We start from the raw sequence: 72089 nt of genomic DNA on the forward strand, positions 1-72089 counted from the left end.
CCAAATGACATCCCTGCTGCTGTTCCCTCCTCTTGACTGCTATCCCCCCTGGCTGATGTGCCCTCTCTCTGACTCTAGTGCCCCACCCAATTACTGTGCCCCGCCGTCTTCCTTGCACCATCATCTGCCCCCTGCTGCCTGCAACCTCCCGAGTTTGCCTCAAGTGTCCTCCTCCCACTCCTCTGTCCTGTCTGGAGAACTCCAGTAGGCCATTTCGGTTTTCCTATGGCCAATTCCTTGCATGACCTGCTTGCCTCCTTCAGTACCACATACCATCAGGTAGCCACTAGGACCATGTCAAAGGGTGGGAAGACCAAATTTCTCTGACTGATACCATAAGATCCTTGTGAAGTACATTGCGGTGGAGGCGCCAGGATTCATTGGGGTGGACTACTCCAAGATCCCTAATCACACAGTACTTGGGAGGGCCGTCCTGTGCATGTCACCCATTCCGCTCTGCAACGGTTCAAGCCATGTCCTGCTCCAACCTCTACCCCAGCTGTCAGATGATGGAGGCCAGCCTGCGGCATGTTGAGCTCCATGCCTGCTTAATTGGGCTGATGTCCTTCTAGGAGCAGTCCCTCTATAATATGCACATTTTTGTGCAGAGGAAGCCCATCCCCTCCTCTCCTACCATTGTCCCCTCTGCCACCCATCCTGACCACCACAACTGTGCCTTCTCCCAGCCACTTGAACCCCCGCCCCCCTTACTCCCACCAAGTTCCCCACAGTCAAGCAACAAGAGGGAGAAGTGAAGCTGGGGTGATATCCCTTCATTGCTTATCATTTCTGTCTGGGACCGTAGCTGCTTTTGCTATTGGCCTAGTCAATTCAGTATCAACGAATGCGGATTGAGGTACTAGTTCTATGTCCGCATCCTCCTTCGACACTTAGCTCTGCATTGATGTTGTCATCCCATTTCTATGGTGCAGGTAGCAGTGTATCTGTTGCTGATGAATTTTCAAATGGTCAGTCTAATGGTAGGTGCATGTTCCTGCATGTGCACGTATTTTTCTACAGAGTTCAAGCAAGTCTCCATTCTGACATTGTATCTGCCATCTACTAGAAAAGCAAGTGTTCATAAACAGAAGCGTGATATGGCCATTATATGAAGAATGCTTTAAAATATGTAATGGCATTCTCATAATCCAATCCCAACTGGTTCCCGCTGAATGCCACTGAATTTATTTATTTATTTATTTACGTACTTATAAAGCGATGAAAGCATTACTTCCCTCCATTGTTCTTTCCTCCAGTCATCCAATCACCCTCACCCACCTGCAATGTTCATGCCATATTATGTTGAAACATGTAAATGTTTATGCCATATTTCCGGTGTGAGGCAGAGGCTCACTTAGCGGGGTGTAGTCAAGCACAATGTCCTCTGCTTGTATTTCCATCACAGTGGTGTTGAGTGTTCAGTAACCACAGCCTCTTCTGTTCTCATTAATGTTGATGCAGTGCTTGTCCATCTGTCCATACCACTAGCATGTGCCTTCACCTGGACAACGTTCTCCTTTGTGTGGCCCTTTGCATCTACCAACTATATCTTGGCATCATAAGTTGAGACCTGGAGGATGCAGAGACCATTGGCATTCTACGTACCTCTTGCCAAATTGAATTCCATTGAGAAACTGTGGGTGTGGCTCAACCTCATGCTCCTCCAATAATGAAATCAGTTCTCCCACCCCTGACACAGTGAAGACCTCCTTGTGCCAGGTCTTTTCTTCATCCTTATATAGGTTTTTCAACCATGGCGGATTCAATCTGTGCCCAGAGAGATCTTGAAAAGTTTATTGATCAGCATTTCTTGCTTTCAACCACATGTGAATCCATGATTTTAATGCATGTGCTGATGTTGGGGCACATTATCGACATGAACATCCAATGCACACTTCTATGGAACATATTTGGCAGATCTGCTTCTGACCCATTTCAAATGTGTGCAATATCACCAGATGTTGAAGTAAACGAAGGAGCCACAGGAGACAAGGTAAGATCCAGTACACATGTTAATTATCACAAAGGAGGACCTCCTGTCCAGATGGTTGACTGACAAACTGCACAATCCCAAAGCCTTATAAAACCTCCTATATGGAACCCTGGGTCGTTCCATGTTTCCCAGGAAACTCATAACATGTTATGCTATTACTGGAAATAGACATAGGAACCAGAAAAACAAGTGAACAGATGAAATATGCACATGGTAAACATGTTTAGAATTACAGTTATATACCTTATGATTTATACATAAACCACATTGACAGTTTTACAACAGCTTTAATATAACATATCACACTTTGATGTAATATAACATACCTCCCTCCCTATATATAGACAGTATTGGAGTAACACTTGCACAACAACCAGCTTCTTGAACTATCATGCTCTCAACACTATTCTACCTTTGTTCCACGTTCAACCATCTTCCAACACCACAGCATCATCCAAAACTGTGTTTACTCTCACAGGATCAACAAACTTACTTTCCCCTTGTGTTACTCCACAAGGTGCCTCATTACGGGTCTGGCGGTATCCCTGCCGGTGCTACCGGTGGTCTGCCGCCAGACCCGTAATATTTTCACGGCACCTGACTTCCCTGTGCCACCGGGAGATCACAACTCTCTCGGCCCGGGAAGTCAGACGCCGGAAAATGATAAGTCCCCATTCCCATAGAGTCCCATAGGACTCTGTGGGATTGGGGACACAGAAGCACCGGCACTGTTGCTAACTGTGCCGGTGCTTCCGTGACCTGTCTGTCTACTGTGGTCGGTGCACCCGGCAGGGTCAGACCTGTCAAGCACAAAGGCCACGGCAGGTAGACGCAGAGTTTGCTGATCTGGAAACAAGGGTGTCAGTGAGCATACTGGCACCCTTGTTTCCGGACTGGCAAACTCCTAATGAGGCCCAAGGTCTACGTACCCAAATGCGATCACTAGTCTAGCTCCATGCTTGCCCTCCTCATCTCCGCATTCTATTTCAACATTCTCTCTCTCAGGGCTGACTCGTCCCATTCTACAAAACGCATCCTGCCCAACCATGGAGACCACACCGATGTGGCAGTTTTTCTCTTCTTAACACATCAAATGGAATTAAACCCGTTGCTGTATATGGGGCTAATCCGTAAACCCACACACATTTTTAAATGCATTCCTCCCAGCACTGACCCGAACTGATCATCACGCGTACACTCTGCATCAGTGTCCTGTTAAACCTTTTTTACAATTCCATTAGTGGAGGCATGGAAGAGTGCTTTTCTATCATGTTCAACACCCATATATTGAAGAAATGTACTCATAATCCCAGGAGTGAATTGAACACCATTATCCATCAGAAGTTTTTGGGAAAGCCTTACCTCTGAAATATTTCATCTAAAAACCATACCACTGCATTCGAGTCACAACAGCCCGAGGCCCGAGGGCTGAGGCGCTTTACAAATGCAAAAAATAAATAAAAAAAGAGTCCACCTCTCGCAGGCATTTAACTTCCACTCATTTAGAATAAAGATCCATTAACACCAAAACATACTTTTTAGTACCTTCTATTGACAATAAGTGCCCTAAAATGTCTGTTGTGAAAAAACACTCACATTGCAACTTGGGAAAATCCAAATGTTTGAGCAGTTGAGCGTTTGTTTTCAAAACCTTGTCTGAAGCAGCACTCCAACAGCATTCTTCAACCATATCTTCTACCTCAGAATCCAAACCCGACCACCAATGATCAGCTCTCAGTCGCCCTTTGGTCTTTGAAATTCCTAAGTGCCCACTGTGGGCTAAATCCAGCAATCTTTTTCGCGCGCCCATGGGAGGCACTATGCGGCCAGCCCGTAAAATGCGATCATCTTCTACACTTAAATCCTTCCGTACTCTGTGCAAAGCTCCTAAATCTACATCACTTGACCGAGCCGACCAATCATTACAAATAAACCTCTTCACTTTGCACAGTTCATGATCCTCCCTGACAGCCTTTTCCCACACCTCCTGTGCAATGTTGTCTTCACACACCCAAAATAGTTCTTATACCGGTTCGTCAAAATCTTTTTCAAGACTGGGTAAAAAATCAGCAACCACATTGTCAAATTCAACTGTGAAATCATTTCCTATTAGAGCCCTAACCCAATTGACCATGGGCCTCATTAAAAGTTTGGCGGTAGCCCTTAAATCTGGCGGTAGTGCTATTACCGCCAGATTTAATGGTCCGCCAAATCACAGCTTCGGCTGGTTTCCCCCCCGGCTCTGAGCTGGGGGGAAATCCGCAGAGATTTTGCCGATTTTCAGCGCGTTTACTGCCGGCGGAAAATCCGCCAGCGGACAAAGCGTGAAATTTCCCCATTGAGCCCAATGGGGTATGGGGCATTCCCGAATGGGCTCAATGGGGAATGGGGATTTCCCGTTCCGCCAAACCCGTGATCCGCTGCTAATAGCACCGGTGGGTTTGGCGGTAGGACTAATAACGCCAGCGCTATTAGCGCCGGCGTTACCGCCCAACTCGTGATGAGTCCCTATGTGTCTTGAGACTCCATCGAGACCCTTTGATGTAAAAACTGAAAATAGGGGTTTGTGATAATTCAAAACAGTGAATGTTTTACCCCACAAAAATCTTTAAGATTTTCTTTTGGCCCACATGACTCGAAACACCTCTTTTTCTATGACTGAGTACCTAGGTTCAGCACCCTTAAACACTCTTGATGCAAATGCTACCACTCTCTCAAATTGTTTTGTTTCTGATTGAGGTCAGCCCCCAGACCTGTCCACTGGCACTCGTCATTATTAACGTCTCTTTGGTGGTGTCAAAAGAAAACAAAACTGGAGCATGAGCGGTAGCCTTTTTAATTTTCCTAAATTCTTGGTCACATCCAGGTGACCACTCAAACTGTACATTTTTTTACACAAAGCCCTAATGTTCTTGCACCTGTCATCAAAATTATTTACAAATCTGGCGTAATATTACACAACACCTAAGAATGACAACACTTCTTGTTAATCCTTTGGCGGAGTAATTTGCAGAATAGAGTTAACCAGACTTTCTCTGGGTGCCACCCCTTCACCAGATATCCTATGACCCAAATAGTCAATCACAGAAACTCTGAAACAACACTTGGGTTTTTGTAACATCACACTGGCATTGTACAATCTGCAAAAAACGATATTAAATTTGATATCATGATCCTCGAGAGACTTACCTAAAACAGAATATAATCCTGATAGAAGAACACTCCACTAATGCCTGATTTTATGGCAGATACCTTTGAGACATCCACATTTCTCCCTGAACACCTCATCCCTATTTCTCCCAGACATGGAATTTTCCATTGAAATAATCACAGCTATGCTTCCTGGAATCTTTGGGTTAATTATAGTTCCCATATCACTTTGCTGGTACCATCCGAGCAGATATCCACCACTGTCTGATACATACATGCTGGCTTTTGTGAACTTGTTCTGACACGCCATGGTTGCCACAAAGCAACCCACCATGACTATATTGGCACAGCCATATGCACTTGCCTTGATATGAGACGGCTTCAAACTAACATTCGAGAACTTGTTTTTCCAAGTTTCTCTATTGATGATGGTATAATCAGAACAGCGAATCTACCAGCATTTTAACTCCCATCCCATTCACACGTACTATAGAGTGTGGTTTCTTATCTAAACCCTTAGTCGGTCCTACGTCACACACTGACCAACTGACGCCACATGCTTCACCATCAGATGCAGTGTCTTCCACATTTTCATGCTCAGTGATGTCAGACATTTCTTTAAACACTTTATGGTATGACAACAACAACAACATCTCATGAAGTGTCCCTTTCTACCACAATTGCTGCAGCGGGCTTGATGCCCAGGGCATTCAGAAGTGTTGGCAAAATGGGAGAAACTGCCACACCTGAAACATTTTTTAGGGCCTGAAATGAGACCGGTTTTTGTTGTAAACCTTTCTGTGATCAGTAACATCTTCTCCTTCATCTTTGCTAGAACCTTGTTTGCCTGTGGCCATGTATTTCTTTTAAAAAGGTTTCTTGTTTTTTTGCAAACCCAGAATGTTGACCAATACTTTGTTTTCTTTGTAATCTAGTTTTTTTACACAAGACAGCACGTGTTCAAGCCTTTTAGAAATGCCCAGAACCTATTCCAGGCTTGGATCCGCTCTTGTTTATAGTTCGTCTCTAATCTTTGTCTCCTTCAATTTTAACATGAACTAGTCACTGAGTTGTTCATAATAAGACTGACCAAAATTGCATTTATTGGCAAGTTCAGTAAGGGCAGTAATGAAGTTCTCGATAGCTTCATCCTTGGCATGTTCTCTAGAACTAAAGTGATAATGCTGTAAAATTATACTTATTTTCTTCTCATGATGTTTGCCCATCTTTTTTAAGATGACCTTATAAGCATTTGGCACTTCCACACCTTCCCAGACCCTTGAATTGATTTAGTAAGGTCAGGGAGGCTTTTCAAAATCTGCCTACCCTCATAACCTAGAGACAGTGCATCCGGAGCACCCTGCGACATTCCATATTGAAGTTGGGTGCATGGGTGGTGGTGAAATAGTCCATCTGTGTGCAGAGAGATCTTGAAAAGTTTATTCCATCAGCATTTCTGGCTTTCAACCACCTGTGAATGCATGATTTTTAATGCACGTGCTGATGTTGGGCACATTATCGACACATGAACATCTGATGCACACTTATATGGCAAATATTTGGCAGATCTGCTTCTGACACAATTCAAATTTGTGCAATGGCCGATGTGCACATTTACCACTGAAAATCAACAAACATGAAATAAGTGCACATCTAAAATACATGCATAATGTATTCACCCAAAGTATGTAGTATCACATCAAGTGCACACATTTTATGCACACACATTAATGAGCCATCGACCAACATTGTGAGACAAGCGTTCTAAGGCATCCTTTTGTGAATTCTCACATCGCAATGAATGCATATTCGTCCAAAGAGGATCCTCGCTTCATTTAACATCTCATAACAATGTGCACGTTTCCTGTGAATAGCTACAGCCTTGAAAAGCCAGGACCTTTTCATACTTTTTTTACAGAGAATTTCTTCAGCCTACAACTGGACTAAACTTGATTCTCAACTAAACACTTGCACTCTTTACCAGTTGGTAAAGTTTGTTGTCAGAGTTAAGATTAATACATTCCCCCATTTTGCATGTTAATCGATATACTTGAGTGTTTGTACTTGAGTAAAATACTGCAGAAAACGTATGTGTTTGCCTGTGTGCAAAATATAGTCCACTCTGAAGGCACTTTTGCAATCTAAGGGGAAGGAAATTTGCCTTTGAACCCCTTCTTTTAGTGTTAAGGCCTCCAGTGGACAGATGTTTACCAATCATGACCCATATTGCATGTTATGTTGGACTCTTAAAAGCTCATATCTCTTTAGTAGACATTATTGAAAATTGATATTGGGTGGATAGTGCATGAGCTAAGCATTTGCTTACGACATGAAGTCAGGCAAAATTTCATAAATTTGAATCGCGAGGCAGAGCTGACTAACTCATCATCCTTACAAGGTCTATACATTAAGTACTATTGAATTGGGTAATTATAACGCATGTTATTAGAGCGCTTAGAAACACGAAGAACCTGGTGTGAAATGCCATACCAGAACGAAAATTATTATAATTTCTCCTCTGCTTTCGATCACGGAAGACCAATGGTCGTCCTCGCACTGTTCGTCTTCTGTACTACGAGATCCACAATCCTCCACCAACTGCTGGGAGCTCCACACACCTTTCCTCCCCTTTACTCATGGTCTGAGCAAAGCTGCACCCTCTCCCCTTCACGCGCTTTGCTACATGTGGCATCGCTAATGAAATTACTAATAGCCTCAGAAATGTCATAGTTGATGCAGTTTCCTCTTGAAGCAGGGAAGAGAAGATGCAGTTGTCCTCAAAATGTACATGCTGCAAATTGATATCACAAGTGTGACAGCCAAATGTTGCCATGTGAATGCTGGAGCTCTTTAAACAGCAGCCTGAGTCTGTGCAGCAATTGTAGCCCAAGTATTTTCCTTGCATTGCCTTTCGTCATCATTATTGCAAAAGGTTGCACTTAGAGAGCAGAAACTTGTGACAAAGGCTGTGAAGGTCAGAAATGGAACCGAATGTAACCTTTTTCATCTTCTCTGTGGGGGGGGGACACCAGTTTACTTATATATATATAAAGCTCTGGCTCGGTCATAGAGATCTGCCCTTCTATGCATGTATAGGTCGTGCAACCTCTCTGACTTTGACTGCAAAAAAATAAGAGAAAAGGAAGGATTAAACCTAAAAAATACAATACTTTTCAAACCGAGTTTCAAGAAAGGTTTCGTTAGCCAGCTTTTAACTCAGACTTCCAAACTCAAACATTATTCATTAGAACATTTAGGAACACAAAAAACAATCACAACTATGAAACTGGCTTCGAAAAATATTAAGAAAAACATTTCTTGTAACATGGTGTTTAAAAGGATTATGAGTTCTATTGAATACTTTTCTCGGGAGCAGCAGGTAATTGAATGAAGTGACGTCTTTCGGGTGAGACAGGGTTCACAAACATGCACTGAGAGCAAAAAAGATCAGCCTCAAATTCTCCAGCAGAGCTGAAGAGAATTAATAAGAAGAAATGTAAAACATATTGGCCAAACATGTGGTATTACACCCACTTTGGACTGTGACAAATCGAGGGTATTGGTCCCCTCTCCCCAAGGGGGAGCCACCCACTTTGAGGCTAGGGGGGTGAGCCTGCTGCGTAAGTCCCTCCCTAAGGGTATGGGCAAGTTGGACCTCAATGGGAGTGATTCTGCTATAGGGGACAATGACTCCCATTCTGAGGATGAATTCCATAAACTCAATACCATATCTGTATACATGGGACTGCCTGCAATGAAGATTAATCTGTCATCCTTATGTTTGGCTTCAGCCAATGTGGGAACCATACAGCCTTATCAAGAAAGACAAGATGTCTATTTAAAAGAAGACGTGCATATAACGGGGATGAGTAACTGATTATTTCTCTATCTGTTTCCACTCCCAAGATGGCGGCTAATGTTCCACGTGCAGTTCTAGTCTCACAGATACTTCCTGGTCAATTGGCTCCGCCCCTAAATCTTCACTCGCTTCATCTACCGCCTTCCCAAGACTTTCTCTGCGTTTCTTCTGCCAAAATTCAACGCTCGTAAATTCGCGAAACCTTTTCTAGGCTATTATTTCTCCTTTTTTGATCTCCCTCTGTTGTCTGTGCTCTCCTTACATTTAGAACGCGGGAAAAGTTCAGTCCCGATTTCACAACACCCACATCAGTCTGTGTATCCAGGAGAGTGAGTTGCTTTACACTGAACTACCCACGCCGAGTATTTTCACCCTGCAGGGTAGGTCTCGCCCAGGCACACATCCACAAACACTTATCCTATGCTAACCCTGCGATTAATAATCTTCTGCTCTATTCTAATACTCAGACCTCTCCCGCTACTTGCCTTCAGCTCTCTCATCTGGCCGCCGATCACTTCAACACTGAATCCCAGTAAATCAGGTAACCTTTGAGACTTACAGTAAATTGGTTGTAGTGAATATGGGATAAATGACTTATCACTATCCTCTTTAATTCTGTATCAGAGAGAGAGAGAAAGAGGGCAACCAGCACAAATATTCTCCAGTGAAGACATTCCTATACCTTCATAAAATGCGAAAACCTCCTCAGCAAGAACGTCCTGGGTTTTTTCCCCCAGAGGGTTTCCCGGGGTTCTCTGCCTCGTCCGCCCTGTATTCTGGGTCAGAGGAAGTAGAGATACTCGGGGGATTTTCACTTTCTCCCAAGCCCATTCAGGATCCAGGTTAGTGAAAGATCTATTGTTCAACTCGTTTCGTTACTCTAAATTGTCTGACACTATTATTGAAGGTTAACAATAAGCTTTGTGAGGAGAGAGAGTATGATATGCAGGGGCAGCCTGCTTATCAAGAAAGATGAGATGCCTTTTTAAAAGGAGACATGCATATAAATGGGATGAGTAAGCATTATGAGGAGAAAGAGTATGGTACACCGGGGAAGCCCCCTTACGTGATTACGCCTTGGAGAGGCAGAGCAGAGCAAAGTCTTGGAGCCTACGACTTTTGCAAAGGCTAGGAATGCCAGAGAGAGATGCCGGAGAGCCGACGAATCCTGCAACAGGAGAACTTTTGTCCAAACGGGGACCTAACCCCTGTGCAAGGTGGTGGCATGACCATGACTGCTTTGTGGTGGGTGAGATGCACAACCAACAACCCTGAGACCACCGTAGAAAGGAATCCTGTTAGTTACCTTCCGCCTGCATCTGTAGACGGCACCCGAAGTCAAAGGAGTCGAGAATGCTATGCCAGCGAAGCCAGGCACTGAGAAGAGCAGAAAGGAAATCGAGTATCTGAGTGCACGTTGAGCCCTGCAAGGTTTCCCTGCATTGGAAAAGGTACCGAGGAGGATGGGAGAGTCAGAGGCCGCCTGGGTGAAGTAGTGAGAGAAGAGAAAACTCTCAAAGACCCAATTATGAAAATCAAACATTGAGTAAACAGAATTGGGAGTATCAGAAACCAATACAGGGCGTGACGAACAACGCTGTATGGGAAACAGACAAGAAGTGGAAATGAACACCCTTGGTGGAAGGGAGAAGCCCCCAGGTTGTGAGGCTTAAAGAGAGGAGAGAGCCCACTGCAAATAAGCCTTGTGAAATCAAACTGTCAAGGGAACTAAATTATAAAAGGGAGAACCCAATAACACAAACCTGGGAGGGGGGGCACACAGTTTGGACAAGGTCATACAAAACCTAGGGTTTGTGAGCCCAGATGCATAAAAGAGACATGCAAGTAAAGACCTGAGTGTGAGAAACTACTTTAAGGAAAGTTGGCAATAGAGAGAATGCAAGACCAAGGACTATTTAGGAAGACCTCTTTTTGAGGTCTGGGGCCTGTATAGTCTGCTCCTTTACTTCATATCCTGTAGAATTTTGAAATGGCCAGCAGTTGGCACCAAGCTGGGTAACACTACAGTAATGTTACACCAGAGCAAGAGCAATGAGAACAAGGTCAAAAATTAGGCTAGTGCAAAAAACATATTCTATTATTGCACTTTTGCACCAAGGGGATATTTGCCATAGCCCTAGAACTAGTTTGTAATTTACCCTAGTGCAAGAATGTGTTAAAAGAATATGTTTTTTGCACTATGAACTTATCCCAGTCCCCAGTTTCTGTAGGGTTCTATGTGGATTCCCCGCAGGCCACTTTCACAGAAGCCCAGTTCACCGGGCTCAGTTTTGGCACTGTACGGAAATTACATCCCCTTGGCAAGGCACTTTACCTCCTGCTCTCAATGCAGGGAACACCCCTGCAAGCCCCGCTCAAGCCCCCCCGCCCACTGTCCCATTGGCCTGTTTCTTATTCGACGGGGGACATCCCCGCCAGCACGTACCCTGACCCACCCCTGCCGTTCCTGGTCTAAAATACATGAATACACACATATACATACATGCACGCATACACATTCACCTACCTGTCCCAAAACACCCTCCTTACCTCTTTTTGTGTGCCATCACCGCCACCGCCTCGCCCGCTTCTGCGTTGCGCAGTAAGCCCCTGCTTTTTTCCCCGACAGGCCACTGTTCGATAAAAGTGGCCTATCGCAGAAATGTTTACGATGAAGTGGGGCAGTTCCTCTCTGTTGTAAGGCCCGTAATGTCTCCAGCGCAGCCCAGCCAGAGATAAGGCTTCATTCACCGCTAAGCATGTTGGTACCGTAGTTCCCGGACCGGCAAACTACGAGTTCTGCTTGCGGTGCCTTTGCAGCCGCCAGGTCTGACCTGACGGCTGCAAAGGCACCCGAGAGCAGAGCATGTCGGATGCACCGGCACCATTCACGAATGGTGCCGGTGCATTTGCCTTCCCCATTCCCATTGAGCCGTATGTGGCTCAATGGGAATGGGGAAGAATATTTTCCGGCGCCCTGAAATGGGCAATTACCGGATCCGCTGGGGTTGTAATACCCCGGTTATTGCCCATTCCAGTGTGCCGGAAAAATTATGACTCAATCGGCAGCCGTGCCTGTATTACAGGCATGGCTACGCCAGAGTCGTGATGAGGCCCATTAACTCCTAAAAGTGCAGATTTGCTGCATGCAATTTCAAGCTCTGACCTACTCATTACACTACAATATAACTCAAAAATTACAACTTACCTTTGACCTGTGTTTGCTGATCACAATTGTCAGAGGCCAATGAGCAAGACAGAGGGGAAGTAAAATATTTTCACTGGGGCAAGTTAGGAGCTATGCAGAGCATCTCACCTTCACACCAGCCGTCCTTTACCGAGTTTACAATAAATTGGCACAGTAGAAATAATGGAGACTCACTGATCTGCTCAATACATTATCAAGATATACTGAGGTAATCTTTGCAAATTCCACAACACTTGCACATGTGCATCTAAGAGAGGTTTCTCGCATCGCCATATTTGCTCAAGTGCAAATCTTTGGTAATACAGTAAAAAATGTCAGACAGCTGAGAGGAACCAGGCATCACCAAATGTCTTTAAGAGTAAAGGTTTGCAAATCAGGCCTTCTGTGTAGTAAATGATTAGGGCATGGCTGGTGCACAGTGGAATGCCCACGGATAGGTGCGAGGCAGAACTGGCCTGAAACCAATTCTGCATTGGTTAGAATTATGGACCGTGTCTCCAGCAAAACTAGCATCTGCATAGTAGAAGCGCACCATGTATTTACTTTGATGCTTTGCCTGTACCCTGTTGAACCTATGTCACCCTGATCCTGATTTCCTAGTCACGTTCTGTTTTTCTGTTATGCTTCAGCCTTGCTTGTTTGTGTCGTTCTCCGTTGAGGTGCAGCTCCACTGTACATCCCAGCCTGTTATTCTTGCAAACTCTTTGCAGTGCTTTTTATCCAGGATTCCTGGACTGTTCAGTTTGTATCACTTTTGCTTCTAGCAGTTTAAGTACTTTAACAGCTTTCAGAGTTTTGTTACACGCCGCCTTCCCTGAGTTCAGCATAGCATTACTGAGCTATTGTTTGCCTGTTAGTTACAGCACCTGTCCAAGTAAGTAAATGGTGATGAGGATGGGATTGAGTATGTCTAGAAAAAGGCCAAAATCGGTTGTTTTTCTTCTCCAAAGTCTGCGAACATCTGATGTTCAGGGACATGGCAGGGATGTTTGCGAACTTAACAAAAGTTCGAGGGCATCCATGCATATTTCTGCATTATATTGTCGGTGAAGAGCAGTTTTTTGATGCCTTATAACTTTGCCGAAACTGCATGAAATTTTGCAATATCATTTAAGCCCAACATCGAATGCTTTTGCAATGTTTGGAGCCGTTTCACCAAGAGGAGGCGAAATTAGAGGGCGTGTCCCAAAATGTTGGAACGCTTATGAATTTGGTGCCATTTGACGAATCTGTGTACAAGTTTGCAAACAGATTTTAGACCCAACTTTGAATGTTTTAGAATTGTTTAGTGGGATTTTGTCAAGAGGGGGGTCCCAATATTGAGATGCCTTATAACTTTGATGCCATTTGATGAATCACCCCAAATGTTTGCAAAAAGATTATAGAGTCAACCTTGAATGTTTGTGCAAAGTTTGAATGTATTTTGTCAAGTGAGGGCTAAGCTATATGACTATTTTCTGTACCTATTAATACTTTTAAAAAAATAAACAAGGACGGACTTGCAGAAAACATGTGCAAGGATCATTGGCAAGGACCCGAAAGCATGGTTTTGCAAATGTGTCCGTGTTTTATTTTTTTAAAGTGTCATAATGTAGGCACAAAAAATAGTGCTATACCTTGGCTGACTGAGGTATAGCCTGTGGCAATAGCCAGTGGCCAGACTGTCTGCGTCATGGGCAAAGGCCATGACCCAGACAATCCACTGGCCATGGCCACTCGGTACCAGCAATGAGGTTAAAGTGGGCATGCCACCAGGGACCAGCTATGTGGTAAAGTTTTTGAAAATCGGGTTAGGTTAGGACAGAAAAAGAAATTCTGCTCATGGCTACAGCCAGAACTGCTGGACGGGATTGCAAAAAACCTGTGCGAGGAGCATCAGCAAGGATCTGAAAGCTTGGTTTTTGCAAATCTGACCAGGGACCAGCAAGGGGTTATAGTGGGATTGGCCACCAGAGACCAGCTATGTGGTAAGGTTTATCAAAATCGGGATAGGTTTGAGTGGTAAAAAAGATTCTGCTCATGGCTGCAACCCGAAGTGCTGGACGGGATTGCAGCAAACCTGCGTGAGGAGCATCAGCAAGGACACGAAAGCTTGGTTTTGCAAATCTGCCCTGTGTTCTTTTTTCTCCAAATGTCAAAATGTAAGTACAAAAAATAGTGATATAGCTTTGGTGCATGGTCAGTGGGCCTGGCCCTTGGCAAAGAAAAATGTCGACTCTGATTGGCTTGTTGGGACATGCGGCATGGCTGAATCCCTAGGCTTGAATGGGAAAAGAAATTCTGTTTGCGGCTACAGCCCGAAGTGCTGGGTGAGACTGCAGCGAACTTGGGCGAGGAGCATTAGCAAGGATCTGAAAGCATGGTTTTGCAAATCTGTCCTGTATTTTATTATTTCCTGAGTGTCAAAATGTAAGTACAAAAAATAGTGATGTAGTTTTGGTGCCTGGGCAGTGGGCCTGGCCCTCGGCAAGGACAAATGTCTACTCTGGTTTGCTTATTGGAAAATATTGCATGGCCGAAGTCGTAGGTTTGAATGGGGAAAGAAATTCTGCTCGCAACTACAGCCCGAAGTGCAGGATGGGATTGCAGCAAACTTGGACGAGGAGCATCAGCAAGAACCTGGAGGCATGCTTTTGCAAATCTGTCATGTGTTTTATTTTTTTCCAAAGTGTCAAAATGTCAGTACACACATAGTGATATTACTTTGGTGACTGGGCAGTGGGCCTGGCCCTCGACAAGAACAAATGTCTACTCTGATTTGCCCATTGGGGAATGCGACATAGCCGAAGCCCATGCCGCATGGATTATGGAGACTGGACATGGCTGGAAGCCATGAGCACGGGCCATTGGTCACATTATGACGGTATAGTGGACACTAAACTAGGATGCAGGCTAGGTGCAGTGGGTAATGGGAGTGGTTTGGTGGTGCTGGGGTCATGGTCGAGCCTCATGCCCTAAGCCAGTGTTCCCCAACGTGTAGCTCGGCAGCAGCATGTTGCTCACGGCACCCTAAAGTTTTGCTCGCCATTTGCTCTGGGCCATGGTGTGGAGGCCTAGAAGGAGATTCTCAGGTCATGAGACCTCCACAGCAGTATAGCCAGGACAGAGTTGTGGTGTGGGCGAAAATGTTGGCCAGTCAGTCTGCTGTAGTGTGGTTGCAGTTGCCTTTTTATTTGTACATGCAAGATTTGAGTTTATTGCCGCCATGCACGTTATTTTTCAGTAAATTTTCTTAATTTTTAAAGCATTGCCATTGTTAAAAACTAAAAAAAACTGTCATCTTAAGATACTCTGTCCATCTGAGAAATGTAATAATGAGCAAAATAATTGAATCATGTTCCCATGTTTGTGTCCTGGAGAAAATTCTCATCTTCTGTTCCTTTGTACATCTTGTAGGAACATAATGGACCAATATATGGCATGGATGCCCAACTTTCTTTTATTAAATAAATTGCATGCACTGCCTTTTCAAATCCAATTAAGTTACTGTCAATAAGTTTAAATTAGCAAGCCAGTTAATCAATCCAAATACCTAGTTAATATCAGCACACCCCTCTACGAAGTGGTTGTCAAATGCTCAGAGTTTTGACCAATGTTTGACACTAAGTTTTGTGTACATTTCCATTTGGGTAGAGAAAAGAGCCTCCAAATCCTTCCAAAATATATTATTTCTATTCCTAACCACTTTTTCTCCAATGTAAAAGGCACGAGCTGCTTTAAAATGCACTATTTGCCATTACATGGCAAAAGAGTTCTTAGGAGGTAACTTTCAAAATCACACTGAAGTGATCTGTAAAGCCTACCATGTAATGACCAGTATTACTCAATCAATATTTATTTAATCGTTCTCCATTAAGTTAGCAACATTTAAAAACAATTAATTATTTCATCAAATTCCAATTGAACAAGCCCAACATAAAAAGCAACTTTAACATATTTTTAAAACAAGCTATATATAAAAACCTAATCATTACAATTAATTATATAAAGCATAGCTTCCATGAATGTCCCCGCTAATGCAAAGCAGAGAAATAACGACAAATTAACAGAAAATGAGCCAAACCTTCATCAACTCCCATTTTGTAGGCACACTTTGCGATTCCTCCTGGACGCCTTCTACATTTATTGAGGGGTGGGTACATTTCAACATGTCATTAGCATCAGCCTGCTAAATTCTGGGGATTTTATTTTAACAATTCCTCCTTGCTGCCTGATATGTATACGTAAGTCTGCCTATAAAGCTAAAGAGAGCAGCTTATAAATATTTTTGACATGTGCCTCTCTACCCATGGGTCAAGCTCTTGCTATAGGAGCTATTTTGAGTTGGGTTGATCTTCCAATTGTAGTTGGAGCCCACCCCTCTATCCAAATGGTCTGTGCCCTACAGCCCCCCAGCCCCCCATGTCCTCCCCCGCAAAAACATTATTTTTCTTAGCCTGGGCTGGCTGCAATTGTACTTACACTGAAATGCACTCTATCCTTAGCAGAAAATCCCAGATGTGCTCTTAAGTTAAAAATCTTAATCGGGACGACACTTAAGGCACTACCAGGTAACCTGGAGGGAGACTTGCTATTTGGCGCAGGAATAATATGCTGCGACCCCACCAGGACGTGACAGTTTGAGACCCAGATTTAGCTGCCATAATAAATCATTTAACAGACCGTTGCCTTATATATCACCAAGCATTTGTCCAACCTGAATGTCCCAAACTTGAAATAAAATCTTAGAAAGCCATTTAATCCTCAATGTTGCCCTTTCAGCTGTCTTTGTAAAATGATTGATCCAAGCAGAAGTGTCGCTAGGAGGGTCTGGGGAGACTATAGCCCCGGGTCTTTTGGTTGTAGCCCAGGATAGAAGCTCAGAGGCTACAACCAAAAGGTTAGCTAGCCCAGAGTCCCGACAGTTCTGACATTGGCGTAGCCCCGGATCTATTAAGAACCTAGAAACACCTCTGGACCAAAGCCCCACTTTTTGAGAAGAGTAGGCTCAAATAAAATTCTTTTAAAAAACAGCTACAAGTGTTCACCCTTTCCCCGAAAACCATAATTTTTGTTTTTATCATATTTAATTTCAAACTATAGTTCCCAAAATAGTAATTTGTGTATAGCAGGCCCTGTCAGTCAGAGACCTGCTGGGGTTAAGTCCAAAATAGCTGTGTCATTGGCATAAAGAAGCATGCTATAAAAGGTACCCTACAGGGAGGGCGGTTTCACTTTCCTAACAGAAGTACTAGAGTCAAAGTCTGAACGTATTAATCTGGGACCAACTGACATCTCTGCTTTCTACCTTTACTGGTGAGGAAAACAATATATAATTCCTCGATCTTGTATATTAGGCATACCCCGAGATTTCTTTGTATCACAGTCAGATAAGATTAAATAAACCAGTAGGGACCCAATAAAAACTAAATTACACCACAAGATGTTTTTATCAATCAAATCAAATGCTTTCTCCAAATCTGAAGAAAGCCACAAATAATCTCCCTACCTTAACCTTATTGAAGCAGTGGTTCACTGTACTAAACCCTGCTTTGAAAGCCACTTAGGAGGGCTTCAAGATATTGTTACTTTGAGCACACTCCTCCTCCAGTATGAGCACCAAACGTTTGGACAATATCTTACTGGCAATGTGCAATAGAGAAATTGGCCTATAACAATAGGGGGGCTGGTGGTCCAAGGACTACTTGTCCAAGGAGATGACATAATGCTTGTCTCGACAATTGCATTAAACCTAAAACAATTTGGTTTCATTCGAAATTGCGGGCCTCTCTAAAAGCTCTCGTTGTTTCTCAAAATATATTTTTTAAATCTTTTAGCAATTTTGATATGTCCTTTTGAAGCTATAGATCGGGCAAGTTGTGTACACACCACTCATTAAATCATGGTTCAATTTAGTTTTCGAAATTCTACATTTTGCCTCGGACCATCGGGCATTGATTTCTATAACCTGGACCTTCTGAACTGAGGGGTGTTGTTTGTCAATAGCTGTGTCCCAGATAGTTTCAACCAAAGACTCAAACAAACTGACACTTTTCTTTGTGGCCTGCGAACTGTTGAACCTTTTTAAGAGAATATCTTTTCATTTATTGTGAATTAGTATTTATTTTTTTAGATTGCCTCCTTGTCGAGTTTAGGCATCGACAGCCAGCCCCTCTGGCCTTCGGACATCTTCTTTGCGGCATCTACCCCAGAACATTGGAATATTAATTCAAGAAGATAGATATCACTTTGTGTTCAATCAGAAATGCAAAATGTCACAACATTCCTGAAGAAAGGACACTCCACAATGCAGTAATCAACGACTGAGGGACAGTATTACAGGTTTGTTTTTTTTTTTGCTTAGGAATGCACCATTTGCCACTACAGTTCACAGCAAATCCCCAGGCAGAACTCCAAAGTACACCTGAAAGTCAGTGCCCCGTTTGTGACCAATTTTACTGTTCAAACATTTGCACTACATTTCTTTTAAATATTTATCTCCAGAACCTGAAGCCCCTGGTAATGTTTATTTAATTCTACTAACATCTTGACAGTCCTATCGGTCTAAATATGTACTACTGACCACTCCATTTTGTCAACATTTCCTGTTAACAACCACTTAATGTCAAATGAAGTTAAAGGCTGTCAGATTTTCTTTACTAGAATTGCACATGATCTAGAAAACTTTAAGTACTGTAAAATAAAATTTCTATAAGCAGTCCTAAATTTATCACATTTCTAATTTGTTGCAATCATTTTTCCGCCTACTGAGCACTGTTATGTTCCATCGCAGAATGGCTGTTGCTCACCATTTCATTTTTATATGCTAATATTGCTCATTGCACACAAAAGGTTGGCAACCCCTGCCCTAGGCAATTCAACCATGACTTGATTACCCAGCATACGCTGCTGATAACAGCACACATCATTATGCGCTGCAAAAGATATGTTTGTTAAAGGAGGTTTATAGTTCTTTCATATATGTTAAAAGATGAATTATTCATAACTTATGTACAGTGATGTAACATCATGAAACATGTTCGCTAATAAAAAACTATGAAATTCACTGATAAAACTTTTTTTAAAGGGACGTTATGATTAACTTGCACTAATAAAAACCTATGAAATTCACTGGAAAAACATTGTTAAATGGACATTATAGTTAAGTTGCACTAATAAAAACCTATCAAATTCAGAGAAAACCTTTGTTAAAGGGACAGTATGGTTACAAGCAAAATCGAAAAAACCAAGAAATACGTATCTTATAGTAAGCTATACAACCAAAACTTGCGCCTCCACCATACACTGCTAGGACTAACACCCAGGACATCAAAGATGACATTGCAAATGGCATCAATGATGACATCACTGATTACATATCATATCAATTCTGATGAAAAGTCCTTTCAAAGGGTTCTTTTTATAATGTTGATAAAAACGTATGAAGGGTGATTGGGAGATTTCCCATGAATGACTCCAGAAAATTTACTTATTTAAACCAAAACATGAAACTGTTCTTCTTAATACAGCAATGTAGTAATACATACACATAGGCAATGGCTGCAGCATGAACCATTGAAGTACAGTATTTTCAATGTGGTAATATTGGCGAGTAGAATCATAAATCCAAGCCTATCAGAATCTTGACTAATGTTAAACTTGGAATGAACAGCTAACAATACAAGAATTACTACACACACGTGTTAGTACAGACAGTACATATGAAGAGCCTCAATGCATACAAATCTGAGGCACATACAGGGAAACTCTAGTAAGGTGGAAAGAAACACCTTGACCAGAAAATGACAATGAGATTAGAGTTCATTGTCATGTATACAAATTAAATGTTGGTTTAGAGCCTGCTTATTGTCCCATGTATGTGCACCATAAGCTCAGACCAAACCTTAAGAGCATATGACAAGGTTAACGTCTAGATACACAGCACCTTTGCAATTTTAAAATTCTCACTGTCACTGAAAAAAAACTGCCCCGGATATGTGATGTCATCAGTGATATCATCAATAATGCCATTTTTGAGGTCATCTTTGATGTCCTGGGTGTTAGTCTTAGCAGGGCAGGGTGGTGGCGTGAGTTACGGTTGCATACCTTACCATAATTGCAGAATGTACTGCTTTTTTCGATTTTATTTGTAACCATAACGTCCCTTTAACAACGTTTTTTCAGTTAATATATATATATATATATATATTTGAGAAAACTGTGACTATCATGTCATCTGAAGATTCAAGAGTACGCAAACAGATTACAATGATCTTGCTGTTGCACAAGCAGACATGGGGGGGGGTAAAGTGGAGAATAAAGCAGCCTTGTTACTCCCACAGCAAGAGATGGAAGTGATGAAATTGAAGGATGGAGATTAGACGTGTTGAATTAAAATGCCAGGATCTGGGCGCTCGAGTAGTGTGTCCGCCTCCTTTCACGGAAGAAAGGAATGGCCTGTGCACTAAGCGACCTAGCGCCTCTTCACTGCACACAGACAGAGAAAGGAATGCAACTGGAAATGGACAAGACTGCTCTGTCTGAAGTCTGGCAAGAATGTGGGGCAGCGAGAGCAGGAATTCACTGGCAATGCAACTGTGTGACATCGATGAGTTCAGATGCACAACCATTCCATTAGTGGCCATATATGGTGACTCTATAGGTAAGTTTACATCAAACATTCTTATACTTTGGCTGAAATGTGTGTCACCTATAACTTTTGAACCCGGGGATGGATCTTTACCAAATTATCCGAGGAAGTAATCCTGCTTAATCCAATCACACATGGTGGGAACCTGTGCGAAACTTGAAAAGAATCAATTTTTTCAGTTTCTTAGAATGGGGTTCACCACGGAAAAAAATGTATTTGGTTAACATGATTTCTTGAAATGATCTTTTTGTAATTTTTCAACGTTTTTGGCACAGATGTACACATTTCCTAAACATTTTGCGTGGTTTGAAAACTGGAGGGATCCACTTGTGACAAAAGAAAAATGTAGCTATATTTTTGACATGCACAGTGCAGTAGTAATGTAAAGAATGTATTATAGACTTTGACTGCAAACATATGCACTTTAGACCACTGTACATCCTCCCACACTGTCTACAGCCAAGCATAACACACTGCCTACCAGTGTTAACAATCATCCCCCAGTAAAATATATATATTGAGAGGGTTAAAGTATATATTATCGAATTAACAAATTTGCAATACCCAAAGTATGTTTGACAAACATGTTGACACCATCAGCACGACAAGTGTGATGAATATTTATCTGAACACTATGCTCATGGATTGGCACACCATTGGAAAGTAGCATATTGCCAGAGTACCATTTATTGTTTTGTCAAGCTCATTATAAAAGTGTTTTATCCATCTAGCTTCGCCTGTAAACAAAGGTTAATAAAAACACAACATGGCACTATGAGTACTGCTGAATGAAACCGATTCACTCTTGTTGTATCATCCTCAGTACCCCTCATGTGCTCAAGGTTGTCTCCACCAACATGGAACAGTAGATATCTGAAAATTGTCCAGTGGTCATGCTCCTGGCATTTGGATATGCTATGAAAGTCTCCCAATGAGCATCCCGCCTGCCATGCCAGACAATGTCCATCCTCGCCATCATCAGGGTTTCACCATTCATCACCACTCTGTGCTGCATACTCATGTAGTGAGCGGATCACAGATTCTTCCAGGACCTAGACTGTACATCTGCATGTCACCAGCTGCAGAACGTGTGGACATTACAAGAAATGCATTATTACCTAGTCTCATACCACTGAAAAATATCTACATTCATCAGACTAGAAGAGCGTCTGCTGGTCTACCGCAGACTGCATCATCACACGCACTCCACACCACAACCGCACTTATCCAAAAACCATGGCCACTCTGGGAGAGGGTGGGGCAATGTCCCTATGATGGAAAAGAGAAAATAGGACGTTTTCATGCTGGTGGAGTCACCATCCTCACTAGTAGTGAAAGTCAGGATTTGCAAAGTCATAATAGGACAACCAGAATTATCTCTGCCCACTAATTCTTGATCTTTGGAATGACCATGGCGTCCAGGGGTCAAGGGTGGAAATGCATATGGAAGTCCCTAAGGTCAGGATATCTTCAGGGCGTCTGTCCCCCTCAGGCTCTTCGCTGCATGTATTGTCTGCAGGGTATGGCAAGGAGTGCATTTGTTGACGAGGCAAAGTGATCCACCGAGGCGCCTCCATATTTCCTGCATATTTGGGAGAAAACGTGGGGCTTGGTGGACACCTGGTGTGAGGGGAGAAGGCATGGGTCAGGAGGTCTGCCTGGGATGTTTCTACACTCTCCTGGTCAACTGCCTTTAGTGATAGGATGAAGAGAATTTGGTTGGGATTTGAGTATCTATGCTTTGCCTCTTCAATTAGAGAAATGCCTGATTGGTATTAAATTGACAAATAAACAGAAACTATAAATAGTTTGTTCAAGAAATAATATGTAGAATAGTTGTTTCTTTAGTCTTGACAGAACGTGGTGGTTTGCCGACACGTGTCTCGATCTGTCCTCATAGTACATCTGTAATAAGAACTGTACTCACAGATTTGTATAAATGTATCACAGGCCAATTTGGAGGGATCAAGAGGGGTTTATGTTGCTTCTGCTTAGGGTCTGCAATGCCTCGGGGAGTGTGATGAGGCCAAATGCAGTGCCCAATAAGGGAAACTGGAGAATTCTGGGGGCCAGGAGGAGCCACCCCCTTCCATGATGTGATCCCCAGAGGTAGTAACTGGTAGATCCCTCAGAGCTCCCCCAGTCCTCACTTGGGCGATTGAAGGGGGCAAACAATCTTCACCTACAGATGCATCCTCATATTCCCCAAGGCAAAGCATGGCTCCTAGGACTTGTGAAAGAACGTCTAGTGTTGTAATAAGGGGGCCCATTGCTGTCCCCATTAGGAAGTCCCACAAAATAAAGGAATAGGACAAAAGGAATGAGGGCAAAAAGTCCGACCCCCATTTTTCCGCAGATATATATGTGGGGGGGTAAAGTAAATAAAGGATAAGTCTGCTCAGGATACTGTGGCAATAGCAAGGTCATCATGCAAAGCCAAAGAATCTTGCACAACCTTGAGTACCCAAGTAGGGTGCAAGCAAATCCTACACATAGTTCCCCTGGCAGGGGGGAATATGAAGAGAAAACCATTAGGACAAAGAGGGGTGCACATCACCCCAGAACCAACATACTGTCAAGACTAGATACCAACCAAGACACAGATTATGACCCTAATTCATGGAATTATTTGCGTGTAAAACAGAGATTTGCGTGGCATTCTACCCACAAATCCCTGCTTGATGAATGGGAAGTTGAGGACAGAATGGCACACAAATCCCCGTTTTACACGCAAATAATGCCATGAATCAGGGCCTAAGACTTAAGAAGAACAAACAAGTGTGTTGGGGCACTTTAAACCTGCCTGGGATTGAGTGACTCACAGGACAGTGTACTGAGCTTGACTCCCCTGGAACTTTTCATTTAAATCAGCAAACTGGACTGTGGGACTCGGGACAGGAGATCTTTAAGAATAGGGTTAAGTATTTCCATGTATCTTTCATGGAATCCCTCCCTTGAGTTAATCCCTTCCCTCTATGCATTTCCCCAGACACATTGCTCACAAAGAGAAATACAGGTGTCGAAACATGATTCTTTGTGCGTGGTATCCACCCATGAAAGGACATTCTCCCCAAAATTCCCAGTGTATTCTGGAAAGTGTGTCCTTGCCAAAATACCTTTCAAAGTCAATTGTTCATTTTTGGATCTCAGTTACGGTGTTTCTTGTAGGAAAAAGAATGTCAGCATCAAACACACTGGCACGAGCATTCCCTTTGACCCTTCTCCCACCTTGTACAGGGGTTTGCTGGAAAGGTGCGTAGTGGGTGAGGTGAGGCCGATACAGGGATTCCTCCCATAAAAGCAGAAAATACAAGGAATACCACTTGGATTTTACCACTCGCATTAATGCACCTGCATATCCACTTAGATCCCTTGCTTTAATTAGCTTGGTAAGCTTTGGCTGTAAAAGATATGTTGAACTACAGCTACCATCATCCCTAGTCATAAAGCTTTATAGCACTGGATCATGGGAGTCGAAGTCCAAAGCATCGGGAGAGCCGTAGGTTGCCTACCTCTGTTGTAGGCTTGTAATACAAAGGGTTCCATTCTCTTTGCTGGTTGCTAATCTCTGTGCATCTTCTTTTCAGATACCCCTTAAATAACCTCTTCAATAATAGAATCAGTTATGGTATTTTTAGTGCTTTTTGCTGTTGTATCTGAATTGGATACACTTATTAAAGTTGAGCAGAAAAACATACTATACTTTCACAATGATTGTTAAATTAATTTCTCCTAATGTGTGGCGATTTTGTTGATTTACTATATTATATAAGGGATAGTACAATTCAGAAGTCCTATATTGTGACTTCCCAGATTCTATATAGATTTGGTTTTCTCACATCACTTTCTTGGCATTTTGGTCCACGCGTTCTTCGCAATGTGCATGGTACTGGCTTGTTTTGTGATGTTTTCTTTAGTAATTAGGTGCTCCTTGAGGAGGTATTCCTTTATGAGTCCACCATCCTGTATTTTCTATGACTTTGCTATTGACAGTGAGTTATTTTGATCCGGTGCTGTCCAGTGCTGGGCATCTGAGTACATTTTCCAGGACCAACACTTTATTTCCTAAGCATGCTTGCAAATCTCTTCTTCATAGACAGCGCATAGCAAAGAGGATGCCTTACTTCTAAAATAAGATGATTAATGTGATCACAGATCACTCAGTAGAAGTTAAAATGACCATAGAAAGGCTCTCTATAAAACACATAAGTTTCCATTGTATCGATTTCTGGTGTGTTGGTGAAACCAAAGCAATAAGTGTTTGGCTTCGCTTATTTCAAACACAGAAACTTGGCCTCAGGGTATTGTTTTCATGCTGCCTTCAATGTCCAGCATACTAAATGTCTTCCTTTTGAAAACTATTTCACATTTATAAGTTTGTAAACTGTCCCACTAGGTAAGTGTGTGTGCGCTGCAGATATGTTAATGGGACCTATTATTCTGACTCTGCCTTTCAGCATTCCAAGGCTGATACACTGTGCATAATTTAAGATGGCTAACAGCAACCCCTGGGTTTTTTTCATATGTGGCTTTTTCCTGTGTCTTTTCATCAGTTTTTAATTTACTTTTTGTTTAATGTTTCTCTGCTTTCTTTTGAATGTTCGTCATGTTTATTGCTTTCTGCTCCCCTACTTCTTTTCTTGTCAGCTTTCTTTGTTTTGTATTGCTGCGTTCAGTTGATTTTACCATTGAAAAGACATGCATATTAGTTTAAACCCAATGAACAGGAAGTTCATCCATTGTTTGTGAGGTGTATGGTTTATAGCAGTTTTTGAATACCATGTTCTAATGTTCGTTGCAAAACGTTCCTTTGTAATAATCCCTGATAAATATAATATATAACATGAACATTTGAAATCCTGGCTGGGATGCATGACTACCTGGCATTAATGCAGCTAAGCACATTAGCATTGGCCTTGCTAGTATCCATGGGCTTCCACGACTTGCAGACTCCCCATGCTATACTGGGAGGCATTGGTGCAAACATGCAAACAAAATCTGACACCTATGTCCTGTAAATGCAAATGATGCGAGTTTCCTCACCTGAAATACACTATCAAGGGTGCAAAAAAGTGAGCTTTTAGAAAATAAAAGTCCTAGAAAGCACTTCAATTGTCTTCATTGATTTTACATTTGCCTATAAAGTTCCCATAAACTGCTTCTTCCAGTTACATGGCTCCGATGACATCATATATTTGCATTTCAACCTTCGAAACTGCACTTTTACTACATTCGACATTACCCCCACACTGAGTGCAGAATGCATGCAATGGTTCTGTAAATTGTGCACACAAAATGGAGAAGTATTCACTGTTTGTTCCACATATTGGCATTTCCCTAGGGATCTCTACAAATAGCCTAGGTTGGTGTTTCACATGTGTGGGTTCGGAAACTGATTAGTTGGCTAGAAGTAGGCTGATGTAGAGAAAGAGACTCAGAGAAACCCAGGGTGAGATGCTGAAAGAGGGAGATAAAGAGAAAGATAACATTGAGTGACTGTTGCTGGTCTAGACTGATGGGGAGAAAAATCTGAGTTAAGATGTTTGTACATGAAAAAGGCATTTTGAATACTGAGTGAGAGAAACGTATAGACACGAGAAACTGAGGAAAAACAGGCTGACGTTTAGAGATTAATATCTAGAGACTTATTTGGCCTCATTATAGTGTTGCCGGCATCCAGCCGGTAATTCCAGAGTGATGCAGGCAAAACTGCCTAACCATTTCCGCCGCCCGATATCCCAGAGTTACCGGGATATTGCAGGCGGTGGCGACGCTGGTAAGTTCCCATTCCAGTGAGTTTTACAGGACTCCACGAGATGGGATTGCCAGAATTACCGGCACCGGTAAAACATTTTATTTTTTCCAGACCAAAGAACTCCTAATGAGCCCTATAGAGTATGGGTTGTGGTAGATAAGTATATAGTGATCAGGTGCTGCATCTCGCCATTCAGGCGGTTCAGAATACAGCATCAACCAACAGTATACCTCGTAGTTCTAGGCTTCTTGAGAGTTGGGCAGAGTACCCATCATTCTGTTCACACTTACCCTTTTGCTGCAACGGCAGTAGTAGATCCTCGCGGGTGGCAACCCCACCACCATCGAACTAGAGAGATGCATCTTTTTTGAGGACGTTACCTCTTTCAAAGCATGGATGGCCAATTTTTTTTTTTTTAAATCATTGTGCTAAACGGGTGTACCCTCCAAGCTCATTGTGTAGAATCACAATAAGCCAGCACTCGGGCAGCCGGCCCAGGTGATAAAAGCCTTACAACCTATAACTTCGAGTACGACAGCATGTTAAAGCCATGTGTCCTTGTTGAGAGTTCAAACGTCTTACACTGTACTGTTTCCAGGAGGCCATTGTGGGCTTTTTCGTTGTTCTCTAAGGAATCCTCATCCAAGTCCTATTGAGGGCTGTGACTCCTGCATGTCACCCTGTGAGACCCTCTTCCTCTCAGGAAAAGGGGGCACCAAAGGCACTCTGTTTCTTTGTGAGAGCCTCACACATTTGGATTTTGTGAGCTTTACCATTTGGTGGAAGCTCTTGATAATTATAGGGGCAACACCCTACTATTCCCCGGGGATATCCACAAAAAGAAACCCACCATACATCTTTCACGGAGTTAAGAACTTTAATGCTGTGGTCCTCATTACGAGTTTGGAGGTAGCCATGGTGCTATTAGCGCCATGGCTGCCTCCAAAATCGTGTCCGGGGTCTGTGAATGAGGAATTACTGGGTCATTCCAATCTTGGAGGACCTGGTAATCCCCAATCCCATAGGGCTCAATGGGAATGGGGATGGAGCAAATAACGGGCCCGTTATTAGCTCCTTGGTCCCCTCGTGGAACCCGGAAAGGACATCTGATTTTACCAGACGTCTGTTCCGGGTCCCGCGAGGGAACCTCGTAATAGGGCGGAATGGGTTTACCGGCACCATTACCGGAGCCGGTAAACCCATTCCGCCAGCCTCGTAATAAAGCCCATTGACTAGGACACAGATGTTGCCACCTTGAATCCACGCCTGCAATGAACACCTAGCAAGAGGACTCCACAGTTCGGTTATGGCAGCACTCAGCAATTTGGTTGTTGTGAAAAGGTTTGAACTGATGCACCACTGTAATTGGTACCTGAGTTTATGCTCGCAGTTGAAGAATCCTATTTCACTGTAGCATCTCATCTTTATTGTATTGTTCATGGGGTGGAGTCCAGAAGAAGAAGCCAACCATAAGAAGACTCGTGAGGAACCTCTGCTGGACTCTGCATCCTTTTCAAACCTGCTCTGATGGTGAAGCTTTCTTCAAGTGCCCAGAGAAGAACCAGAACCCGTGCCTTCTTCCATTGAGCTGGTGGGATGAGCAAATTCGCAATCCCTCAAGGCTCTCTGCCCTGGGACACCTGGCTGTAATCCCTGGATGGACACTGACTGAGGGCACCGGACAAAAAGAGCACAGACACCCTGCACCATCCGCCACTGATGGCCGTGCAAAAGACTTTACAAGAAGGTCTTCCAGAATCTTACCACCCTACAGAATGCCTCTTCTAGCTTCTGCAGGCCACCTGTGACCTTCTTCTTTGCTCTCCTGCAACCAGAGCATAAATGTCACTATATCAGCCACAGGGACTATTAAAAGCACTTTAAAGTCTTTGCCGGTAACTCTTTGCTAAAAACAAAGGCAAACACTGTGTCAAAGCCAAATATGATCTGAAACAATTAAAACGTTTGTCCATAAGGTTCTTAAGTGTAGCCCGGGGCCTCTTCTCCTGAACATGCCCACCAGATGAATGTTAGTTCAGGCCAAGCGTCAAAAGTCATTGCAATATTTGAACTTGCATAAATGATGCAGTCAGAAACTCCAGAGTAAAGATACTGAAGTGTGATGATGGACTTTTTATGCGGAGAAAGCCCATCCGTTGAATGATAGCACTTGGGAAACCTTCAACAAAGGGTTGCCGCTCTTTAAGCATTTGGGGTTCACCACAGAAGAAAGAACGCCTGACTGCAAGACCCCAAATTGTTGCAAACCGAAAGCATCATCAAAAGGCTTGTTATAACAGTTGTACCTGTGAACCATAGGGACCTTGGGCCACCAGCAAACTATACTGAAGTTAGCTTTGGCCTCTGGGTTTAGATGTAAAGTTCACATATCAGAGCATTGCTTTTCATTGGGTCACAGTGAAACCTGTGGTTAATTCTAATAGAACCACAACAAACTAAAGACTGCTTCAAATCACCCTTTTCAGTTCTACTAGTATATTTACTCAAAAGTTACCAGTAGCGGCGATTACATATTTTCTTGGATAAATGTGTGGACATTTTCTTTATTAAAATGAATGGCAAATAATACTGTCTTCTGACTCCCCCCATTCCCTCCTAGGAATTGTGCCTTGGATGCTTGACCACGAATAGCCTAGGTTACCAAAGGCATGTGTAGGACACCGAAGCTTGTTTGGACTGGTGAAAAACCACACAGGGCACAGCACACAGCCTCAGATGGATATATTGTAACACTTGTTAATGGCCCTCAGAACCTTTGAGCAAGTAACTCTTCCTTCTGGTAGTTAACATGAGGGTTAGACCACAGCTGCGGATTACAAGGCCATATTAAAATTGCTGTTTTTAAAGTAAGTTGTACCTTTTGGTGGATTTTTGATTTTCGTATGCTGTTTGTTTTGGGGTACACTTAGTGTAATGAACTGAAAAAAATAATGCCTGTTGAGGGGATTTGATATTTATATGTGTAGATATTTCTTGAAAAGATGAGGACAATTTGGCTGTTTTTAGCGGCACTTCAAGGTTAGGCTTTTATTAATTAAATATCCCTTAGGAATGCGTTATTTTGTTCACTTTTGCAGAGTGTTTTGGAAATTGAATAAACAACTCTCCCCCTCACAATTGAGAAGTTATGTCTATGTGTGCCCACACCTAGGGCCACAGCGCTTTAAACGTTGCTGGTTTTCCAAATAGTGGGCCTCATTCTAGGTCGACAGGTCCGGTAAAAAAAAGGGCCGATATTCGTGGATAATGGCACTTTACCGGACCGGTCGAACACATGTTTGCCTGTGGGGCACCTGGGTTACTCCCAGATGCAGTTGAGCCAGGCGCCCTACTGGCAAATAAAGCGTGCCGGTAATGATAGCAAATCTCCTCATGAATGGGGATTTACACCGTCACTCCAGCACTCAGAATCCGGAGGGAATGCTGCCGGGCCGAGTGCCGGAAGCAGTATCTACATTTGCCGGTATCCTGGCAGCTCTACCGCCAGGATACCGGCAAAGTCAAAATGAGGCCCGTTGTTTGCACAAACCATTGGCAGAGCCTACAAACCTCGCCACACCACCCTGCACCCCGCATCGACAGTTGTTTATTTAAAGTATATCTATATTTGCTTAATTCACTTGGTCAAACTGGGTATTAAATTGCAATCATTATTTAAAAAAATTGGGAGGCTTTTACTATGATTAAAGATTCAAAACACTGTCAGCTAGACACGATACCAAACAAAAAACACAAAATAAATGCAGCGGGATCGCGTTTGACCCTGTGCTTTTCACGCGTGGTGTGTAGAAACAAGCGTGAAAGGGTTTATGTATCTTTTTTACTCGCTGTGCAATTTTCCTTGATTTGCCAGTTGCAGCTTGGGCGCAGATGGCAACAACGACCAAACCCGCCAACCAGTGGACGAAGTGGGCGGGAGCGGTGCTCCTCTTCTTCTTTTAATTAAGTTTTACTGTTCCTATACTTTTATTTTAAAAATAAACCGTTCCCGGAATGGTTTCATTTAAAATAAAAGTGTAGGAAGAAGTTGAGACTTGCACTTTCAGTGCAATGCACTGAACGTTACCTTAAACAGCAAGTGCATGTGCTTATGGGTTTGTATTGCGGGTGGGAGGGGGCGTGGTGATGGGGTTTGTGCGGAGCGGGGGGCAGGCCAGTAGGGAACATAGTTCCACTACTTCTTTTCGTACACTTTGACGACTGCCGCCAACCTTATATACCCAGCCACACAGACACATGTGTATTTCCGCCCACATGCAATTTTGAACTCCACATGGAAAAGACATGCTCTTAGTCCTGTAAATCCATGTAAATGCCGCCTGCCATGCACTGACGTCATCCTCTTAGATTAGTAGTAGGAGGCCTGTATTATTTATGACAGGGCCCTGACGGACCTGCACGTCATTTAGTGTGTGCATCTGCAGTCTTGATTCACTGATCCCTTGATGTTCCATTTCTATTGTGTTTCTTTATGCATTATGTGTGCTTGTGATTTATTCATTTTCTGTATACTAATTTCATGCAATATGGCAATTATATTGTGTCAAATAAATTGGAAATGATTTGATCTTTATTGACACTTTATGTTGGCTTTTGTTTTGACGTTTCAAATTGTGTCAAACAATTCCAAAAAGGATTGTGATTTTGATCCAAACCACATGTTGGTTTCTGTTGAGATAGGGTTACTGCTAGTACACCGATGAAATATACTGCAAATAACAAAATGAAGTCCTTCATGTAATTGCATTCTTACAATCATTGCTGGTGGGAACAGTCCTCGTTGTGTTTAGCATTGCAGGCAGCAGGTGCCGCCGGCATTTGTGGTTCATTTTGACTATGGTGTAATTCCAAAGGTTTGGGTCTATTTGACCTAATCACATTTGACCTAATCACATTTGATCGAATTTATTTGACATTTTTTTAGGTCTAAAATGTGGGGGGGGACCCCTGCAAACCCCAGCCCCTCTTTATCTCAACCTAATCTATACCCTTACCCATCCCCATATATTAAATAAGGTCAAAATGATTTGATCAAATGTTTTAGGTCAAATGTTTTAGGTCAATTATGTGAATACCATTCCAACATGGAAACCCGAGTCTGCCTGAACTTCCAAATAAATGCTTTTTCCGGGTTCGCTTAAAATGGTCCACAGTCTGTTACCAGTGCTATCTCCAGATGTGTGAAAGGCTTCAGCAGGCGCCTGTGTGATAACACATAGAGAGCCCCCCTGAGAGCTATGTTGGGCTCTGGCAATTTGGGATTTATTCTTTTACAAACTAAGAGCGGACAATTACTTTCTGTCTGCTGACACTGTTATATTTTTGTACCTTGTCCCACTGATAGGTATTTTAGAAAGTAATGTTGCTCATAATTAGTGTAATTACATCTTGCAGCTGCCTCTGGTGAGGGCTGTGAGTCAGTTGATCTGCACTAAGAGATATGCTTCTCTTTGTAATCGCAAGAGCACACCCCTTCAAGCGTGCCTTTTTCGGATTAGTATTGATCGCGCCATAAAATAGGAGCGTCCTTGTCTGTTGTTCCCACGGGCTTGTTCATTTCATGCTCATAGATTGTAATGTCAATGCGATGGTTAACCTGTCACTCTGCAATCCCCCTGATGTTCACAACTGGAGTTTACAGCAATGCAAGTGGTGGCGAATGCAAGAGAATTTTAAAATGGAGGCATCCAAGGCGAGCTAAGCCCATACACAAGCTTGTAGGGTATGTCCAACACGTGAACGTTACAGAGCCTCCAGATATTACAACCAATGCTACTTACGGGCATTCTTGCTGCTTATGTCCTGCTGCGTAGTGGTAAGGGCCCTAAAAAAGCCTCACTTGTTATTGGCTTTACAGTTTATACCTTAGTGTTCGTCATTCAGTGTTGTTGAATCATATATTTGTATATGTTGCAGCGGTACAACTTCAGCGCATTCTGCGGCACCAAAGAATGAGGCAGGCTGCAGCGTTGCCCGCTGTCTCAAGGCTGCGTCGTCTACGTTTTTTAGTTTGCCTACTTGGTGGCAGCGCCACCTATAAGCTGAAACTATTGCACAGAGAGTACAGATAGGGAGAAATGGCACATGAGAAGGGACACACAGCTTGAAGGCGTTGCTGTTTGGTCATTTGCCCACCCATTGACTGCCCATGGCCATACTAATCCATATGGCCATTCCCACCCAGTTCCTGCCCCTCCCAACCGAAAACAACTCCTCATGGGTACTCTTTGAGCTTGCTTTAATCTAGCCATACCGCCAAACTTCCCGCTCAGAGTGCCTGCCAGTGTTTTTTCAAAGCAGTCTCTGAAAGTTAAAGCAAAGTTTTGGCTTGTGTATAACACGTATTAGGCATTTGCCAGGCACTGCTATTAGATGCCTGGGTACTCACACTATTTTGCACCTGCTAACATCAATGGCCAGTTAGTACAACCAGGGCAGTGTCTGGCAAGTTGTTTTTCCATTGCTACACAAAAGCCCAAACTTTGGACGGTCCCAATGCTTGTTTCTTTTTTGTATCTGCCACAGCACCCGTGCTGTATGCCCTTTAAGCCCTACTGGGCGGATGGTGGCTCTCGTCAGGCTGGCGCTTAGGCCATGCTTGTGCTCCAGGTCTCCAACAGTCATTGCCTCTTCAGCATCTTCCCCAGAAGGTTGCTGCCATGCCGTGAAGACTGCACAGGCGCGGGGGGGGGGTCCCCTAGCATAGTCCCCTACATGTGCAATACAGCATGCTTGGCCCATTATCACGTCGATGGGGAGGCAGAGCCTCACTCCCATTTCAGCGTGGAGTAAATCCTGGCTGGATCCTGTCACCATGCACTGCAACCTTTTCTGTTTTGCCCACTGACAAGAGACGCTGTGGCATTGTTCCTGCTCCCCTCTTTTTCTGCCTGCGTCTTGCTGTTCCCCCTTGCCCTGATCTCTGCCCTTCCAAATGCAGTTGTAGCCCTGCATGAACTACAGTTTAGCCTAGTGGCCTTCCCGGTACTCTGCAAATACCTATATGTGTGGCTCACCTGGCACTCCGCCTTACCACCAGCAAACACCAATGCCCACTGCTTGCAGAAGGGGAGGTAGATTTCCGAGGCTTGGTAGATGGCTACCCTGATCCATCAACTCAGCGCGACAGTGTCCAGTCTCTTCCCCAGGCCCAAAATGGGTACATCATGTTCGAAAGTAGGTTGTGCTATCAAGGTATACATTCACTCACCATCTTACGGGTATGGTAGCCAAAAGGAAGATAAGGTCGCAGTACGCTGAAAGGAAGGGCGTGATCTGGATCAAAAAGAAATCTGGTGACATCTTGGGCCTAATGAAATGGGACAGCCTAAGAGCTAGAGCCTCTTGGCAGAAGCGTAGATAAGGGTTAATCAAAAGATGGGTGCTTAGCTTTCCCAACTTCCTGGCTGAGATAAAGGGCACCAGAAACTCCACCTTGGCTGAGAGGACATTAAGGGGCACCCTCTCAAGGGTTTCAAGGATCCATGATTCGCATGTTCTGCTATTGCAGTAAAGGAAACGATTTCTCAGAAGAAGTACTAATGCAAATAAGTTTGATTATAGGCTTCCAATTCCCAAGACAATGTATTCCATGTATAGTGGGTTTAATACAAAAGCTGCGAGACACGACTGAAGTTAAACAAAAGTGGATTGACAGGGCTCTCATAATTGCAAATAAAAACAAATATTGTGGCTATGTTAAGATAAGGCTAAACCAATATTCTATCTAGGAAGGAAACAGTGTCCAATCAAAGGCAAGACATGACTAAAGATAACAAAGAGATATGGGATGGGTTTAATGAACTTATGGGTGATTGGACTAAATGATTGAGGTATCTTGGATCCGAATAATTACTCCACCTATTCTCCCTTATCTTCCCCTTACCCTCCCCCCTTCCTATTGTGTTCTTACTTTTTGTAGATACGTGTTTATGATATATGCTTGTTAACACTTGTTTTGTTGTAAACGTAAAGTTTGTCTAGAAAAAAGCCAGTCAGCCAGTAGCAAGTCCCAAGATGGAAAAGGCAACTTGATATTAAGTCTTGAAAACGCAAATCTATTTAGCAAATGGGAGGACAATGGCTCTGCTTCCGAGATACTGTTCCAGGGCTAACAGAAGATTCTCACCAGTGGTAGGTGTGCTCTTAGGGAGGCCACTGAGAGAGTAAATGTTAAGTGCTCAAAACCCTTTACACTGTACATCTTGGCCCAGTAATTGAGGACCACCAGCAACTCTGGGTATTTCCAATCTTGGATGAGGACATGTGTGATGTTTGGCAGCAGGAGAAGGCCCTCCTTCACATTTGCCATATATCTGCTGCATGCATTCTCACTCAGAAGAGTGGAAGTAAGGAGTGAAGCATCTACCATTCCAAGGATTGATCACAGGTATTCCTTATCTCCCCAATTGCCTCACATGAGAGGTATTTTCCAGACTTCTGCCAGCCGGTGTACTGTAAGTTTGCATCTGGTAGAAAGTCTGTTTTTACCACTGCCTATTTGGTTCAGGAATTAAGGCCAGGTGGGCCTCAGGAACTCATTAAACAATCGCCCTATTTAATTTTGATTCTATCATTCTTTGCAGCTGTTCCTCAGTGTGGATAATGGCAGGAGAGGCTGGTACAGAAGGTACAGAGGAGGTGGAGGACCCTCTGCTATATAAGCCATGATACATTGTCCTGGGGGAACTGGAGTGAGAGGAGCGTCTTCTCTCATGTCAACATCTGCACCTGTGCAGTCGGTTCTGGCTCTGGACTGTCCCTGTGTCACCTGCCATGTCTTCTAACTCTTTCCATGTTCTCCGGACGTGTTGATCAAGCATTTCATTTTCACAATCTCTATAGACACTTCAGCCCCTTGGACAGCCTACCTGATCCTTATAGGGACTCTTGTCGCGGTATCTGCCAAATCATCGAGTCTGAAGCTGCACTGCTTCAACAGCCTGGGCACTTCCTGATAGATGTAGAAGAAGGACTTCACTTTATAAGCCTCTCCTGAACGTCATGACACTCTGCAGGGACAATGCACATTGCTTCCTGTGCAATGGATCTACTAGGCCCAAATGATTTTCTGTTTCTCAGTGTCAGTGGGAGGAAAGGAAAGGGGGTTTATAAAATCCTGAGGTCTCTGTTGGCTAACTATTGCACCGGGCCCCATTAAGACACTACTACTCTCTGATCATGAAAACCTGCAGATGCAAAGTAAGAAAGTTAATAATACCTATTAGTAAGGCTAGGGTTCTTCGCACACTATGAAAGTTATCTGTCCTTACAAAGACTGGATAACAGATTTGAGGGGAGTAAAGCCATTTATATCTTTCCCCTAGAAGAGAAGAGCAAAACATTTGAATTAAATAATTAAATTCCAGAACATTTTACATTTAAAATTCTGCGAGGGGAGGCCCTCCATGTTGAAGACTGTGCTCAGAAAGATGGATGAGGGGATATTGCATAGATTACGCATGGGTAATCCCATTACTCAAAGCCATAGTCTTCCTGAACCAATGGCCATCATATCGCTCGCTCCCTTCCTCCCTCCCTGTATTTTGTCCCACATTTTGACCTGTTGGTTTGTAACTACATTACAGGAGGTGACGCTCACAAATCATCCTTTCAGGAGGGGTGCATTTTAGACCCCTTTCCAAAAATATGACGTTGCTTCTGTGGATTCAGTGCTATATTGTAAAGCCACTGAGCTGTGGCCCAGAGCAATGCTTTGTCATATCACGCCCAGACACACCCGGGATCGTACTGACGGCACGAGCATAAAAAGAAAAGGAAAATACAGGGGACTCCCGGACTGAATGAGGGCGGACACTAAGGGAGTAGTACAGAGGGAAGGATAGCAAGCTCAGGGAAGTCTATAACAGAATCTAATGGAAGCTCTGCAGTCCAAAGTCCAAAGAGCAGGAAACAAAAATAGAATAATACGCAGGAAATAAAGTAGCAAGATCCAAGACAAGGAAGAGACACAAGTACAGAGAGTCAGGCCAGGAGAAGGTAGTAGAATAACCCAACATAGGCAGTAATACGTTACATAAAGGAGAACCAGAAGGGTTGGGCAAAACAATCCTAAGGCAGGCAGTGATTCGATACACAGTAAAGCGGGTCAGAAGGGAAAGGGAATACTTATCCACGGCAGGCAGAGGTTTGGTACGCAAGGCCAAAAGAAACACATGGGGCCTCATTACGACTATGGAGGTAGCCATGGCCCTATTGGCGTCATGGCTGCCTCCAAAATCATGTCTGGGTTCCCTGAATGGGGAATTACCGGGCCATTCCGAGTTTGGAGGGCCCGATAATTCCTCCTTCAGGGAACCCGGGCCCGGTCCTTCCCCATTCTCATTTGAGCCCCCATAGGGCTCAATGGGAATGGGGAGGGAGCTAAAAACGGGCCCACTCATAATGGGCCCGTTGTTAGCTCCCTGGTTCCCTCGAGGAACCCGCTATGGACGTCTGGATAAACCAGACGTCCACAGCGGGTCCCGCGAGGGAACCTCGTAATAGTGCGGAGTGGGTTTAACGGCGCCGGCACCATTACTGGCGCCATTAAACCCATTCTGCACATCTCATAATGAGGCCCATGAACAGAAATATCGAACAAGCTCTGTAAGGAACTCATGGTGGTAACAGTAAAGACAGACACAAGTGATCAAAGTTCAAGGGTGTTTATTTAACAATAGATGCAGGGTGGGAAAACACCTAACCTAAACCTATATCTAAGTTGGGAGCAAGCGTGACCATCAAATGAAAAATAAGGCAGTCCTAGTGGCATTGTGTCAAATAAAAGGGCATATACTAAAAACAAGCCTATTGCCAAATCCTTACAACTAATTAGAGAAAGAGTGTGGGATAGAGTTTCACTAAAGAGAGAAGTGTTCTCAAATCATAGGTCAGGATGTGATTGCCAGGGGTCTCCCTTCCCCATGTTTTCAGCACGGGACAAAGTGGGACCTTTGGGCACGGCACATGCTCCAGCTTTCTCGGCACGAGCTGACAGTTCTGTTCCGTTCCAGCTAGCACAGCACACGCTCAAGCTTTCTCAGCACGAGCCGACAGTTCCGTTCCAGCCATCAGGTTCTTAAATGGTAAAGTCTCTTTTCATTGAAAAGTCTCTTGTCTTCGAGGGCCTAATGTATTCCACAACAAACAAGCAAAAATTATTTTCCACAGTTCACGTTGGGTGATGGATTCACCCCTGTGTCCCCCTCTTCCGGGTGCCGACCCCTCACATATCGTATTCAACCAATCAATTGAACAGTTCCTTTCTCAACGAACTTTGGGTTAAGGCTTTTCACGCCTGGATCTCCCTCGCTGGGCTCGGACCCACTTCACAAGGGGGACAATTCACTTCCCCTGGTCTTCCAATACCTCTTACTTTCACAAGTTTTAATGTCCTTTTAAACAGTACTTCAGGCTTCCTCCCCGATTGTCGGTTTCCCTCTTTCGGGGTTCACTCATGCCAACTTTAACAAAACAGTTCACCATGAGACTTTTAGACTTTGCCCCTTTCCGTTAGCATCCCTCTGCCGGGTTCACTCTTGCCAACTTCAATATACTGTTCATACACTCATTTCACTAAGCGGGATTAATTTCCCTTAGTTTCTCAATCATCTGTCGTTCAAAGACTTTTGACGGTACAGAGGATTTTACAAGACCCTTGTATGACCACTTTGACCTCTTTTCGCCTTTTCCCAAGGGCTTCTGGTTCCGGTAGTTTCTACCATCTGGTAATCGCCCAGAGTTTCCTGCCTGAGCACCCACGCGATGCCAGCCTCCTCTGTTGATGGATTTACGCTTCTTTCCTCAATCGTATCTTTAAGCCTTTCAAAGTTAAAATTAGCTTTTGGCTACTTTTTGTTCAAAACAGTTTAGTTTCTTATTGATTCTCCCCTGGACCCACCAGCTGTGATGAACTGCCTGGCCTTCTTCTCCCTCGAGTCAAAGTTGGTACCATAGAGACTCGCGTCTCTCCCCGGCTTGGTTATCAGCAGAGGATGGTCCCATGTACCGTAGACATCTGCCGCAACACCTGCTGGCCACTGTTCGCAGACTTATAATTCCCTCTGCTGAGGTTTCACGGGCCTTGGTCGGAAAGGGCAAGGTTGATTCTCTCCATGTCACCTTCTCGATCTGTGCCGTCTTTCTCCTACTCGTGAACTGCCGTGCTGAGTCAGCTCTCACGTTGTGTGATCCACCTTGCTCATCTTGTGCTCTTGTGCTTCACCTTTTATCCCTGTGGGGAAGGGAAAGGGCCATAAGGTGTGTGTGATTCTGGTCAATTGCCTGACTTTATACAAAAGAAAACAAGGCAACTTTGCCTTATTATAACTGGCGCTTCACAGTTGGCCCTTAGAGAGGGCTGCAAATTCCCAAAATATTTAATTCCAACGTTCTCATAAATTCAAATCAAAGCGTCAAATCAAAGCATCAATTAGATCTGTGCAGTTTTTGCCAGCAATGTTTATTCACATCCCTGTTTTTATAATTAAATTTATTCTGAATGTGATCTGTTGGGCGATCATATTTTGTCATCAATATACATTAAGCCAATTCATTACGGTGTAAACCTTCATCAGGGCTGTATATAGGCTCTTGATTACATCAAGCTACACATAGTCATACATATGTTAATACAAGTTCATTGAATGATTTATATACAATACATAATCGAATTCACACATACCATTTTGTTTGTCCCACGAATATTCAATTGGTACGCCAGGAAAAATAAATGAAAAACAATGGCTGGAGCCGTGAGGGTTGCAAAAAGAAAAGCCTTTTGGGGCTTACCAGATTTGCATGAAAATGATCAGGTAGGACATTCTTCTGTCCTTATACTATGTACATAGAATCTTGTAACGCTGATACTAAATGAAAATTCTGTTTTTCATTTATTTTTCCTGGCGTACCAATTGAATATTCGTGGGACAAACAGAGGCATCAAACAAGGCATCAATACTATATTTTCTTTATTTTTTTAACATCTTTTGTATTGGCATTTTTTAAGCAAGGTACGATACAGTCGTGTTCATAACTTATACTGGGATGAGTATTTGGAGCACAGTTCTTGCTGCGTACGACAATTTTCGTTTAAGTTATTGCCTGTATTCGTATAACCAGCGTCTCACCTCTGTCCCCAACGCCCCCCCGCCCGACCCGCCGACCTCCCACCCTATATTTTCAAAGTGAAGGAGTCGCATATGAAGAGGAAACCTGTATCCCCAGCCATCAGTGGCAAGTTAATTAACATAAATTAACAACCAAATATGCAGTTAGGAAAAGGCTATCACAGCTGGCCATACCACCCACCCGCACTTAAAGATATCTAATGCGGACTGTCTTTACTCTTTGTAAGTCTCCTCGCGCATTGTGTGTTGTGGAGAGTTCCGCTAAAATGCAAGGGAGATTACAAACATGCCCCAAAGTAATAGCAGCATTAAACAGCAAATCAGCAGCATAGGCAATGGGGTCAAATGCACTGTCAAATATATTTATGCTGGAGGTGCTCAATATGTGCCGGCATATCACTGTGACAACATATGTGTATGCTGCCTGTGCCCAATATATGACCTCGAACACATGTGCAGTCTGTATTTGTCAAATAGATGCCAGCTCTGCATGACCATTGTCATTGGTGGCTTTGCACCATAATATGTCAGTATTGTCACTGTAAAGCATGTTCCTGCTGCTTGTGCCCAATTCATGCCAGTATTGCACTGTAAAAACATTTCCATGCTGGCTGAGCCCCATACACGTCAGTATTGCCACAGGAAGATACATTTGCATCAAGTCTGTAACAGTATATGACCCTCTTGCTACTGTAAAGTCATGTCCATGCTGTTTGTGCCAAATATATGCCAGCATTGCACTGTAAAATAGTGAAATGCTGGCTGTGCCCAGCATACACATATATTGCCACTGTAAAACATGTTTATGTTGCCTGTGTCCAACACATACTCGTATTGCCCTGTAAAAGATTTTCGTGTTGCCAGTGTTCTAAATAACTACAATTTTCCCTGTGATTTTACCTCAGGTAAGGTCTTAAGGGCAAGGAAGATTAGGGACAGCCCTGGCATACACCGTTCTTTCACAAAACATACACACAATCATTCCACCTCTTTTGTGCACACACATATACGCATACACAAATGCACACACACTCACTCAAGCGTGCACACTCAACGAAATTCTCTCACACATGCACTCATACAGTCACACAAACAGACACATTTCTTTACCTACCTTGTCTATCTTTCAACTCTCTTTGACACCCTGCAAAATGTTGTGCATGCTTCATGGTTGGTGCAGCTGTTTTGCAATGGTCCGAGCAGACCCATGCACAACCCTGGCCACGGTGGCAGGTAGACTAACCTTTGCATTTCCAAATGATCTAAATATTGTCAGATTCTTTCAAATTCAAAGATACTGCACTTTTTAAAACTGTGCATGTGAATTAATGAGCGAGTGAAAGACACTCCCTCCGTAATGCAAATTAACATGACTTTTACAAGGCATTGAGGTGATGGAAGATAGCTCAGCAAGTGAAGTGTTTGCCTCAGTCATTGGGTCAGCATGCAATTTGCAAGTTTGAATCCCAGCAGGGCCAACTCAACCCTTCATCCTTTTGGAGGTTGATACATTGAGTATTATTGAATTGGGTAATACTAACACCGTTTACTACAGCGATTAGAAGTGGAAAGACTCACTATATTTGATAATGTGTTATCATAATTAAGGATGGTGACTGTGATGTAATGACCACTACCTAGTGTATGCCCTTCACATGCATTGTTTGCAGTTTCTCCTTAGCATGTCATTTTGGATCATGCCATGTCTTCTGTAAGTCATCAATGTCCTGATGTGGGATGCCAAGATGGATTTTCTATCATTGTGTCACCCTCTGTGTACTTTCGGTCTCATCCAGAGGAATAATTGGTTCATCCTAATGGAACCTTACTTTCCTGACCCCTTCCTGTATCCCACTATATTTTCATGTTTATGTCGAATTATGCCCAATTGACAAATCAAAACAATTTGCTTTAACACATAAGCTTTCATTCATCAAATGCAGTGGCTGGCAGTCATGAAAAACAATTCACATTGATACAAAATAACGTTCTTGATCCAGGTACACACAAGAAGCTATTATGGAAGCTCAAAGTAAAGTGGGTGAATTGAGCACAGAACAGTTACTGGCATCAGAGGCCTTGCAAGATTCCCGGCAGCTGGTCTATGTATCTATATATTCGACACAGTGTCCTAAATGTAAACCCATCATCAAAGAGCAGTGGACATTTTCCAACAATGTTCTAAGTTGAAGGAGTTGTTTGCAGACTATCCTGTGTTGGCATGTAAGTGCAGGAACAGTTGGTGAAAGAGAAGGACCAGAACTGGCACAACAAGCTTTTCTGAGGTATTACCCAAATTGACCTTTTACAATTGACCTTTTGTCCTAATTGACATAATAATAGTGGTCCTAATTGACCCTCTGCACAATTGACCTTTACCTTTATTTTACTATATATATATATATATATATATATATATATATATATATATATATATATATATATATATATATGTGTGGGGTGGATTTGGGGTAATAAATAATATAATGAGATTGGGTAGGGGTTTGCGTGGGTTTTCGGATTGAGTGTGGGGTTGCAGGGGGTGTTTCCCCCGCATAAATGTCCTAATTGACCTTCATTTCACAATCAATTGTGCAGAAGGTCAATTCCTCCGCAATCAATTGTGAAAGGGTCATCTAGTATACATCCTTTCTGACAACTAAGAAAACAGCAAGAAATCCATGCCTCAACTGCACAAACTGCAATAACATCACACAAGTAAAAAGACACCCTACCAACACGTCTCGTCACAGCCACAGCCTTCCAAGATGCTATGCACCATTTGGCCACTATGTGGCTCCTTGGCATTCATCATGGGTCGAAGCGCCTGTACCTGCATGTAGCCGGTGCAAACACACACCGATGCACTGTGAATAGGAGCTAAGGGTGGCATGCATGCTCTTTCAAGCTAGCAGGCATGCAGGCGCATGCGGTTGACTGCAACGGTGATGACTCTGAGATGCAGCACGTTGCTGCTGTGCCTGCAATGCACTGGAACCAGACTTAGACCCCGGTGAACCCCTCATCAACATGGCCAATGCCAAAATCACCTGGGCGGCAGGTTTCCATCCGCTCTACAAATGTTGTTTTTGTTACCGTAGATGGAGGAAAATACAGAGCACACATGATTTTGTTTTATTTGTTGTTTTTATTTATTTCCCGCTTTTTTCCAATGTACCAGCACTACATTTGGGAAGAAATGAACTTAGATTAAGTGATTAGTTTTCCTTGTTATTGTGTTCTTTCTATGATGGAAATAGTGCTTTCCTTTTTTTAAGATTTGTGTCATTATTTATATATACTAGAATTGTGTCTATGTAACTTCTTTTATCTTTTTATTTAGTGCAAAAGGTTAAATTAACCATATGCACTTTATTTGAAAGAAATTGCGGGTCATTACAAGTTGGGCGGTAAGGGATACCGGGCACCGGTAAGGAGACCCGTGCCGGTAATCCCTTACGGCCCAATTCCAAGGTCCCTTAACGGGAGCCTCAAAGAACGTGTGGTCTGACCAGGTTATAGGTCAAAGGATCGACTGCAAAGGGTCAAATGACAAAAGGTTTGAGTCAATAGTCTCGAAAACAAAAGGTTCGAAAAAAAGAAAAAAAAATCATATTTTTTTGGGTGGGAGGGGGATCCCAACCCCCGTTTTTGTGGTAAAACCACTTTTTTTACCTACATGGAAACCCAAAAAAAATATATAAATAAAAAAAAAAATCGAACCTTTGGTTTTCGACCCTATTGACTCTCACCTTTTGCATTCAAGCCTTTTGTAATCGATCCTTTGACTGGACAACGTCTGACCACACATCCTTTATGGGTCCCGCTAAGGGACCAGGGCGCTAATAACAGTACCGCAAATTGCGGCACCGTTATTAGCTACTTCCCATTTCCATTGAGCCCTATGGGGGCTCAAATGGGAATGGGGAATGGCGACTTACTGAGTCAGCCTAGGGCGGAATGTCCCAGTAAGCCCACACTCCACCAGACCGGACCCGGACACAATTTTGGAGGCAGCCATGGCGCTATTAGCGCCATGGCTACCTCCAAAGTCGTAATGAGGACCACTGTTTCAAATGTACCAGTCCTCCACGTATAAAGTAATGTTAAACAGTATTTCAGTCTGTGTGTTTTTACCCAAACCTTATGGTTTATTTTGTGATGCTTGATGCACTGAACTCCTGCAATCTGACAGCCTATAAGCACGGGACTCTAGTGAATGAGTTCACTATCCCGCACATGTAACATCTCTGCCATTAGAGCATGTGATGTAGAAACGCGTTCAAGTATATAGGCATTTTGTCGATATGTTGCATGTATGACATGATAGGTTATTTATATACCCAGAGGTTTCTAATCGCAGACCTGGGGATCGAACCTGTAGTGCTCTGTGTCGTCTTGCTCCCAAGGCGAGCACGTTACCCCTGAGCTATCCTCCCGAGACGAGGTCTGGGAAACACTGCATTAACTGAGGCCAGGTAAGTGCATTTCTATTCCCCCTGCCAGTGCTGACTGTTCTAGCATTTCTTTTCAGATGTAACATAACGTTATAGCAAACAGGTTTAAGAATATTTTTTTTTAGACCTATATTCGGTAAACACGTGGCTCCATTCCTGTTAAATTCTAAGAGGAAGCGGAACATAGAATTTGGGCAGGGCGTAGGTAGTAGAGGCGAACCGGCTGAGGCCTGGGTTGCTGTTGCACATGTCCCTAAAGAGCGTGCCTAGACCTATGGGGTAGTTACTGTAGCACCTGTTCAAAACACTATAGAAAGAAAGACAGTTTACAGCAGTATACTCTATCCCAACTGGATGCAGCTCCAGAGAATTGGTGACGAATGGTGATGGATAAGGAGCTACCTCCTGCCCACCTTCAGAGGCTGTTTCCTAGAGCGAGTTGCATTCCCTTAAGCTCACTTCCCCCACTCAATCATACAAGACTGCCTTCAGAGAGCTAAACTGTAGTCCTCAGGTTATCCAGTAAGGGTAGCTTGCGCTGCCCCCGCATTCAATACTCCAGAGTGACCTGTGCAGTCCAGAGGGCATTTGAACCAGTGGTAAAGCAATGTGCACCTATAACCTGTGACCGTCTCTATGTCCCTGTCTTTTCAGGTTTACTTCTCTGGGGTGAACTCAACTCCTGAAACGTGTGGAGAAGCTCTCCAATTTCCCAAACAGACCTCCCTCAAAGGATTTAGTTTATGAATGCTGCAGTTTTTAAACTATATAGGTATGGCCGCCCGTCTGCTAACAGCTCTGATGTAGGCTGTGGGCCCCCCTTTCCATATCAGAGTATAGAATGAGTTGGTGCATTTTTCCCATCCCTTTTTTTAACAGTGGGGATCACAGAAGAGTTTCCTGTGGAGGTTCAATACTCTGTGTTATGTTCTTGTGACTCCCCGTTTGCGAGGGTCCCTGATATGTTGTATATTTCTTGTCCTAGAAGCAAAACCTTGGCTGCGAGCCAATGCCACATTGGTGCCGGCAAAAGAAACCGACTCGTTCAAGGCGGCCCCGCTCCTCATGCACCAGTATAGGTTTCAATGAACTATGCAAGCTGATGCATCATCTGCTCCTCTTAAGAAACAATGGGCCTCATTCCGAGTATGGCGGTAAGGGATAGCGGCCACCGGTAACGAGACCGGTGGCAGTATTCCCTTACCGCCATACTCCGAGTTCCCTCTGTGCCCTCGCCCTTAACGCCTGCTTTGAGCAGGTGTTAAAGTCGAGGGCGCAAAGGGGCCTCCAAGCCAATAACGGTGACCGTAATGAACGGTCACCGTTATTTGCATCTTCCCCATTCCCATTGAGCCCTATGGGGGCTCATTTGGGAATGGGGAAGAGCCTTGGTGAATGGGGAATTACCGCCCCGCCAACCTTGGAATGGGGCGGTAATTCCGCCATCCACCAAGGCGCTGCCGGTCCGGGTACGGCGACAACCAAGGCGTTAATAACGCCATTGGTTAGCGCCGTACTCGGAATGAGGCCCAATGTGAGCCTTTTGGCCTGGGATTGTCTATGGACCTCATTACACGGAAGGCGGTGATCCAGGGTGCTATTAGCACCCTGGACCATGCCGGTAAATTACCGGCACCGCCTTGGCGGAAAGGGGATTTACCTCCAAGGTTGGTGGGGCGGTAAATCCCCCTTCCGCCATTGCCCTTCCCCATTCCCAGTTCTGCCCCATAGGGCTCTATGGGAATGGGGAAGGCGCTAATTACGGCACCGCAATTTTGCGGTGCCGTAATTAGCTCCGAGGTCCCTTAGCGGGTTGGTTTTTAACGCCTGCAAAAAGTAGGCGTTAAAGCACCAACCCGCTAAGGGACCTCATAGTAAGGCGGTAATGGTTAACGGTCACCGTTACCATTAACGGTGGCCGTTAACCATTACCGCCTTCCGTGTAATGAGGCCCTATGTCTTCTTGACTACCCCTGCAGCACTCCCTCACATGAACTCCTTCCTGTAAAAATGGCTGTATAGTGAAAATGGCAAACAGTCTCCTAATATACAATCAAATTTGTTTCATTAACATTATATGTCCAGAAACATAATCAAATTCACAGAACGTGTTAAAATACACACAACACACATGTGTTGCTGTCTCTCTTTTCGGCCACCACTGGTAAGACCTTTTTAACACGAGCAAATGTAATGCAACACATGTCTTGTGAAAATACTTCAAACACAACATGTTGATGTGACTGATTAGCTCAGCCTGGTTAATGGGTTTGCCAGGAGGTGCCCCCTCACCATTGCGATCGATGTGTCTTGGTGCCAAGACAATCCTGTCACGCAAGGAATCCTAGGAGTTTTTTGTAATTGTAGTTGGTTATTTATAACGCGCTTAGTACCCACAGGTTTCTAAGCGCAGACCCAGAGATTGAACCTGTGTTGCTCCAGGGATTGAACCAGTGTTGCTCCGTGTCATCTTGAATCCAAGACGAGCACATTGCCCCTCAGCTATCCATAATCGTCTTATGAAATCGTGAGCTTTCAGGGGTCCTGAGGTTTAAAACCCTATGTGCAACCAGCACCCCACAGACAATGTTCTCCTTAAAGATGGCTGTGTCCATCATCCCTTCTAAGATGACTTTGAGGCTTGAACAGACTTGCAGATGCCCCCCACTCCCCCGACATGGACTTTCACTGGGGGCTTTGCCGTGGTTTACTAGACAGTTACCCTCTCTTCAGAAACACAATCCTGTTGGACGATTCAAGTGCAATGGAGGTCTCTTCCGTGAACCTCATGTCTTTGAAGACCATGCCTATTTCGAGACACTGTTTTGCCTGCCACGCCCGCTCTCCTTACTCGTGGCTAATAGGTGACAGCCTAGAACATAACAGAAACACACCATTACTTTACTGTACACACAGAAACAATAACTATCAACACTATACAATGTAACACTGCCCTCAACTTACAGCCCCATTTTAGCCCCCTCAGTGCACTAAGGCCCAACTATTTCTCCAGTAAACAAACTCTTAATGTAATGTGCACAAGCAATGTCCATCTATACGCCACAAAATGTAAGGCTGCGTTTTACCCCCTGAGATTATGGACCCATTACAACACCCTGAGTGCAACAGGACTGTACTATTCCTCCCAAAAGGACATCACTGCGGTACTGTACATACACAATGCCTACACTGCACAAAACGTTGGCTGTAAAGTCTGACTCATTTTGAAGTTTGTCATTTCTAATCCATATTGCGCGCTGAGCATGGGAGATAACTCCAGGCATATCTTGAATCATGTGAATATAGGTCAGCTGAGATACTTTGGACTTCCATTAGCAGACAGCAGATATGTTTGACCTATTTACACATTGTAGCCTGCACAAAAAGTGACTGTTTTTCGGTGAAGCGAGAACTGAATACCAAGGCAGAAATATACTAACTGGATGTTAGGTTTGCATATATAGGGGAGTCCATAGGTGAATACCATAGAACATTGAATATTTTCTGACTATTGTGACTTTTAAAGATGCAATAATCTCCTGAAGACGTGGTGTATTTGTGAAGGTTCCATGTCATTTCATCACCTGCAATTTCATCCGCTGTCATTTTAACGTGTACATTACAATGAAAATGCTCATTATTTATGGGGGGTTTCCCCCCAATCCCCGCTCCCACACTTATTTTTGGCTATTGCCTACCCACCCAAACCCTTATCTGCCCTTTCCCAACCCCCTAAAAAATTCGATGAGCATATTCGTTGTAATATGCATGTTAAAATGCCAGGGGATGGAGATGCAGGCGATGAAAGGACGTTTTACCATTCGTGAAAGGCATCACGATTAACGTTACCTTTTGCATCCAGAACTGAAGTTCAATATATGATAAACAGTAATCATCACGTTTTGAACATTTGCCAATTGGAGTTTTTATAAAGTGATTGAATGCAAATCAATTTAGTGTGACTTTTGAGTTTTGAGTTAGAGAGAGGTCTAGTCAAGCCCAAGTTAAATCCTGCTCTCTTCCCATGGGGCTGTCTCTCACTAAAGAGCACTCTATTTTTTGCTGTCTACTTGCTTTGGAGAAACTGCCCTCCCTGGTTGTGGCTGCAGAATGCTCCGCTCCTTATGAGCTCATCAGCGTCTAATGCACAACTTTGTGTCTCTCTTTGTATCCAATGCACTGTGCAAATGCTTAAGATTTCTTATTTTAATACATCTCTATTGGGTCCTATTAGTCGTTTGCAAATCACAATCAATCCCACATTTTGCATGATGCCCTTGTCTGGGTCATGCCTCTCACCCCAATCTGTTTAGGGACCTTTTATTTAGACACCCGAAACTCCATCTGTCATTGAGTGGATATCTCCAGCTGCTGATAAACCAAAGAACACTTGCATTGTATTAGGTGAGTTTAGTTGCACCTTTGAATACTTAGTATGCCCTACACCTGACATCTGTAAATGATAGTGGATAATATTTGGAAGGAGATATGGGGCCTAATCACGGGTTGGGCGGAGCGAGAAAATGTGGCGCTAACGCTATTACTGCTGCCTTTACTGCTCCCCCAATCCCTCTGAGCTCGAGGTGAATGCGCCAGCTGTAAGACCATGTTTGGCGCTATTACCGCCGGCGGTATTACTGCTGACCCAACGGGAATGGGGACTTACAGCCCCCACAACCCTGCACACCGCAAACACGCAATCCGGGGCAAATTGTACCAGACCAAATTGCGGTAAAGCTGTGTTAGGCAGTATCCCAGCGCAATTTGCGCCGGGATAGCGCCCAACTCATGATAGAGCCCATTGTCTACTAGCTAAATTGTTGTGTTTGCATACTGGGAACCAAATCTCTAACACTGTATTAGCCACTTAACTACAATGTGTGTTCCAGAGCAAATCACGTTGTCACCTTGAGTGTCATTTTCCAAATTGGGAGTGCTTAGAAATCTAAATGCAGACAAAAATTGCAATTTAAACAATTTGACATGAAGCATTTTCTGCTAATATATTTTACCAATCACTTTCATAAAATCAAAACAGTGCCTGTAGGTGAGGTCAATGAGTTCAGCAAATTCAAACCTCAACATGCCCAAATCGGCCTTTCATCATTCAGAGGTCAATAAATTAAATATCATTAAATTTGGTAAAAATAGCATCTGTTGTCAGAAGAAGCCTAGAAGTGGAAGGACCCTTCCCTCAGCCCATCTCTCTTCTGGGGCTACTCTAACTCTGCCCCTTCCCATGCCAGCTGACTTCAAAGGGACTCCATTGGTCAACATCCTAGTGTGTGTGTGGCTTTTTTATATCAGTGGTGCCTTTGAAGCACCAGATCCCCGCAGACATCTTGGGGGATGTTCCAGTGCCCTGAGAGGAGGGCGTTACCCTTCGGGTGGGAGAACCAAAAGGGCAGCATCCTTGTCATTGTTTCATATGGCCTTAGTGGAGACAGTCAGACCAGAAACCAATTAGCATCAGTCTTGTTATAGCTGGCCCTGCTCACAGAGCTGACTCTGTATGATATCAAACAGATTTTGCTGTATAATGGTGTGCTCCTACCAGTCAACATGCCACAGCTAGGCATGGCTTATATATAAAGAATATATGTGGCACTAAACTGACTAAGACATACAGTTATTACAATTTGTACAAGATATGCAGAAGATTAAGAAAACACCTCTGCCGGCAGGAACTTTGTGTTCCAGCAGCTTTCAGGGATGCACTTGCAACCTTTTTAACTGCCCCTGTGACACTAATGCTAGAGTTGAGAGAACCTGTAGGCTGTCTCAGCAAAGGCACATGTGTGCGCTATAATGTCAGCATGGAGCATTTATGAGAGAGGGTCTGATAAGCAGCATCATTTTATTTGAATGAAAATCAAAAAGGGAGCTCTGTCACCCTCGACAGATAGCCATCTGTCACATGGTCACATGGTTACATGCCAGAACCTTCCTCTCTGGAACAACCTCCTGTGTCCACTGAGAGCAAAATAAATCTGTTGAAAGTCCAGGACGGACTTAAAAACAGTTTTCTTCAAGCATAACCGTTCGTTTTAAGGACACCGGATTGTCAACTCCAGAGCTGGCAAGTAGGGTTGGATGTCCTGATCCACCATCACACAGAATACTTGTGAACATGACATCTAAAAGAGGAGTCTTCTTCCAAACACCCTCAGTACCCCCAAGGCAAAAATAAAAATCACATCTTTACCCCTAGGGCAAACTCCCACATTGTAGTCAGATCATGTATTCACTTGCAGTTTTGCATGGTTATGTAGAAAGTTCTGAAGTCCTAGAAACTTGACACTTAAGCAGCCTTACTTTAACCCGCTCTACATTTCATCGCATCACAATTATATCTTGTAGCTCACTTTCCTTGCACCTTTCTGGTGTCCCGAAGCCAACCGTGTGAACCTGATCAACATGTCTGCCAGAGAGACATGCACCACGTGACTTACCTGACTTGATATACACCTGTTAGAAGGACCATTCAGGTGTGTTGTTCTCAACATGGTGGAATGGATATGGGCCAGCTCAATGTAGCTGCTACGGGAATAGGAAGGATGTGATCACAACTCAAGGACACAATGAAACAACTGATTGCATTTTAAACTAGTCTTGACAAACCTCTATAAGGATGGCTTGAAACATGTTGGTAGTTGTAAGAGTACCTACCTTAAGTTTCCAGAAGCTTCTCAAGTCCCTCCTTTTCTCTTCCTCCTTCCCTCTCTCACTCTCCCCTGCTAATGTCCCGCTCTGCTTCTTGACTGGGTGCCTGGTTCCTTAAGATTCGTACAGTGCACCAGGCCCTCCTCGACCAGTCTACCCCTGCACTTGGTCTCCTCTCACCCTACCTCACCAACCTGCACTTGTCCTTCTGGGCTCCCTCCCACTGCACTAGCCTGGCTGGGCCTATCCCCCCCTTGAGCCCTTCCAGCCCCTTCCTTGCACTTAGCACATGGACATTCTTCCCCTGCACTCTCTTCCTCCCCTGCTCTGTCCACCTGGCCTCTCCTGGCACTCACTTAACCCACCGGCACTTCTCCTCTCCCATCTCCCCCGCACTTATGTTAGTGCATTTGCATGATCTGAATGTCACAAGGCCTAGTAGGATCGTTTTTGTTTTTGTCACCACTGCCCCCCCCCCTTGTCTTGTTGCACCTTGAAACACATTTTGTGAAGGTGCATTATAAATAGCCAATAAATAAATAAATAAAAAATAAAGATGGCCCTCTGCATTGAATTTACTGGATATGAGGACAGGATGTCACACTCTTTGCCAGGCTCTTGCCTTAGAAAGGATGATAACCATGCACAGACTGCCATTTCCAGCACCCTTAATATTTGAATGTAAATCCCTCACCCTTGTAGTTACAGAATTACATAAAGATTTAAGTTGTCTGCAGATGGTTCACACTTCTTTCTGAGCATGCTTGGTTCAAGGGAAAGATGTGACAGTTTTCAAGACTCTTTGGGCCTCATCGCGAGTTAGGCGGTAGGCCTTAAATGCATCGGTAACGCTATTACCGCTGCATTTAAGGGTCCACCCAATCTTGAGCCTGGCAGCAGGGGTAAATGCGCCAACTTAATGCCCATTTCCTGGTGCAATTAGAGTGGCGCTATTAGAGCATGCGGATTGCACCGAAAATGCCACAAATACCCATTACCGCCCAACCCTTGATCCGGCACGAATAGCGCCGTACCAGGTGGCGGTAAAGCTATTAGCCCAGGGTGTTTTCTGGCAGTAATATCGCCTGGATTCCACCCAACCTGGGGCTTCACACGATCGCAGGCATCAGCCTTGAACTACGACAGACCCGATCTGGGAGAAACACTGACATATGCAGATCAATTGAGGAACTCCTGGACCAACATCCCCTTTCTACAATTCACCTTGCCTTGAGAGGGACCCTTCGGGGTCGAAACACGTGTCGGCTGACCACCTTAGACCATGTGTCTACACTACTGCAAATAAAGAACCTAGCATGAGAATCTTTGCATACATAAGATTCATTAAGCACCTAAAATTGCAAGGTAACCAGGACTGTCCACTCTTTCCTAACCAGAGGAGTGGGCTCAGCTCTACCAACCTGTGACCTTGCACTGAGATATCGAGATCATCAGACCTAATACCGAGCTCCGCACAGGAGCGTTCATACCTAGAGCCCAGCCGTTTCTTTTTCCCTCTACAAATGACCCCCGACTTACCTCACTGTGGCGGCTTGCGGCACTCACAGCCACAGCAGCCCCTGCTTTCTACTTCCTTTTCTTCTGCCTGAGGCCGCCATGGAAAAGGAAGAGGGGCTCTGTAGGGAGCCCTTTCCATGACAGCCATCTTTGAACAGTCTTTTCGCTCTGTGAACGGGACCCAGGGAGGCGACCCATCCACAGAACAACAATACTTTCAATTAGCCCCATCCCAGCCCATGGGGTGGGTGCTAATGGCGTACGCACCCATTCCGAGGGCTGAAAAGGGTGGTAACAGCCCTGGGCCCTAGTTAAAAGCCCTCAGTCTATAACTTAGGCCGTCAGGCCGTTACCACCCGTTCCAGCCCTTGGAACTGGTGCTTCATGCCACATTATGCCTGCATTTACACCTTTGGTTTGCACTTAATAGGGCAAATGAGTAGAATTGCACAGAGGATACCTGTTTTCACAGAAGTGCAAACATATTAGCTTCTCTCTGAGCAATGTATAATAATAACCTTTGTGATGTCTCATTTTAAGACACATCTCGTACCTAATGTGATATTATTTTATGTTATTGGCATTTGTAAACACACCGTCCATGCCCAGTGCACCAATCGCATCCAATGACCTCGTGGGAGTTGCAGCTGTAACCCCACATATGTTTAGGCTGTGGGGAGGAGCAGTGGTTGGTGGCGAAAATTGTGGCAAATTGCCGCCCCGACATGGCACAGGCTTGGTAGACTATATTTGTGCCCTGGTACTTATTTTTGTTTTAAATGTAGCACTACCACAAGGGATCTTGACACTATAACAGATAGAAGAGGCTTATTACTATCATAACTCAATGGTACTCATTTTATCCACCTCCGAATGATGAAGGCCTCAGTAGACCCACCTGGGATTCAAGCCTGTGACCATGAGATCAAACACATATCCCTATTGTGGATGCACGAGTCCCAGGTGTGGCTCGTTTGGGAAAGCAACGACTGCACTCGCATAGCAATAGCTTGTCGGCACAGGCAGAGAGATGTCAGATATGAACAGGAGAGCATGGCTTTGTGGCATTATTCTATGTATGCAATATGAGCCTATCAAATTCATTCACAAGTTATTTGTTTTAAAGAGTCAGGAGGTCGCGCTCTCCAAGTCTTATCTGTTCTCTGTCTGCCTTTGTCTACTGCTATGTGAGAGAATTCCTTGTTTTCCAAAATATAAGCAATCCATCAGCAAGCTCTACGAATAATGAATGCATTCTATAGTCAGGGCGTGCTTATGCGTGGTATTCTAGCGCCACCCGCTGTTTCAAATAGACATTTCATAAACAAACATTTGCCCTGATACAATGAGTTTTAAACTCGATTTGATTTTCTCAGCCAAATACAAAGGAGAGTCGCAATTTGGTAAAGACAAATAGGTAAACATTTTGCAGAATCTTCTTGACTAGAACTCTCTGCTCACAAAGAAAAAAGAACAGGGCGTAAAGAGTCTGGAAACCTGGAGTCGCAGGTGTCATAATCCTTAATCAAAGGATGGTGAACTGAGGATAGCACAGGGGCAACGCGCTGGTCTTGGAAGCAAGACCACGCAACAGAGGTTCGAATCCCGGATCCGCGCTTAGAAAACGGATTAGGCGCATTATAAAATAAAAAAAAACAATTAAATTAAAGCAAATAAGAATCCAGACGTGAACTCATCCTTTATGAAGCTGGTGCCAGTGTCTATGAAGATAGAAGATGCATGAAAACTTCTGTAACCTGGGCATGTAACTCTGAAGGGTTCTAAATTGAAATGCTGGGGGAAAAAAACAACAAAGACCGAATTTCGAAAATATGTTATCGTGTTTTTTGTATTTTTTTCTTTTTTTTATGTGTGGGGAGAGCCCCGCCCCCTCACCCAAACATCGCCCGTATTTTTGTATACCTTAACCCAAGCCTCCATCTTTGTTTTGTTTTCAAAGGTACAAAAAATCGAAAAAAGTCGACCAAAAATATTAGCTGTTTTCGTCCTCGTTTTTGTATTTCGTTTTTGGGGGGGAGGGGATTACCACTCTGAAGTAGGTCATCTACTGACCTCAGAAGGTGTCAGCTAGATGAAAAAGAGACATAGGGCCTCATTACACGGATGGCAGTAAGGGTTTACCGGTAAGGGTACCAGTGCCGGTAAACTCTTACCGCCTTACTACGAGGTCCCTTTGTGGGACCCTACCTTAATGGCTGGTTTTACCAGCCGTTAAGGACGGGACCCGCAAATGGACCTTGGGAGGTAATTACGGTACCGCAATTTGCGGTAGCGTAATTACCGCCTTCCCCATTCCCATTGAGCCCTATGGGGGCAAAAATGGGAATGGGGAAGTGCCATGGTGAATGGGGAATTACTGCCCCCACACACCTTGGAATAGGGCGGTAATTCCGCCATTCACCATGGCAGACTCGGTAAAATACTGGCAGCAACCATGGCGCTAATAGCGCCATGGTTACCGCCGTCCGTGTAATGAGGCCCATATACTTGATAAGGGGGTGGGGTAATAGGCAACAATAGGGCAAGACAAAGGCTGCAATTTTGCACACCAGCTAAGTGTTCAAAACTGCTATAAAGTAAAACGCCTTCAAAGTGACATAATATACCCAGCTGGCCGGTCTCAGAATGGCCTGGAGAGAACCTCCAGACACGGACGTTTGCGATGCTATAGCAAGAGCTCTCAAATTTCCCTATGCTATGCTTAAATCGGTAATCCAATCCCGGGTTTTTCTTTGCACCTTGGGGCTCATAGTCCTAGAGTGAAAATGGGAAAAAAAACTACAAGTCCCAGAATGCAAAGACTACAACCAGGATTGTTGAGAGCCCTGCATAGCCCCTCTAGTGGAGTGATCATACCAATCTGAAGTATCAATGCTATGGGGGGCATGACCCGTGTGACCCATCTGGCTAACATGGGAGAAGAAACAGGGGTTCAAAAGAAATCAGCAGCTGTGATTGATTGGACATCCTGAGATTGTTGTAAAAATGTAACCACATAGAATGTTTCTTTTCCTGGAAAATCTGCATAAGCAATAGTAAAAGATGTACATTTAGCATAATAATATTAAACCCTACACCACACGTTGTATTCTTAACATCTGACCCTCCTACCACAGAAAGATATAGGGCATGTGGTGTAGGGAACAGCGGGGAGGTCTAGGACACCAAGACAGTATCCGCACTGTATGTGGCTTATGCACCAGGGCAAACCACAGAGGATAGCGAAGCCACTAACCCGGAAGGCATCTATCAGCAAATTGACAACTGTTGCTTTCTTGTTGGCTTGGCCAATCGGCCTCCAGTCCAAACTCTCGTGTAAGAGTTCTAGTCTCTGGACTAGTGGGGAGGTTATGATACCTCCCGGCGCTAATGCCGCAGGCTCTTGGGGTTCCCAAGCCCTCTTCTCTGTCTCACAATGTGAATATCTTCCTCCCGATACCTGCGGGTGCCACAACACTTCCTCGGTTCAGACCTGCAAGTTTTATCCTTAAAGCGTCTTGGCGGGGTTTGCGCCACCTCCCCCAGTATTGTGCTTTGGGCATGTGGGTGCCCTGAGCCCTCTTGGTTTTCTGTCTCCAGATGCAGGGTTTCCCAGAGTGCCATACCTTAGGCTATCACCAGTCCAGAAGTGAGTTGTGGATGTTGCTTCACTGTTCCTACTCATAGGAGAAGCTAGAGAGAAAGATCCCCTCATCTGCTGGGCAATCCACGAAGCCCTGTTCCGCTTCCCCTCTCTAGGCATATTGTATTCTCTCTGGCTCACTCTCGTTCCTCCTTCTACTATCCGTGCCTGCCCAGGGTCGAACTGGATGACTGGAGCCTGTCTCCATTGGGTGGATAGGCCTGCCATCTCCCCCGGGTCCTCCTGCTCACAGCTCCTTTCAATTTCAGGCCCCCCTCCTCAGTACCACTTTCCCCTGATGTTAGAATGGGTTTAATCTTTCTCCCAACTGTACGCTTGCCTCCTTCCCCTCCTCTACTTCCATGATCCAAAATGACCACTGCAACCCTCTATTATTGCTGTCGTCTCAAATATGACCCCCCCTACACCCTGTCACCCCCTTCTGCTGTCATCTCCTGCTCCTCCAGTTGTAATCCTGTTTGCCAACATCCATGTCCAATCCTCAACTCGTCCTCCTGATGTAATTTTCTTCACCACCACACGTCTTACAATCACCGCTGTTGACCTCCTGATGTTATTTTCTCTGCCACTGCTCCACTACCAGCCACCTCTGACAATACCCCCTCCTTATGTAATTCTCTCCACCACCTCTGCTCTACCAACCACAACTAACAATCTCCTATTGTTCTTGCTGATGGAATTCTCTCGACAGCCTCTCCTCTACCAACCACCCTTCGGAATCATCTTCCACTGTCAAGCCTCCTTCTTCTGTTCCTTTGAAAGTGACCGCCATCTTCTACTTCCTGCAACCCAGCTCTAGACTAGCGTGCCTTCACAGGGAGGCGTCCCTTCTCTTCAGATGGGATTTGTGTTGAGGGTCTGCAGCTGCAGGTTTGAACAAACCCTTGCAGGGCTACAATTGGTCAAACCCCTTCCCTTTTCGTGGGCCAAAGATTAGGCTCTGGGGCCAGCCAAAACTACATGAACTGCAACAGCCATTTTGGGTTTTCTATGGTGAGCAGGTAGAAGGTGAAATCTAGTAATTTGAGAGTGGGCTATAAATATATGTATTCTGGAAGTTCTGGTTTGTCCCTGACATGTTTTCTATTTCTCTGCAGGTTCTGCATGTCATGGGCTATGTGGGTGGGTCTGCCCCCATCACGCGTAGTTTAACAAACCTGACTAAGCGTAGGTATTACCTACGTAGGAAGATGCGTGGTTCCATGAGGGCTGCAAGGAGGCACGCTCCCCTGTAGAGGCCCGTGATTTAAATACATGTGTGTGGGTGGGGTTGGAACTCTTGTGGCACTGGCTGGAGAGAGGGCTATTCTAGCATTTGCTGCACCAACGAGAGGGGGCTTATTGGTGCTACTGTGTCCCTCTCTTCCCAAGCAGCCGGACACCGTGAGAATGCCAATCCTCGCCATTCTTCCATCATCCGCTGGTCTGGGGAGCTACCCGTCCACCAGGTCTACGTTTACACTCCTCCACAGAGACTTCATTACAGCCATAACAACATATTTAATTCAGCAGACACGTGTTTCAATGGTAACATGTCAATGGTAGGCCAATTTAACCAAAGGCTGAAGACCAAATTAACACCCCCAAAGGGCTATGTACTTTGTGCCAGAGAATGTTGGTACCATAAGCCCTTTTAACACATGGCATAAAACAGGGTGTGCATCAACAGGAACGCCATCCACCATGATGTGGGACCTCGATATAGCTGCTCGGGTAAAGATGAATGCTATGGAATTGTTTGCCTTTACCAAATAAATAGGAAAGACAATTTAAGGGGGATGCCGTAATGAGTTCCAGGAGTTTAGCCACCGACCAGTGATCCCAAGCACCCAAACCATGCAGTACCCCTTGTCCTTTCTGGGGGCCCAACTATTTCTCAGGAAAGGGTGAGCTGTTGCCAATTCCATGGTATGGAATAGTTTGCCTTTACCAAATAAATAGGAAAGACAATTTAAGGGGGATGCCGTAATGAGTTCCAGGAGTTTAGCCACCGACCAGTGATCCCAAGCACCCAAACCATGCAGTACCCCTTGTCCTTTCTGAGGGCCCAACTTTTTCTCAGGAAAGGGTGAGCTGTTGCCAATTCCATGGTATGGAATAGTTTGCCTTTACCAAATAAATAGGAAAGACAATTTAAGGGAGATGCCGTAATGAGTTCCAGGAGTTTAGCCACCGACCAGTGATCCCAAGCACCCAAACCATGCAGTACCCCTTGTCCTTTCTGGGGGCCCAACTTTTTCTCAGGAAAGGGTGAGCTATTGCCAAAAGGCCCTCTAAAGACCAAGAACCCTTGCGCTCCTCCCCACAACCAGTTGGAGTGAACCCTGAAGGATCAGGTCGTGTGGCTTGCCTTCTAGGTATGACAGATTGAAACAAACACGAGAAATAAGTACATTCCATGAACATTTCAAGAAGGGCTGCGCACCAGACCCGGGGTTGCCACAGAGGAGTCCAAGGAACCGCAGAGGATCTCTGAATTCCCACTTGCCGAATCCGTCACAGAATCATGACAAGGGGGGGGGGAGACATAACTTCAGGTCAACTCCCAGTTTTGTTAAAAGGAATCCAGAGTACTCGCCTCAGTGTGCAGCCTGGAACTGAAAAACCGTGGGAGCTGGGAACGCACAAAACAAACGACCTCTATGGGATCCCAGAGAAGCGGAAGAGGTCTTTGAAACAAAGCAGGCTGGGGTGTCCACTCGCAGAAGACCAGAAGGTGCCTAGAATTCAGGTCGGACACTGTACTCTACACACCTGGAAATTGTTTTACCTGAAGAACAATCTGTCCGTCTGGACAAAAGGGGCAGAAGTCCTTCACGATCTCCATAAACATCCAAGAGCGGCCACCGCCCCATTTTGTTGACAGATTAGACTGCTGAAATATTTACTGCTCTCAGAAGAATACAACATGTGTTCCTGATGTTTAGCCCATTACTTTAGGGAAACAAAGCAACCAACAATTCCCTAATGGTCTATCTGTCTAAAGCTCCCTATCCCGAGCAGTCCATCTCCCACTTGTGTACAGGTACCTACAAAGCACTCCCCAATATAGAAGGCCTGCAGCCATTTCTATAATCGGGCCAGTGGGCATGTCAAACATTTCATTCCAAGCGTGGATGTGGTCCAGCCACCATTGAAGCTCTGTCCTGGCATCCATTGAAAGGCGAATCCTGTCTGAGTAACTGTGATCCTTTCTGAGTTGAAGAGTTGTCAACATCTGCAATCCTAGGTAATGAAGGCACCCTGGAAAAGAAATGACTAAATCAATGCGGAAAGCAAATCCACAATCCACACAAACATTCTCAGAGACCAAACGGGTCTCTGAGAACAGACCCGAGTCCCTGAACAGACCCGAGTTCGCTCTTGAGAACTTTGATCTTGGTCAATGGAAGTTGTAAAGAAGCTGGACGACTATCTGAAGGCACAGGAACTCTATGGACTGGTAAAGGATCACATGACACGTTTCCAGTTCATGATGAACCCCAGGTTTTATTTAAGAGAAATCGTGATATGAAGCTATACACCACCTGTACGTTTGGACCAGGTCATTAGTAGGAAGGTCTCATGTGTTTTTGCCCCAGAATTGTTACTTGCCAAATGTTTCATTTTTAAAATGTCCCTGTTTTTAAATTCAGAGCAGCAAAAAAAAGTGCTGGGAACCTCTTAGAGCTCCCGATAAAAACTCCAATCCCACCTCCACCCTCAAAAGAACATTATCCATTTCCCTAAATGCACTAACTGTACATTTTCTATTAATTATATATTGCAGGTGAATTTCTTGGTGATGAATATTCTGCACTGAAAAACCTGTCTGGTGGCTATTCTGCAATGCAACCACTGGGTGCCAGCAAGATGTCATCAGGATAAATGAGCTTGCAGTGCTGCTTCCGGTTTTCATGGAAGGAACACAGGGTTCTTGACCTTGGAGAAACATAGGTGCCAATGATCGACTGATTGGGATGCAGAATAATTTCCATTATTGGTTGTCCAAATAAATTGAATTCTGATGTGAAGCGTTAATAAGAATGGTCAACTAATCATCCTCGGTGCCCGTTTGCCTCTGGGTTTAAGGCGTGCTATGAATATGTAAATAAATAAATGACCTTGTGATCCAGTGCCCGAAAGTAAGTTGCCTCTCAGAATATTGATACCTTGCGTCTTGAACTGGTTGTATTCTGTGAATGCATTGAATGCCCTGAGATTCATTACAGTCAAACTCCCTCTAACTTCTTTTCCTCAGGATACTATTTCTCACAAACACCTGGGATATTCATGTTGATCAATAGCTTCCTCGTTATAGGAAACCATCACCCGTTTAGTGGACTAAATGTGGGTTTTCTTGGCAAAATAACAATCAGGGCTAGCAGAGGTCTGTGAAAAGGAGTTCTGTTGAAGAATCTATGAAAGCTTTGAACTGTCTGTGGAACTTGAGGTTCATGGGCACTGGAACACAAAGAATGGGAAGGCAAGACAGCCTGCATCTTATTTTCCCTGGTGAAGAATCCTAACAAGAGGGAGAGGCTCTTCCCTCTTTGGTGTTGCTGTTTCTGCAAGCCTTTATCAGTGGCGCTGGTCAGATGCACACAACATTGTTCTATTCTGGGACGAAGGTGGTGCTTTGGAAGATTTCTTCAGGCTCTATAGCAGATGTGAATGTCCAAAGAAGTGCCTTCTCCCTTTCCATGGTGGCCATTACAGCGGTGGGGCAGGGGCAGGCGCAGGCATGGGCGTAGGACATGGGGGGACAAATCCCCCCCCCACAATATTAAGTGGGTGGATATGATGGCCTTTATCCCCCCCAGAATATGTCTGTGTTGGGCTGGGCAAATGATGTATGACTGAGTGAAAGCGAACGCCTAGTGTATTTGGGCTGTACTGATACAAAAGGAACCTGAGAAACTATCTAGGCTCTCAGTCTGAGTTTGTTAGAAGTGCTCTTATCCCAAGCATTAAAGGAATGGTTTGCCCAAACATTTTTATTTCAAAAATAGATAGGCAATATTAAAAAAAAAATCGATTGGCAATTTTTTTTTCTCCAAGTCCCTATGTAAAATTTTGAGCAAATCAAGCTCAAAGAAAGCACACGGGGGCATCCATTTTGTGAAATGGATACCTGCCGCTGTGCTCGATTTGGCTTTTGCGGCACTAATGAAGGAAAAGCCAGCCAGCTGTAGTAAACAAAAGCTACCACTGGGTGGCTTTTCCTTCGTTGGTGCTGTACGCGGAGGACGGGGACCAGGGACTACAGGCAGAAAAGCTGCAGCAGCATCTTGGTAAGTGCTATTTTTTTAATAAAAATAAAAACTAGCTGCATTTTATTTTCTAGGTTTTCCGGGGTGGAGGAGACCGGAAAACCTAGAAATAAAACCACAGCTTTAAAAACGTTGTATTTATGTTTGCGGTAGCTTTTGAAGCGACCGCCAACACAAATACAACGTTATTGTGTTTGAAAACGCTGCGGTTTTTCTTTCTAAGTTTCTCAGGCTCTTCCGGCTCAGAGCAGCCTGAGAAACTCAGAAAGAAAAACCGCAGCATTTTCAAACACAACTGCGTTGTGTTTCTGCCTGCCATGGCTATCACTTTGGGTCTCCGGTGCTCCCCCAGGAGAGCACCGGAGACCCAAAGTGAAAGCCAAGGCAGGCAGAAACACAACACGGTTGTGTTCACATGCCGTGGTGTTTCTGTCTACAGCTGATTTCCCATTTGGGGCTCTCGGGCTCCTCACGGGGGGCCTGAGAGCCCCAAATGGGAAATGCTAAATGCTGCAGTGTTTCTGCCTAAATCTGCTTTCCCATTTGGGGCTCTAGGGCTCCCCACGGGGAGCCCTAGAGCCCCAAATGGGAAAGCAGATTGAGGATTGTTATGGTGTGAGTGAGGGAAGGCTTGTTGTTATGGTTCTCGTGTCAGGCAGTTGGAGAGCCCCTGTCTGGGTGATGGGAGCCACTGGTTCTTACAGTGCCATCTTATTGTAACTTAATGTGACTGGAATAAAGTAACTTGCTGGAATCTATCTGTTTTGCTGAGGATCCTGCTTTACATCAAGTATAACTTTCGAAAGAGTAATACTATGGTAGATACAAATATGCTATGTGATTGTTTTACATAAAAGTGCTATTTAAATAAAACATTATTACCAATATGAAAAGAATCACTGTGAAGTTGCGCGGGACTTGCATACATATTCTTTATTGAGCAGCATATCCCTGCAGGCCATCAGCCTGCCTTCGACTACCACTGATCAACCTGGGACCTGAAACACTTAAGGTGTGGGGCTCCACATTCCACAGCCACCGCAAGATGACTGGGGGACTGCACAGATGGGAATAGGTAGAAATACATGCCCTTTCTATTACATACACATGGAAATATTGCATGTGACAGAACAAATCATACCGGGAGGGTTGGGGGGGACGGTTTAAACAAACATAGGGAATGTCATGAAAATGAACACAGGACTACTCGAGTATCCTTCGGACATTTCTCAGTGGCTAATTCAGCCAAGAATCTTTAAAGTCATGGCTTGTCCTTAATTCCTTTTGCCAACATGGATTCCAGTTGCTCTCCTATCACGAGGGGATTCCTCTGCACTGTCCCAGTCAGGCTCAAACGCTGTCCCCGGTCGGGGCTTGTTAAGAAATGTTTTCTAAAGTCTATCTGTGTGTTCTATGTTCATTCATCGCCCGTTTATTTTCCCTGCACATTTTGCAGAGAAGTGTTTGCTGAAAAAATCAAAGTGTCCATTGTTCAGTAATAGTTATGTTATCGTCTACTGATAACACAGTTTGGTAATCTCGTGAATTCATCCAATATTAACACATTGATTCAAACATAAAACTCTTTTATCACAGACATTGCCTTTGGTCTTTCGTTGCCAAAATATTCTTGGATTTTTATACTCTGCTGCCCGGAACCATCATTGATTCAGTTTGTCACCTTCCCCATTACTCAAAAGGATATTTTGATAGAGTACAATAGGACTTTTTGTGAGCACCAAGGCAATAGGCCTCATTACGATTATGGTAGTGCTAACGGCGCCGTTGTTACCATACCACCACATTACAAATTCTGCTGGCGGGAGCCGCTCTGCACGCCTGGTCAGACCAGGCGTGCAGAGCGGCACCCACAAGTAGAACTGGATGGTAGCAACGGTACCGTTATGAATGGTACCGCTGCTACCATCCTCCCCATTCCCATTGAGCCCTATGGGGGCTCAAATGGGAATGGGGACGTAACGGCTCCGGGTCCCGCGCAAGGGGAATTACCGGGCCCGCCGTGGTTGCAATGGCCCGGTAATTCCCCTTTCGCCGGATCCGGACCCGAGTTTGGGGGTAGCCATGCAGGTATAAACGCCATGGCTACCTCCAACCTCGTAATGAGGCCCAATGTTATTATTTTTGTGTTGGCCACTGATTGCTTGGTAGCACTGCTAGACACATTGGGCCTCATCACAAGGTTGGAAGTAGCCTTGCTGGTTTTACCGGCAAGGCTACCTCCAAACTCGCATCCGGGTCTGGCACCTGCAAATGGGCAATTACAGGCTATTCTGGGCCAGCCGGACCCGGTAATTGCCCTTTCATGGGTGCCGGGCCCTGTACATCCCTATTCCCATTTGAACCCCATAGGGCTCAATGGGAATGGGGAGGGTGGTAGCACCGGTACAGTTTATAATGGTACCGGTGCTACCATCATGGCCTGCTCGCGGGTACCAGTACAGCCACCAGGTCAGACCTGGTGGCTGCAAGGGCACCCGCAAGCAGAACTCCTAGTATGGCAGTACGGTAGCAACGGTGCCAGTAGCGATACCGGCGCCATTGTTGCCTTACCACCATACTTGTAATGTGGCCCATTCATTTGTCATAGCACACAGACAATTTAATACATTACAAAAAATACGCTAATGAGGTCAGCCAAAACCAGCTTTATTTTAAAGTGAAACCAAAGGACAATATGTTTGGGGTCATATAATTGATTGCAAGAGGAAAAGCCCTGGTTGAATCCATGGCTATCCCCTCTTTGGACACCAATATGGCCAAATGGGGCAACAGTTTTGAGGCACTCAAAGCTTTCAGATTTTATCCAATGTTCTTGGGCGTAGTCTAGGCTAGTTTGCATAGCCCTTTCTCTAGGATCCGGCTTAATGGTGCTTTCACCAGTAGTGTTTCTGTTTCAAGGGTGACTTGTCCGGATTGCACACTTTCACACCCAATGGAGCCCCTTGCCTACAGACTAAAACTAAGGGATAATCTTATTGGCATCATTGAAGCCAAAATAGGTGATAGAATATCTCTATGCGGTTGGCGTGTTGCTCGAAAAATACCAAGACTGCTTTACCAGCTATGATGGAAGCGTTAGAAACTTTTAAAGTGGCCTCTGGATTTCAGGGGAACATGAATAAATCTATGGGGCTTGCACATTCTGGTTCACCTCTTGTCATCGTTCCGTTGCAAAGACTCTTCCTGTCCTCATGGGTGACTGATGCCTTAACCTATTTTGGGATGAAGATTCCGCCATCCCATGGAGTTCTTTTTTAAGTTGAGTATCCGCCTTCTGATATGGTCTATCACCTCAGATCTGGACAGGTGGTACAATCAAGAGATACAATTTGGGTCAAACCGTAACTGTCAAGATGTGCTTGCTTGCCCTGTCGTGATGCCCCATTCACTTCTTGCATCATTGCAGCACAAGACGTTTCCCTTAACTGGGGCAAATAAAATCCAGATAATTCCAGGGAGAGTTCTTACCAGGTGGATTTATTCAGGGGCATTGGGGTCCCTTGCATTAAATGCCAGCTACTTGCTGATCATCTCTACCACCTATATGTCTGGTGTGGGCATCTATGATAACATAAGCATGATAAATGTTATCATGTTTCCTAGACTGGCCTTTTGGGGCAGCCAGTCTAGCTATTTCTTACTGGCGCATGGCATTATTTTATTCTGGGCATCTATCATAGAGTAAGCATGATCAGTGTTATTAGGTGGGTAGACTGGCATTTTGGTGCAGCAAGTTTAGCAATGTTTTACTAGACTGGCCTTCTTTGTGCAGCCAGTTAAACACGTTGCTTTATTATAGAATGGAAAGAGAGATAGAGCGAATTCTAGATCAATATAAGCTATGTTGGGTCCATCTGGTTGCATTTTTACTAATAGAGCCTCAAGGTCGAAAGAAGTGTGACTACAATGCTATATCTGCTCCTTCAAAGGTCTGTAGGAATATATGTCTCTCACCACAGGAAGTGTTTACGCTCCAGTATTAAATCATCATAGCAGATGTGCTGCCCCCCGCCCCTTTTTGTAAGGACTGCTATATACAGCAGCTCATGGTGTCGTTTTCCCATTATTTCATTTTTAGATACATCTGATAAGCCATTTGCTGGTAATGAGTTATATTTCTGTGTATTATGTAGTGACGCCATGATTGTTTCTTTTCCAAAACTGCCAAGTTTATATTGGGTGGTGATGGTGGTGTTGAGTCATGCCATAATGGATGGCAATGGCATACATACTATATGTGTTCTGGTGGAACATGTGATGGCGAGCTCTGAGTGTCAGATGATGTCAGTTTCGTTGTTGATGTGCTTGGTTGAGTTGTGAGGATTTCCGTGTAGAGTGTGGTGGATGGATACGGTGCTTAACTGCTTTGAAGAGATATTTCTTTCTATAGTTGTCCTTTGTTATTGTGTTTCGGTAGATGCCTGGTTTGGCTTTCATAATGTCACTTTTAGGTGTTGTGCAGGAGGCTTTGAGTGCAATGACGTTTTTGGACACTTATTTGGATCGTTGTTTTTTTCTAGTCTGTTGACTTTTGGTTGATTGGCTTTTAGCGAAAGCACTGAGGGATTAGGCACGACTCTTTGTGGTGAGTGCAAGGAGACCTTCTGTGGCCTCTCTGCTGCTGCTGTCAATGTCTGGAAAGCAGTTGGTGTCAAGTGTTTGGGGTTGCTTAGTGTGATGAACCTCTGTTGCATGCTCTGTGCTGGGACATTTTTTTGAAAGAGCAAAGTGGGATTTGATTTGAATTTGGTTGGACATTTCATAAAATGTGTGCTGCGTTGAACGGGATGGGCTCGTGATCCTGCTGTGTCTAGGGTGTCTGCTGCAGGCAGGCCAGAGAGGGGGGAGATAATGGGCTCTAGCTTGTTACGTTGTGGTCTTGTTATGTGTGAGATGTCGGTTCTAGGGATGGCAGGTGTTCCATGAACATTGCTTTCATTTTCTTGATGGAAAGGGTCACATGGCAGGTTACGCTCATGCTGGTAAGCGTTGCTGGTGGTGGTAATGGCTATAGACTCAACACAATAATCAGTGAATTCCTTGTTGATAGTAGGAAGTCTGTAGATTGGGTGGAAGGGGGGTATTGGGGGAGTGTGGTGGGCTAAAACGCACTCAAATTATCTGGTGGGCTAAAAGATAAGAACGGTAAATATGCGGGCGGATGCATGAATAATGGCAGGACTGCCACGTGTTTTGCTGGTGTAGTATGTTGTAGCCATCCAGGGGGTGCTCATGAGTTATGTGACGAAACTGGCACGTCATCTGTATGTCCCAGTGTGGACCTGCCTTTGCAGTGCATAGACGAAATATACGTAATGGGAGGTCTAGGAGTGCAGAGTGGGTTTTGAATGAGGCTGTTTGGAGTGCTTTTTTCTGGTGGTGTGTCGTGTGTGTTGGTCCATGTGGGGCAGGTGGATAGCTATGGGATAGAGGCTAGCGTCGTAAGCCACATGACTGCTTGCATAGGTCCTAAAAAGACCAAACAGAACCCACAAACCAAATTCATGTTTTTATTTTCCATTCTTAGCTTAGACACCCAGGCTTAGATATTCTGGTTTGCCTGCAGTTGGTGGGGGAGTAGGATGCTATGAGGTTTGCATCCCAATAAAGACGTTTTAGGATCCGTGCACTTGTCCTAATATCCTCGTTGGCTTTACCGTATGGCTACCCTAAATCTCCAGAGCTTTACTATTTTCCTAACTATTGTTAGACTTTCTCTCTGCTTTCTAAAACACATTGGGCCTCATCAGGGGCTGGGCTGTAAAAATGCAACGGTAACACTATTACCGTTCCACCCAATCGCGAGTTTGGACGGAAAGTGAGCGGTTTACCTCCAGCTTTTTGCTAGAGGTAAAAACCTCCAATTACTGCTCATTTTCAGCACTAGCTCCAAAAAGCCCCATACAGTACTATGCACTCAGAATAAATGGTGATTAACAAGCGCAACTGCAACTTGGGATCTAACGCAAATTGCACTGGACCGAGTTGCGGTAACAGTAATAGCGTTGGGCGGTATCCCAACGCATTTACCGCAGGGATACCACCCAACTCCAGATGAGGTCTATTGTCATATTCAATAGAATTATATTTTTACTTTTTACTGGGCAATTTCAGAAAAATGCCTACATGTAAACGTAGATTTAAAAAAAAAGCCTTCCAAGGCAGAGTTTTTGAAGGAGGCGTTGAACACAAACCTGCTCACCTTGCCTTAGTGCTTGGGGAGATCCGCGGCTGTGTTCTGACAGCTTATACACCATTTGTGTGCATGAAAAGCTTTCCGAGCAAGTATTTGCTGGTAGCAGAGTGTGTTCGCAGATGGTGTGGTCACCGGGGAAATATGGCTTTAGCTGTAGCGAAATAACTTAGCTGGAATGGGGCATATCAGCATTCTACCGGGATACAGAAAGCGTCTCGAGGCTTGATGATGGAGACTAAAATTAAAATCGTTTGCTTTCTCCCGCGCTCTCATTATTTCATGTGACATGGTCCCCTTTGTTTTCTTTTCTAGCTAAAAGCAAAAGTCCGCATTTCTATATAAATAACCCAATGAAAAGGAATGTTGTGAACCCACTAGAGCAACATTGTGGTGTTGTCAAAATGTGACGCTGACCCGTTTTCCAAGCATATTTAATGAGATCTGGATTGCCTTGAAAACCAGAGGACCAGGCTGCAGGTTTTAGAACTTCGTGTGTTAATTTACATTTTGTGTTAATCATTAGTGTGCATGCCTACTGTAAATGTGTGGGAAAAAACAAAGCACCTAAAAGAGACACTTTAGACTCAAATTGGCTTTCTGTTCCTCCGTCACCCTTCACAATTGCACTCTTCTCAGTTCAGACATACCTTTCGATCAGAAGCAACCCAAACGCTAATATACAAAAGAAGATACATTTTATTCATTTGTGACACAATAAAAGAACACTATGATATGTATTCCACACAAAGTTACTTAAGTCTCATAAAAGAAGCAATACTTAAATCGTTTCACAGATGCTCGGTGATGGGGTAAAGGAAGCCACACTTATATTTTCTTTTTTATTATCCTGTCTTTCTTGGCAAAATGTAACGAAGAAAAAAACAAAGCAAAGTAGTTCTGGACTCGGGTACCACTTTCTTCATGTGTGACCACTTTGGTGAACACCGTCACCCGACTAATCTTCAAATATTAGCTACACCTGGCTGGTATACACGAAAAACGCCGCATCACAATGTTTGGTTTAGTGTTGTTACGTCTCAGACCACAGTCACTTCGACATGCAATGCATTAAAAAACAAAATGTCGACATTGGTTTGTTTCGGTCTCTTGCTCTGGGGTCTGTTCTCTTCGTGGAGAACCCCTATAATTTTCTTTTCAGGGCTTCATCTGGAAAAAAAATAATATTTGCCCCAACTTCATTTTACATAAAACATTGCTTCGGGGACCAAGCGGGATGAACTTTCTTTTTTTCATTTATACAGCTAATGTTGAACAAAAAAACTCAACATTTGAAAGCTTTTTCCACCGAAACGTATAACATTATGTATGAAACACCAGCACAGAACTCGCCTTTCAAGAAGTGCCAAGTTAAAAGCAATGTCTACTTCAATCAAGCACTTGGTGACTAGTGACTACAAGAGAAATACTTTGTTTGGCATACAATTATCCTCTCACAGTGAAATAATGAAAAACAGGCCACAGCATGCATTCTACCCAGCGGACCATATTGGCAAGACACCACATGACATCTAAGCCTAATCACCTATCGAAGCATGGGGCTACACACACACTAACACAGAAGGAAATCTAACCAGACAATCAATCAGGAGGAACATCAGCTCACTAAACTCTAATTGCTGGGAACACTAGGGAAAACCTAATTACCGAGTAAATTTGCTCGAAGAACACCCTCACTCCTTTTTCTTTGTCATTTTTAACAACAGACTCTGCAGATCCAGTGAAATATGTAGTACCTCTGAAGATGTTGCATTAAGGTTGTAATTCATAGAATTCGGTGCAGAAGCAGCGCCCGCGGCTGGCACAGAGAGGGAGCGTGCGTCAGCGTGCACCAGCCATGTGCGCTAAACAGCATTCTGGTGCACCGCGTATTCATGGATTTCCCAAGCCATTTTGAGCCGTGGTGCAGCGAACATCCCGCAGTGCCAGTTACGCCCCCAAGAACGCCCCTTGCGCAAGGAAAAGCCATTGAATCCCCAATACGGCGCAAAGGGCCCCGCTAACCCTGGACCAGCTTACAGGCCCGCTACACTGTAATCGTGTGAAAAACTACGCGTACCCCGCTCACGGCCGCCAAAATGCGTAAAAATGTACTCGCACACCCCCTTGAATATGGGTGTCCGGCTCGCGGGAGCCAAAACGCGTGAAAATCTCCCCACGCACCCCCTTTGATACGTGTACCCCACTCATGCAGCCAAAACGTGTGGAAATCAGCTCGTGCACCCCCTTGAACATGCGTACTCCGCCTGTGCCAGCAAATTGCGTGGAAAATGTCCCCACTGTGGTGTGGCCTGCCTGCGGGTCATGGTCTGGGGTGATGTGCTGCCTGTGGGGAATGGGGAGGGTGGATGGGCTGCTTGCAGGCATGGTCAGGGTGGATGGGCTGCCTGCGGGTCATGGTCTGGGGTGAGGTGGGTGGATGGGCTGCCTGCAGGGCATGGGGAGGGTGGATGGGCTGCCTGCGGGCATGGGGAGGGTGGATGGGCTGCCTGTGCATATTCCGGGGGTGCGCGTGGAACTATTGGCCTGGCGCGAGCGGGGTACACGTATTCTGGGGGTGCACAGGGAGTGGAGTACGTGTATTCCAGGAGTGCGCGTGGAGTTCCATCCAAATCCCACGCCACCCCAGTACAAACACCCAACCAAACATTCCATCCACTCCACATTGAATTCCCCATATCATGATAGATACCAAATAACCAGTATGCCCATGAATACATGTCCGTCAGAGCCCCACAATGCCGACACATGACTGAGAAAACCCACATTGTGACATGCAAAAAAACAATGAGAGAACACCACACAAATAAAGTAGAGAAAAATATGTATTAAATCCAAAAATTAATGAATGAAACAAAATCACACAAGAAAACAAATAATAAATACAAGTCTGGATGTCCAAAAATAAGGAAAAAAATGAAGGCTGAAACCAATAAAATCCAGTAAAATGGCTCCAAAGCGTCCGTCCATAAAACAAAATCCAAAGTTCCAAAAAAAGCAAAGCATTCCACCATGGGTAAAAAAATAAAGTAAATCCAGGTCCATAACTATATACAAAAGAATATCCAATGGTCCATGAGCCCAACAATCCAAAGGAAACCTAACCAAAATCCTACCTAATAAATAACTATATACAAAAAGGCGGGGCATAGTCCATGCGCCCCAAAGAAAAAAAAAAGGAAACCTACATAACTATTTACAAAGACGGCGGGCTAATCTGACGGCTCACTCATTGGTGTTCCGGGCCAGGGCATCATCGAACTCCACTTCAATGTCCCGGAGGCGGGCCTCTTCCCTGGCCTCGAGGTCTTGCAGGGATGCAGCCATGGCCTCCTCCAAATCCCTGCGAGTTGCCTCGAGGCACGCACCCCGCCTCAACGTCCGGCGCATGGAGTTCTCTGACCTGACCATTGTGAGCCATGCCCTCTCCGCCCGCCGCCACTCCGCATCTATTTGCCGGCCCAACCGCTGCCACACGGAAGACATTCCCAATCCTGGGTCCTCCTGCCCGATGGCCGATGCATGCCCCTGGGATGTTGATGGCCCGAGCCATGATCGCTCCCACCCTGAGCCTGCTGCTGCCGTGCACGTGCCCTGCCTGTTAATGCCTGCATGTCCTCCTCTTGCTGGGGTCCAGTTGGTGGGGTGGCCACCCCTGCTGGACCTCCGACTCCCGACTGTGGCAGGGATGTGTCCTCAACCAGCCTGGCCGCTGGCTCAGGGGCAGCTCCAAAGTGGGCCTAGGTGATACTTGGGCCGGAAGATGGCACGGTGGACGACTGGCGCATAGGGGGCTCAGTTGAGGAGGGTTTGCAAGAAGTTCCAGCACATGGATGAACCCAGTGCCGACGACCTGTCCTAGTAGGTCGACATGGCCAAAGAGGTATTCGAAATGACGTGCATTGTCCAGACGAGAACCCTGCACGTCATCCCGAATACCACGTTGGCGCAACGCCATCCCAGCTAGGATAGGCTCAATATGGTCACGGATTGCAACATCCACAGGGAGAGGAAGGAAGGAACGCATCCCCTCCCTGAAAACGGGTCTGGACGGAGGCATCCCTGCTGGTGCCGGATGATGCAGTCACAGGATCGGGGACAGGATTACAGACAGGCACCTCTGCGGCGGCCTGTGCTGCCTCCTGCCCCTGGACTGCAGCACTAGCACCAGTGGAATCCCCCCTCCAGGCCCCGTGCGTGGCCCTTCCATGGCCTCCTCCTCAACCGAACCCCCCACCAACCTGGATGACTCCGTGCCATCTTCCTCCATAGGCCTCTGTGGGGGCTCAGCTGCCCCTACTGCTGCCGAGGAGTCCACCTCCAAACTCTGCCTCTTGGACCTCACCTCGGCAGCTGCAGCCGTGGGAGGGGAGCTGGGCCTTGCGTCTCCGGTTGGCGGTGGGATCCCTGTTGCTGTGCTCCACAGCACCGTCTCCGTCCTCTTCATCAGTCGACACTGCAGACAGGGAGAGACAGAACACAGGCATCAGGGCACTGTACAATGGTCGGATACAAACATGACAGTTGCACTTGAGTGGTAGTGTCAAACTTCACA

This window comes from Ambystoma mexicanum, chromosome 10 (assembly GCF_040938575.1).
Source record: "Ambystoma mexicanum isolate Mex_15411 chromosome 10, UKY_AmexF1_1, whole genome shotgun sequence".
Taxonomy (NCBI): Eukaryota; Metazoa; Chordata; class Amphibia; order Caudata; family Ambystomatidae; genus Ambystoma; species Ambystoma mexicanum.